Here is a 72089-nt window from a genome sequence, read left to right as displayed (position 1 = left end):
AAACTGTCTTCAGTAGCAGTTCTAAGAACGACTTCCTCCCTGGGTTTGTCTGGGTGCTGCTTTGTGCGGTCCCGGACCAAGAAGATAAGAAGGGGGTATCTGTGCAGAGTTATAATGAAGTTGATTGGAGTCTAGCCCCGTTTCTTTTATTAATTAATGTGGTGGCTTTGAGCAAGACCTTGACCTTTTTTAAGACTCAATTCCCTCATTTCTCAAATTGATATGGTAATATCTGCTATGAAGATCAAAAGATGAAAAAGAATTTTAATGCATTTATGTATTCCATAAACATGTACTGAGCTCCAAATAACAGCCAGTCTCTGTGGTCTGTGACTGTAGCAGGAGGCCCATCCTCGGACTGAGCAAGTCACTGAACCTTGCTCCTTCTATTCCTGTGTCTAAGATGAACCCAGTCATCTTCTCTTTCCTTACACTACCCATGAAAGTATCCTAATCTTAAGAAAACTGGAGAACAAAATCTTTGTAAGGATATATTAAAATGCTATTGTTTCTTCCATGTTAGCATGCATTATATAGCCTTGTAGTCAACACCACTATCTCTAGAGAGAGACGGTCTCAGCTCAAATCCTGCTATGTATTGACTATGTAACCTTGGACAAGTTACTTAGACTTCTTAAATCTCCCATTCCAAGTTTTTAAAAGAGAGAATGCAGATAACAACATCACAAATTGTTCTAAGACTTAAACAAATATATTAGTGAATATACATGGGAAAGAAAGGCAGCAAAATTTAATGACTCACTCGAATTCTGAGGCAAAACAGGACCTGGAATATACAGAATGTCCCGGAAAATGTATACACACTTTAACAGCTGAAACTCAATTTTGAAAATGAAACATATTTCAATAAACACTGCATTTGTAAATAATTATCCAAGTGTGTGTATACATCTTTTAGGACACCCTATATATATATGTATTCTATTCAGCACACTGCTGGCTAAATGCTTAGAAATTATTGTGATATCTATATCCCCAAGTACATATCTCTGATATATACATGTATCACATTACTCCCATAAGTGTACTCCAACAGACTCTAACTCCAACATTAAAATCATGACAATGATAGTGATATTAATAATTACTGTTTTCAACACCCTGTGCTAAGTGCTGTGCCAAGCGCTTTAAATATATTATTACTTAGAACCCTTAAAATATCAGTAAATATGAGTATTTTCACCACCTGATAGTTGAAAAAACTAAAGCATAGAAAATTTACACCTTGGGATGGGGTTGCCAGCCTTCTCAGCTAAGAGGCCCAGGCTGCTGTGGAGCAAGGGCGAAGAGGCTATGCCTCCAGCTGCAACCCTAGGAAGAGGTCAGCATGAGCCAGGGCAGAGGCGGTGAGAGGATGGGGGTGAAGAGCAGCCGTAGCACAGTTTCCACGGGGAGTGAGCTCCTAGAATTGAGGGGGGTGATGTCATGGTTAAATTAATTATTCGACAGTGTAGCTGAGCCCTCCAGAACAAAGACGTCCCTTTGGTAGGGCCTTAATTAAAGGTTATTCAACTATTTGAAGATCAAGGTGATCTAATTCTTAAAGGTGGTTACTCTTCAGAGAAAGTGGCCTTTTTTCTCCAGGGGACACAGAGAAAAACAGACTTAGGCAGAGTGATTAAGCTTAGTACAAGTTAAAAGGCAAAACGTCAATAGGTTAACTGGCAGAATAACAGAAAATGAGAACTGAGATTAAAATGTACTGTTATATACTGTGGATGTGAGATTTGTTAAGAAAGGGAGAGAAATAACTGGGGCGACAGGAAGCAAGTCAGGGAGGAGGCTTAGGACTTCTGACCTCCCGCTCCCTCAGACCCTGGGCTCTGTTCGCCCGGAGGCAGGAGGGCAGGACAGGTGCTGCTCTTTCCTCCTTAGCTTGCATCTGTGCACCTGTTTCTTCCCGCCACACGCTGCAGTCTTTCAGATGCAGGGGCATAACAGTAGGTTTACAGTTGTGAGTATGTGAAACAGAGAGTTTATTCTTGTATTATTTTTTATTAACTAGAGGCCCAGTGCATGAAATTTGTGCACTCGGGGGCGGGGGTGGGGGGTCCCCTCAGCCCAGCCTGTGCCCTTTCACCATCTGGGAGCCCCATGATCAATCATCCCCAAGAGGTAGGCCCTGCCCACCCGGCCAGGGCTCTGCAATGGATCACCCCCACAGAGGAAGGCCCAGGCTACCCGCTGCAGCACCGCCAGCCAGATAGCCTAGGCTCCCTCTGTGGGGCGATGAATCACACCCTGCAGAGGGAGACCCCGCCCTACCGCCAGGGCCTGCAGGTTGGTGGCCTGGCAGGGCAATCATGGGGCAATGGCAGGCGGCCCCCCAACCAATCGCTTTGCACCCGACTTGGCTGGCCTGGCGCCAGTTCCTGTCATAGTGTGGTTGTCCAGAAGGTTGTCTGGACAGTTGTTCTGCTTTTATTATTATAAATTATTGTATTATTTTCCACAAGAAACAACTGTAGACCTACTTTTGCCATCCCCCTACCTGTGAGAATGCCGGAAGAGAGTAAACACCTTACAGCCCAGGATATTCCCTGACCATCCCAGCAGCTCTAAACGACTCACAGAAATGTCCCCTGAACTGGCCAGCATCCAGCTCCCCTCTCCAACGTCTGGGTCACTTACATTTGAAATGGATGATATTTTACAGTAATAACAGCATTTGATAGTAGAATGGCTGTATAATTTATTGTCTAAACCACAATGCTCTGACAGTGAAACGATATGCCATGATAGGCATCAACTGAGATAGTCCTGGACAAATTACAGGCCAGAGGGTTACTCTATTAAGCATTTACTTTGTGCCAGGCACTGGGCTAAATGGTTTGGAGGCTTTATGTCATTTATTCTTGCCAACAGTCCTCTAAAAGAAGTGTTATTATGAGCCTCATTTTATCAGCAAGGAAACTGAGATTTGTAAACCTGCCCGAGGCTGTCATTCAAACTCAGGCAGAAGTGTGGAGTGTGCACCAGCCTGGGGGAGGGGCACCAGGCCTGGAGGGGCACCCGGCCTGGGGGCTGTCAGGGTAAAGTGGGACCATCTGAGCAGCCACAGCTTTGGCATCAGGCTGCCAGTCCATCTTTCAGCCTTGATCTGACACCTCCCTGCCCTCCTAGGAACCACCTCCCACCCCTACCACTTGAACCAAGTTCACAGGAAGCCCTGAGTGACAATCTGATGGACCAAAATGAATATTACAGGGAGCCAGCAGCCACCTGATTAGGCCCCTCTACATTCCCCTCACAGGCACGGACCCTGGAGACGTCTCTCCTTTCTCCTGGGAAGTGAGAGAGAACATTTCAGAAATGGTTCCACCTCAGCCCAAGAGACAGAAAACAGATAAAATGGGAGATGGTAGATCAGAGGAGAGTCACATTCTTTCTTGTAAATTTAAACATGAACTAAACCTCAAGGAAGGCTTCTCCCTGATGAAGAGATGGCCCTGCTGTGGTGGCTTTGGAAGGCAGAAAGGAGAATGTGCTGTTAAGTGGGAAAAGGGGAGAAAACACCAGGATTCCTTTTCTTTCTTCGTACACTGAGGAGGCATGTATGGCTGTGCTATATCCTGCAGCGTTGTGCGCATGGGCGCATGAATCTAATTCTCTGAAATTCAATTTCCTCCTCTATATAAATGGAAAGAGCACCTATTTTGCAATCTAGCCGATATTATTATCTTCTATAATAGGGTTCGAGGGCGTGATCTAGATATAGTACCTGGCTCAATAGACTGTAGCTACAAGTATTTCTCAGACGAAGAGAGAAAAAGGCTCCATCCAACCCCATGTTTTAGGACGAGCACCCACCTGTGGCCTCTCAGAGCCCAGACATGACAAAGACCAGGTGGCTCTGTGAGTCCCCTGCTACACGGTGATGACACATGTGAAGCAGAAGGCTCTCCCTAGACCCACGTTAATCACAGAGCCCGAAGCAGGCCTTTGCATGTTTGCAAAGCATAATACGCCCAAGAAAATCAGAATAGAAAACCTGTCAACCCACAAAGAGTGATAAGGCTGCATCTGGGAAAGTCTCTTAGAATCAGATGGGAGTAATTTTGAATCCAACCAAGTTAGGCTACCTTTTAGCTATGTTTTCCTGAGCAATGTTTCCAAACTTTACTTTTTCATCGTAAAACAGAAGGAACAGCCGATAGACCATTGTGAAGATTAGAGAGAATGTGTATAATGCACCTGTGGCTAATTCAGACAATTCATTATAAGCACCTTTTATTTCACTCATGCACAGAAGGAGAAAGATATTCCTATCAGGACAATTTAAATATTCTCTCATGGTAGCAACATATTAAATGAAAAGAGAACAACACTGCAATCAACATTAGGCTAGATATAAAGAGGCAACAATGTTTAAAAGTCACAACTCTTGATTGATGGTCAGCTGACAGTCAGCCACATGAGTAAGGAGTTACCCTAAAGTACATCATAAAATTGTTTTATCATTTTATGGGCTATATTCCTCTGCGGTACATTGTGAATTAAATTATGCAAAGACTTTCTGACCCAGACCATGTTACAAACATTCAGTTTACCCTGCCTAGCACAGCACCTGGTGTATAGAAACAGTCAATATAGGGCAACCATGCCGTTGGCCATTCATTGTGTGACTGCAGAACTGCTGTCAAGCCCTTAAGCCTCCAAAATAAAACAGTCTTCTTTAAAATATGAATCAGTAGAGAAGAACTGAATCATAGATAATGCAAAGCAGAGGGAAACTAAGAGAAAAAAAATCAGGACATGCTTTAAGAAAAAGCTAAATAAGTGTCTTAGCAGCAGAATTCAATAATTAAATCTAAGATTCAGCCAATATTTAATGAGGACTGTTCCCGCGAGTAGACACCAACTTATGGTGAAGAGCAGAAGGAAGCGACTTTGGTTTCCGTATTTTCCCGAACCGTGCAAGTAGCAAAGCTATGTGAGGAAGTGATGGATACTGCCTGCAGCGTCAGAATGTCTGAAGAGGCAGCAGGGCCATGCGCTGACCTCCACCAACGTTCGGTTCGGAACAAACATATTGTAGGAACAAATTCTTTTCCAAAAGCCTTTACTCCCATGAAAACACTTGATTCCCCCCCACAGCTGCTAAGTGCAATACCATTATACCATTCTCCTTGTGGATCCCACCATAGCTTGTTTCACTTGGAGAACTTTCAGAATCGATAATGTGGTCAAAGCACCAAATGGATTTTTCTGCCCCTATGCCTTCCAGAATGATGAGTAGCAATAGTTAAGGTCTTTTAAGTCCACCACCTTAAGGAACTTGAGCTCGAACTGGACAGGATGTCTCAGGAAGTCACAGCCACGCCCACTGTGGAGCCCACTGCAAGTGCTTTCATTCACATCCGTGAGTATTAAGGAATATGCATCCAAACTTTCATTCCACAAAGACATCTTTCATAATGTACGATGGTTTTTCCTGTGTGTGTTTACTTCGGTTGGATTTCACTGCAAGAACCTGATGTGACCTCACTGGCTGGCTGTTTCCTTTCAGTTTGGGCTCAGCTCTCAGTTTCATTGTCTTGACCTCCACTGTCACCTCAGCGCAGAGCACAGTGCCTGAGGGGTGGTAGGCACTCAATAACTGATGAATGAATGTGATGAGTAACATCTAGCTATTTTGGAAACCAGAGTGCGCACCCGCATCCCAAAGGCTTCAACTTACCCAGTTCCAGTCCTTAAATCATGGCATTTGCCTTAGGCATATAGGCACAGCCTTTCCTAAGATGGTAATGCACCCCCCAGACCCCCCTCCAGAGTGATGGATTGGTCTTTGTGGCTAAGTCTTATTCAGAATCCTCCTTAACACAGGGCCTCAGATAACCACTTACTGATCAGTTCACACATAAGAGAAGGCCAACATGCTACTGCTACTTACTAGTAAGAAGGAACACAGCATTTAACACTGAGCAAAAGAACCAGAAGTCTCTCCAACAAAAAACGTTAGCTCTAGAGCTAAGCAATGCCTATGTTAAGTTTCTGTATCGGCCTTGCCCCCGCCATTCCCCATATGTGTGTATGTGAACAGGCACACTTGCGCACACACACACACACACATGCACACAACCACCAGAACACGTGACCCAATATCCTGCATGCCCCCTCCTAAAGTGTACTGGGAGGCAAGAGACATCGACCCTGTGGAAAGTCAGCAGCTGCATTTGATGGCTTGGCCCAACTCTGCTCAGCCAGCTCATCGTGGGTGATTATGTTCTCATTTCCACCCTCAGGCGGCAAAAGGAGAAAGGTCAGCTAGTCTGGGATCCCTTATACAGCTGTTACAGATGTTTATGGAAGAATTTGATACACCACATCTTTCCCAGAAGTTTAAAAAAAAAAAAAAGACTTGTGAATAGGATACTGAAAGCTCTAAATTCATGGCAGTGAGAAAACAGATTTCTTTGTTAACTGACCCAGAACATTAAATTGATTATGTAATTTAACATCACTGCTCTATTTGCTGGCTGCCCATTAATACTGCACCCTCCTACATTACAGTCCATTGGAAACTCTAGACAAAGAAGAACGTATTTATTTTGCCTGGAACTTGCAATTTCTGTCATATGAACTATTAGTCATTTGTAATTTCTTTCTCCAAGGGGAGCCTAATACCCCAGGAGAAATGATGATCACCCTTATTTGATACATCCAGTCTTTGTCCATCTTCTCTTTTCTTCTCATTTCCTGCTGCAGGTGGATCTGGGATTCAAGGAGCTCAAGAATTTACCTCTATTTTGAAATGTGATTTCTAGCTTTGGGAAAGATGGTGCTCTTCCCAGACTCCCTGCCCTTAGTCTCAAGGAAAGATGGGGGGCAAGAGAAGAGGGACTCACAGCAGAGCCCCCATCAGCTGTTGAATAAAGGATAATGCTCTGCAAAAGGGTACAGATTCACCGAAGATGCTTGTTTAAAAAATATACATTTCCAGATGCTAGTCCAGACCAACTGAGTCAGAATATCTAACCCAGATGATTCTTAGACGCAGTAAAGTTGAGAATGATACTCAAATTTGATGCCTAGAGAAGCATGTGGAAAGCAGGGAACATTCAATAAAGAGAATTTTCAGGTAAACCAACCCTATGGTATGATATGCCGTTCTCAGCAGAACCCTACTTCAGATAATCGCACCTCCACTATGATTTTCCATTCAAAGATCGGAGTTGGGTGTGATTCTGCATCCCGGCACACCTTAGTGTCCCTCGGAGCCCTCTAAATTAACTCCAAAGGCAAGTAATGTCCAGGCCTTTCTAAGGATGATCTTTCTCTAGTAGATTATGTGCAGTGTGGGCTGAGTCCATGAAGATACGATCTCTTGCTTTTACTTATTCTTAAACCAATAAATAAATAGAAACTGTAACACAAATCGCTGCTGGTATTTTCCACTGCGGATATTATCCTTCCACATTCCACCTCAGCCCGCGATGATGGCTGGACCTGACCCCAGGCAGAGCTTTCCACAGAACACACCAGCCAAATGGCGCTTTCAAAACCCCCAATAACAGTTGAGAAGAGCCAAGGAGGCCAGGTGCTGGGCAGGAGGTTATTTTCGGCTTGGCTGATGGTCCAAATTGGACACTTCCTCTTGCCTAGCATAACGCTCCATGAAGAAAGAGAGTCTTATATCTTTCTCCCCGACCTACCCTCTCCCCTCTCCCTGCTCTGCATGCCTCCCATTTCTATGTGAGTGGTGTGAAATTATGTTTGTACCATGTAAAGCACTGCTCATATGTAATCGTTTAACTGGCAATGTGAAGGAGCTCAGTGTACAGAGGAAAGACTTGCTCCTCGAGTGGTGCTTCCTGTCGCCTGGTAAAGATTGTGGGGCACTGGCTGGACAATGGGGATAGGAGGCACTGAGTTATGAAAGGATCTAAGAACTGAAAGTGGCTCTAAGATACTATCAAGCTCAGACATGCTGGACACATTCAAATGCCTTAGTTGTTATCACAGGGCCAGTCTCCCTTCTCCCAATACTGAGGGCTTTTCTAGAGAGTACAAGAGCCCTCCATTGCCTTCTATATTCTGCCACATCTTTGAGCCCAATCAGTTACAATGACATGTTTCCAGTTGTCTCCTTTCTCTTCATCTCAACAACCACAACTTCAGCTCAGATCCTTACTAACTCTTGAATTCTCTTTATATCTCTAACTTGTTGAATAAAGTAGCCTCTGCTCTCTCTGCCTCTGATTCCACCCTCTCCAGTCCACACAGCTGCCAGTGTGATTTCCTGTACACAGTTCTTATCATATGCAGCATAAACACATCGGATGACTCTCCCATTACCCAAAGGAAAAGGCCAAAACTCTCTAGACCTTTAGTAAGTTCCCAAGTACCTTTCCAAACGTATCTCCTAAGATGCTTGTGCACACATTATGTTTCTCTGTATCCAACACCTCGGCCCTCCTAAAAACGCTGCTTCCTTTCATATTTTCACAATTCATTCTTGATTGTCTTTCTCACCCCTGTATGCATTCTGGTATATTCTTACTCTTCAAGGTTCAGCTTAACAACCAACTCCTGATTTTCTTGGTGAAAATTATTGCCTGCTCGGTGCTACTAAAGTATCTATTTCCCCATCTATTTCAATACATCTTACAGTATAGTTGGTTGGCTTTCTATTTGCTAGACTGTAAGCTCTTACAAGTTAGGGATGAGCTATTCGTCTTGGTACAAGTAACAGGTCCAGCACAGTATTTTGTCCATACAACAGCTCAATATATGTTGATTTGTAATAAATGAATTATTTATGTTCAAAGCAGGCAGCTACTCTCCACTGCCTGCATAAATAAGTTGTAATTTTCTCTTCTGCGGAAGCCTGTAAGACAGAGAAGCAAGCCCAGGATAGAAGGCAGTGGAAACTTTTGAAAGACACCTGCCCTTCAAGGCCTATCTCCCTACACAACCCACACAAAGACCTCCTTCCAGCTTCTAGACTTCTTTCATTTTCTTATCTCAGTTGCACATAGCTTCTTGGAAGTGGTTCTGTTGAATATATTTGAGTCAGTTGCTGGTTCATTAGCACCTTCTTGCATTCAGCTGTGTCAGGCACAGAGAAACTTATTTTTCTCAATTAAGAAAAGTTGCAGCTCCAGAGACAACTGAGAGGCTTCTAGGTCTACCCAGGATGCATTAACACCAGGACAAAAACGACACAGTTGCTATGCCTCGGTGGCTAGTATGCATGTGGTTACACCGAGACCCTCTGAGCCAGGGATACTTCTCCCGCAGCCACTGAATCCCCCTGGCAGAGTCCACAGCAAGTTCTAGATCCTGAAGATCAACTAGGGCAGTGATCGGCAAACCGCGGCTCGCGGGCCACATGCGGCTCTTTGGCCCCTTGAGTGTGGCTCTTCCACAAAATACCACGGCCTGGGAAAGTCTATTTTGAAGAAGTGGCATTAGAAAAAGTTTAAGTTTAAAAAATTTGGCTCTCAAAAGAAATTTCAATCGTTGTACTGTTGATATTTGGCTCTGTTGACTAATGAGTTTGCCGACCACTGACCTAGGGGGTTCACCTTTAAAGCTGAAGCAAAAGAGCAAGAAGTTGGAAGATCCAGGAGCAGCATTACTGCAATAGATACAAGTTTCTAGTTCTGACCCTGCTTGCCCTCTAAAGAGAGTGGGCAACATTAAGTACAGAACTCCTGCTTCTGCTGGGAATCTTGAGGGTTTGGGTCAGGAACTGGGGAAAGCTCAAATAATTTGCATAATAAAAAGAAGAGAATTGAAAGTTTCCAGATAGCAATCCATATAGAAAGAAAAGGAAAAAAAAGGAAGAGAAGACCAAATAAAAAAGGGGTTGTGGGGGGGAGGAGTTAGAAGGGAGTAGAAGACCATGTTCTCTGCCATGTGAGAAATTTTCTTACGGAAATTGACGGACTTTCAAAATTTCTTTACCCAGGTTGAAAACGGAAGGATTAGAGTTAACATGTATAGACCCTAGAGCCAAAAACAGAGACGCCAAAGGCCTGGACAAATCTTGCCTCAAAGGCCAAGAACCTTGACTCTCAGCAATAAGAACACCCTTCCTTAGTCTGAAAAAAAAAAAATGGACTTGATAAATCATTGCAAGTGTTCTTGAAGCACTGAACACTGTGGTAATTTGTGCACTTTACAACAAAGGGAAAGAATAAAACCATGAGATATTTTACCAGTTTATATTTAAATCTTTTCTCTGTCCTTAAAATATTACTCATATTCATCATTCTGTATACTATTTTTCTTAGATAATAGGAAGTCCTTGCCTCAAAGAAATAGGTAGAAGAATTGTGATTGGATGTCACTGCTGTCAATCATCTCGACTTGAAAAGGGGTTGCTCACCTTGTTCCTGGGAAACTCTGATCTTACATTGTTCATGGCTTTGTCACTGAAATCTTTTTGTCTGATTCTCCTAACACAAAAAAAATCTTTTTGTCTGATTCTCCTCTGCTGCTTGAATATTTGAAACAAAGAGGAATTTCGCTAGCAGAGGCCAGACAATTCAGCATGGGAAATATCTTTTTACTTGCTATTCTCTTGAGTCAAAAATAAAAGAAACTTTGTTGGAAAAACTCTTTGATTGAGCCTATCTCAGAGATCTAAAACATTTTGTTCACACTGTTAAGAATAGAGCCAACTAATTAATTTAGGGTCTGGCAAGAAGAGAGTCTCCCTTGATACTTTGTCATAAATGCTCTTCGAGAGGCTGCAGGGCACTGCTCTAGGGACTCACCAGATATGTGGGGAGGGCTTTGGATGCCTCACATCCTGAGACTGAATCAAGCAAGACTGGAAATGTCTGGGAGAAAACGTCCCGGCTGACATGAGGTTACGTAAAGAAGATTACAGGGACATGAAGGAGAGGCAATCGTGGCAAAATAAGAGAAAATGGGGCAAATTGCAATCATTAGCCAGCGATACAGACAATGTAATGGAATACAAGAACGTGATAGATAAAGGGGAGTTTCAGAGACAGAGACAATAAGATTTGGGAAGGGATTTGAAGGTCAAGAGCAAGATTTTGACATGTAGCCCTTACTTCTCCAGACCTCTGTGGCCTTTGGGACACTTGAGTAATTGTGTGCTAAGCTCCTTCCCAGCTCGGCTGTTTGTACAACAGAGCCCTGTATCCTCTCACTTTCCTGTGAGCCTTAGACCCCGGAGGCCCTCTGTAAGGTTGCCTCAGTCTTCCTCAAAGGCAAAAGGAAGTCTGGCTTTCTCTCCTGATCAAGCTTGCCTAGTATGGACTTTGCAGCAATTGTAACGTTTTAGGTCCCCATTCGCGCCTGGGCACTAAAGTAAGGCCCCTGGGGCCGGAGGGGGGTGCACTGACTGTAAAATTCCTCAGCAAGGCTGGGGGCGGGGCCTCTGGCCCACAGGTTTCACTCCTCTGTGAGCAGCAGAGGCCATTTGATTCCAATAATTACAGGCTGTTGTTCCTTGTGATTAAGCCCTAACCAGTTGCTGACCTGGCTCTGAAAAGCTTGACTTTGTCACATTTTTTGGTCTGAAGCTGGACTTCTGATGGTTAGTGTTCATCTGAACCCGTGGCTCGGGCACAAGTGTGTGTGTTTGCACAGGTGCACACGTACGTACACATACATACATACACACACACACACACACACACACACCTCATGACTAATACGAAAGAAAAAGTTTCCTATTCCATGTAAGGTAGATTGTTCTGGATCCTCTCTACACATGCTTCCCACCTATTATTCTATTCAAACATCGAGCAGTTTATTTCCCTTCATCTCTTAGCTCTGGACACCTTCCTTCACCACCGTCCTCTCTTCTCCTGAATCTGATGATGGCTCTGCCGCCTGGGGTATGTCCTCAGCATTCCCAGGGCATACCTGACCTTTTCCCTCTGGCTCCTCACACCTCTGGCCACTCCGACAAGTTGCCTGAAACACCTGGGCAGCACCCCTGCCAGGCCTCCGAGTCCGACAAGGCGCAGACTTTGCAGCCTTTGGGACTTGGGAGGGTGCTATTACCACTGTAAATAAAAAGGACACCACCTAAACTGAGTCAACACAAAGGGAAAAAGAAAAAGGAAGTTCCCATCCATTGCCAACTGCAGACTGCACAGACTACCATCGGTTACTTGTACCAAGCTCAAAAGAAGTTTGTAACCTTTTTTTAAAGCGACACTAGGAGCCGTTTGAATTTCTCCTCCCAAATAGAAATGCCATTTCAAAACCACTTCAGGAACCACCAGTAGGTTCGAGCCCCCAGACTTCAGCGACGCTGTGACAGGGACATTCCCAGACAAGGATTCTGTGGGCGAAGGTGTCAGCGAAAGCCAGGAAGGGGGGTGGCGGTGGGGGTGGGGGTGGGGGTTGGAGGATGCCATTTGAACAGGCCACACTGAGAATTAAAAAGCAATGCAAGATGGCAGGATTCCTCCGCCTCACAAACTCACCTGTCCGGAGAGGCGAGGTTGTCATCCTGGGGAGGGGTCTGTCCACTCAGGAGTCAGTCGGGCTGCCAGTTCAGTCCCAGCTCTGCTACCAACTGGCTGACCTGCGGCAAGTTCCTCAGCCCCAGTCGACCTTGATATCCTCGCCCGCAAACGCTGGGGTTGAGACAAGGATCAGGTGACCTGGTTTATGTAAAATGCAATGCCCTCACCTGCAAAATCAACATAATAACAATGAGGGGCCCCTCAGAGGGCGTGAAGGATGACCAGGTGAGCTGATGAATGCAAATTGCTCAGGTAAGTGCTGGCCAGGAAGGCCTGACAAATGAAGCCAGGGCGTAGGGTGGGGGCAGGAGCAGAGTCTGGGCAGGGCTGGCTGGAGAGGGAAACAGGAAGTGCCCCAGGGCCTGGACTTGTCACTTTCCTCTTTTTCATTCCCTAGCCCCCTTCTCTTCAATCCCAGCCAATCCTCCAGCACCACCGCCCCGAGAAGGCTTGTCACCTGGGGCAGGTCTAATCCCTCAGACGTGGGAAATGGGTCCTGTCTTCCCCAACACCGCCTGCCATTGCACCCTGTGCAGGGCGGAAGGTTCCCACACTGAACTGCAGGACGCCTAGCCTGTCAGAACCTCCAGGGGACAGAAATCATGCCTCCAGGAGACAGAAACCATGGCTAATCTCTCACAGGCGAGGGCGGGAGGGACTGACATCTGAGGATGGCCTCTGGGCTTGGGACAGGAAGACAAGGAAAACTTTAGGTTTCAGAAAGGGAAGGTGCTCGTGCAGAAGCCCAGAGCCTGGAAGGAGGCTGCCCTGCCCACAGGCAGATGATAGGATCCACTGGGGCTTCTGGGAATTCGTGCCCCGCCCCTTTCTTGTGCCCGGAACAAACTTCCTCTGCCTCCTGGAAGCATCCGTTTCCTTAAAAAAATAGACAAAATAGATGCATCTACTACAGAGCACTGACACAAGGATTAAATGAGATCACTTGAGAAACATCCCTGGTTCCGCACCTGGCATTTAGTTGTCATCTTCCTACCTCTCTAAAATGGGACAGTCTCCATCCCCTGCCCAGCCCAGCCCCCTGCATCACCTGTCCTTGCCTCAGCTCACCCACTTCTTTTCTTTTCTTTTTTTTTTTTTTAATGTTTTTATTGATTTCAGAGAGGAAGGGAGAGGGGGAGAGAGATAGAAACATCAATGATGAGGGAGAATCATTGATTGGCTGCCTCCTGCACACCCCACGCTGGGGATCAAGCCCACATCCCGGGCATGTGCCCTGACCAGGAATCGAATTGTGAACTCCTGATTCACAGGTAGACAGCCACTGAGCCACCCCGGCTGGGCTCAGCTCAGCCACTTCTGATTCAGTTTGCAAGCTCACCAACTCTTTCCAGGCCCCGGGGAGAGGCCCAGATTAAAATGGACTCTGGCTCCTGTCCAAGTCAGTTGCCAGCGAAGTTATCCATGCAGGCCTGATGGCGAGACAAAAGTGAGACTAACTGCCTGCATCGTTATCCCACCCCAGACAGTGTCGTGGTGCAATTGTCACTCCAGCCCTCCTGCTGCAGGGTTTGTGGCAGCCATTTGCACGGTGAAGTGGGCCCATTTCTTTCTTCCTGTATTAAATACCCACAGGCAATAATCCTCATTATGGGCCAATGGCTTGGAAAATGTTATTATTAAATCAAAGCCATTTGCAATAAGGGGAAAAATTCATTTGCAACTATAAACTCTGTTGCTTATAGCTGGGCATTAGGAAAACAAACGGTGGCCAAGTCCCCCAAGCCCGGCACCTCCGAGCTTACTCCCAGGACGGTTCCTCCGGGGCCACGTGGAAGAGCGGAGAGCGGACCCAGGGGGGGAATCCCAGGCGGGGATGGTTTCTCCTAGGAGATCTGACTCGGGGGCAGTGGAACTGGCCCGGGAGCGGGATGGCCTGGCTATGACTCAGGACAGACTGTTGCCCTCCCAGTTTGTTTTCTAAAAAGATATTAGGAAGGTTTAACTCGAGTGGGGATTCCATTTTCTATTAGAAACTACACTTGAGCATGGCTCTGAGTCAGACACACCTGGCAGGAGATTCCGGCTGTACCACTTACTAGAATAAATTCAGACTCGGAGCCTCAGGGCTGTGATGAGGCTATGAGATTGCTGGACCAGGTATACTTTATCTCCTGAAGCCTTGCCTCGGGTTACAGATCTTGAGTCTGAGAAGGAGCGCATGCCTTGTCCCGGCTGGGCCCCAGGCAGTCTCGTGTGTGCCTGTGGGGTCTGCCGTGGCGGAGGCTGAGGGGAGTCACCTGAGACACGCTTCTCTCCCTCTGTTGCCCAGTGGCCCAGACGCTGCAGCTGAGGCTGATCTCGGCTGAGTCCTGAGGGTCCTACCCATGGCTGCTAATTAGAATCTGGGGACTTAACAGGAATATTGTAGCCCTTCCTTAAACCAATTAATTCAGAGTTTCTAGAAATGGAGCCCGGACATCTACTGGTATGTATTTTTAAAACTCTCCTTACTTATCCCTTGGGAAGCTTTCAGCGGGTTTATTCCTCCACCCCATCGTCCATGGTGTGAGAAGGCATATAGGTTTATCTAGGAAAGGTCACCCAAGTAATTGATGTGATGCCCTTCCAGTGTGGAAGCCTTTTAAAATACTAGAACAGGTTTTATTTAACTAGGTTTCCTCTAGAAAAGAGGATGGGAAAGACTGGTCATTTCACTTCCATGACAAAAGGGAACTAAGGTGCAAGAGAGATTTGGGATCCTCAGATTCTGGGCAAGAAGAAGGCTGGAATTGCAAAGCGTGACGCCTGAGACACTTCTTCATGCAACAAATAATTGTTTGCCCAACATGCACTACTCACTGTGCTGGGTGCTAGAGAGTCACTGGTGAACGTGACAAGTTTTCCTTCACTAAAGAATTTATAATCTAGTTGGTGCACAGACAAAACACATCAACTTAAATACATCACTCTGATCTGAACTGACCTAAGAGATTGGACCTGGGAGAGCAAGGTGGGTAGTTCAATTTAGGCATAATCCAAAGAAGCTGAGAAAGAGGCAGAAGCCAGGTTTAGGGCCACTGAGCTAAAGCATGGAGGACCAGGAGTGTGAAGAGGATGTGCATGCCCCCAGGCCCCGATTCCAAAGCCTGGGGTACAGACAGCTCCCCTCCACCCTCCACCGTGCTACAGTACAGCCAAGCGCTCCTCACTGTAGTGAGCACTGGGGCAGGGGAAGAACAGAGCACCAGCTGACGTGAGGGGAATTCGGCCCTTCCACCCAGACCTGCTTCGTGATCCGTCCATTGTCAGCCTCTGGGAGGCTGTCTGCCTGTCCTCTTCCTCTCAGGTGTCCTAAGGAACGTAGCCATGCGATGCAGCCTCGTCATCCTTGATCCTTTAACCGGACCAGCTGCTAACCTCCCGCAGGCCTCGCTAGGCAGCATGTCTCCATGAGTACCCACTGTGATTTCCTGTCCTGTCTCTATTCTCTCCTAGCTCCTTTCCATTCTCGCCCAAATTTGGCTCTGTTGCCCAGTTCTCTCTCTCTCTCTCTCTCTCTCTCTCTCTCTCTCTCTCTCTCTCTCTCTCTTCAGCAACCTGCTCTCTCTCTCTCTTTAATTTTTATTTTTTGGTTAATCCTCACCGGAGAACATTTTTTCCCATTGATTTTTAGAGAAAGTGGAAGGGAGGGAGTAGAGAGAGAGAAACATCAATGTGAGGGAGACACATCGATTGGTTGCCTCCTGCACGTGCCCCAATCAGGCCTGGGTTGGATCCTGCAACCCAGGTACATGCCTTTGCCTGGGAATCAAACCCAAGACCCATCCCTGTGTGGGCAGATGCTATAACCACTCAGCCACACCAGCCAGGGCAGCAACCCTTTCTCTTGCCTCCCATTGATGAGTTAGCCAGTCAGCCCTTTCCTTCCCAATGAAATGCTTGGTGCTAGTACTCAAGTATCAGTACTCCCAGCCCCTCCCTGAGCCACCCACCCCTGTTCTTTGCTGTGGGATCACACCAGTGGTCAAAGCTTCTGGTCAGGGACTGAGGAAGGCTTCTCTCTGCCTTTGACATCTTGGCAAGTTAATAATATGACAAGTACTAGAATCATGAGCAATGGCCTGTCAAATGTAGAAAGACTATGAAGCTTAAAACTGAACCCTACACATCACTGGCCTCCTGAATCCCCTCATCCCATGGAGGATCTCAGTGCAGCCTAGAGATGTTATTTAATCAGAGTTGCATAATTTGTTAAAAAGTTCTATCAATAAAATAAAAACCTTCCAGAACCTAAAATATCATCTCTACATACTTAAGACAAAATGATTACAACTGTAAACCCCACACCTGATAGCGTCAGCAAGTACCAGGTATGAGTGGTCTCCAGAGCCCGTTTTACCCGGCCTACCATGGGATGGCTCTTTACAGAGCTGTACCGAACAGAGGTCCTGGTTGGACGGAAACTCGGCAGCAGAATTAGAGGGTCTTCGGGATTTTCACCTTGTCCATATTACCAATGGTCTGGGATCTGATTCTCCACCTCTCACTCAGAAACTGAGTCTTGACTTAGAATGCTTGCTCACACTAAGTCACCCTCAAGGGTCTGGAATATATAAATCACAGTGTGATTTATTCCATTTATCCTAAGAAACAGACTGTCAAGCTGTTAAAGCAGGTTCCTGATTTGACTAAAGGATTAAGGTTAGGGGGGAAAATCTAGTTGGATTAAGATCTTTCAAGGCCATAAACAGTAAAAAAAAAAAAAAAAAAAAAGAGTATGACACTTCATCCATAAGTAATTCAAAATAAAACAAATGTCTTAACTTTTCCCACAAAGACAAAGTTGATAGTTTTTCCCCTTTAAATATCAAATTCTTTCCAAAAAATCTTTTTCTTGTTGATCCTACAATATTGTGCCTGGATTGACTTTTGATGAGTCTAGTAGTAAATAATTCTTGTCCCAGTTTTTCTAAACCCACACACCAGAATCCATGGAATAGAAGACACATATGTACTTGGGTTCAGTGGACAAGAGAGAAGGAATGGTATGTAGTGACCCCTCCACCACCCCCGCCACAGGCTAGTTTTACACTGGAAGAGTCCACTGGGCCAGGATATCTGTCTAAGGGCATTCGTGGCTCATGTAGTTAACAGTCTCCTGCTCTACCCTCACTTAAATTGCTCAACCAAGGGGAGCTAAAGGGTCAAATGAGTATTCAGTGTCCCATTCTGTTGAATAGAATGCAGATCAGAGCAGAGATAGCACTTAGCCAGAGTTCCAACCCATTCATATCATTAAGAATCAGGCTATTAGCTTGGCCAGTGTTACTCAATGGTTGACTGTCCACCCATGAACCAGGAGGTCATGGTTCAATTCACGGTCAGGGCACATGCCCAGGTTGTGGTCTGGATCCCAGTGGAAGGCATGCAGGGGGCAGTCAATCAATGGTTCTCTCTCATTGTTGATGTTTCTGTCTCTCCCTCTCCCTTTCTCTCTGAAATAAATAAAAATACATTTTTTTTAAAAAAGAAGGCTATTATACCTTATCTTATTTCTTATTTAATTAAATACTTTGGTGTTAGAAGTTCACAATAAATAGTAACTTGCCCTGGGTCCAAATTAAGTGATAAATAAGACATGAAAATGATAGATGAAGATCAAAATAGCAATTTTTAATATAGACAAGCTGATTGGAGACCTTGGCTACAAATCTGTGACTACAGAGCTTCTTTTCCCCATTTTCTGCCTCTCAGTCAAGTCCTAGATACAGCTCACCTGACGGGAAGTCTGAATCCATAATACATGATAAGGATCGTTGTCACATTGGTCCAGTATGGTTAGCAGTCTTAGTTTCTCCATGGCAACATTTTTTAGGGAATATACCTTATCTGTTAATAAATAATGCTTTCCTTTTCCTCTTTTTGTGTGTGTATGGCTTCGTGTGTGTGTGTGTGTGTGTGTGTGTGTGTGTTTAGACAGATGATAACATGTATAAAATATGATATATAAATGCATATGATATATATGAGTAGATTGGAGATTGATATTTATATTAATATTAACATTTATATTTACTTGGCTTTCCCAGACAAGTGTGGAGGAACCAAGACTAGCAGATTTTTATAACAAAAAACTCTCAAATTCTCAATTATCACAAAGATAGTCTGATGCCTTCAAATGGGATTTTTCTGTGATAGTTCAGGTAGCCCTGCCTTCTCCGCTTCTCTTAAAAAAAAATAAAAATAGGTTGGTGGGCAGGGCTTCTGTCTCACCTCACTCTTCCCAAGCCCCACCCCCGCTGGGGACCAAGGGCTATAGTTTTGGCCCCTCAGCACATTCGGCCCACCATCAGGGAATAATATTTTGGGGGCAATTTCTGAAACTTATTTTGGTGGGATTTATTTTTTCCCACTGAAATTACTCTGCATTTTTTTTTCTTCTTATCCTTAAGAGGCTTCAGTGTAAAATCGGCTATTTTTGGCTTCCTTTCAAATATTTTGGAGTCTGTCTCAAAATTTTACCAAAAGTGGAGTTTTCAGTATTTTCTTTCCTTCTTTTTTTTTTTTTTTTCCCCTGCTGCTATTGGATGGTTTCCAAGAGAAGAAAGGGAAAATGCTGAATCTGTCTGGCCATTCTTTACTCTTAATATGAACAAATAGCCAAGGATCACCAGACAGTTGCAGGAAGTACCTAACACTAAAGGGAAAGATGAAAGCAAAGAGGAAGATACAAGTAGCCTTGAGGAAACAGAGATAACGAGTACAATAAAACTTTAAAAAATTCCTTATACAGGTAAGAGAAAATGCCACATATGAAATAATACCAAGATCCTATAGGTAGAAATAACCAGAGAACTATAAAAAGGTATTTAAAATTAATATCAGAAATTTAAAAATTCAAATACAAGATGTTTACTGAGAAAATCTTTCAATTTTGCTAAAAAACTGAATTATTTTTATTTAAAATATGGGAAAAATTCAACACAAGAGCTGTAGTATAAAGTTGAGGAAATTTCCCCAAAAGAAAACAAAGCAAGAAGAAATAGAAAAAAGGAGAAAGACAAGAAGTAATTTAGGGAATCAATTCAGTTGGTCCAATGGCTGACTAATAGATATTCTAGAAGGAGAAGCAGACAAAAGGAAGGGAGAAAATGCTCATAAAATGAGACAAGGGAAGAGTTACAGATTCCAAGGACATGAACTTCAGATTCTGAGGTTCAGATGAAGACGGAGCTACTTCAGGGCACCCTGTTCCAAGATTTCAGAACCAGTGATAAAGAAACCAGTTTAAAAGTCTATGTGAAAAAAAAGAAAGAATTGAAAGTTCAAGTTGGCATTTTCTCAAGCGCAACATTGGATGCTGGAAGACAACAGAGTAATGTCTTCAAAAGTCCAAAGGAGAATCTTTTTCAATTTAAGATCCTCCACCCACACAAATTACACTCAAGTGTGAGGATAGAATAAAGATATTTTCAAAGTGTGTATTTTTTCTTTTTAAATGTACCTCCCATGCACCTTTCTCCAGGCAACTGCTGGAGATGTGTTCCATCAGCAGGAGGTCTAAACTAAGAAAGAGGGAGACATGGGGTCACCTTAAGGGGATCTGACAGGTAAGAGGCAAAGGGGTTTCTCATGATGGTGAAGGACAGCTGCCCAATGAGGGCAGAGCCAGCAGGAGGCAGAGGGTGTGGGCTAGATGTGGCACTGGTGGGTTTTTTGCCTTGTTTGACCCTTGTAGAAACCATGCTACACCCTGGAAGAGACTGCCAATGATTTAGTTATAGAAAGGCAAACCAATACCCCACCCAATCTCCTTGCCAAAGGAGTGATCAATTCCAGGGAAAACAGAAATTTTACAAGAATCAAAGTGTAATCATAATACATATGGCTGTGTGTAAAATAAATCTACATATGAAAGTAATGTAAGCACTGAAATTTAAAGAAAAATAATCCTTTTAAAACCACCACTCCTCACCCTCCATTCCCTTTCTCCTTGCCTGCTTTTTCCTTCCCATATCTGTTATCCACCTGATAGAGTATATCCATATCTGTTTGTTTTTGTCTGCCTTTCTCATTAGGACTTAAGTCCTATGAGGACAAGGACTCAGTCTATTTTGGCTGCTTTTGTATCCCCACATGTCCTAGAACAGTGCTGAGTACATAGTATATCTCAGTAATCTCTCCTAAATAAATCAATACAAATTGAGGAGGAGTGGAATATGTGCGTGTATGCATCTGTATGAGGTGTTAGAAACATACATCTTTATTTGCATCATCCTCAACAGACACAATAAAAAAAAATAGAGCAGTAAACCGTGCTATGTAACAACACGAGGGTGAACAGCGGAAGAGCTGTAACAGTTAGACATGGCGCTGCTGGGGAGCAGAGTGTGAGAACTGGGACGGGGCTGCTGCATTCATTTTCTTACAAGACTTGTGACTTTATTTGCCATCGAAACCTGGCACATGTATTGTTTTGATAAACCATACATTTAAAAAAGCAACTATGGGAGGTCTAACAGTCTCATGTCTTATACCTATTATATAAGATCAGTCCCTTTTTTAAGGGCCTAAGAGGAGATTTTTAGGTTTGCTTGGCAGAGTAGGATTAATTTCTAAGTTCATCAAGTCAAATTTCCAGCCTGGCTGAGAGCAGCCAACTTCTTGTGAAGTCTTTTCTAAGGAAATACGAACATCTGTTTACATTAAATACCTTTGAACGGTTCTTCATACTAGTTAGATTCTCTTGAAAATCGAGTTAAAGAACAATGGCAAGACAGGACGGTGCATATCTCTGACTCTCAACATCTCCAGTTTTCTGAGGCATGAACTTTAACCAGCCATTTAACTTCCCTGAGTCCTTTCAGTTCCTTCATTTATAAAATGAGTCTGACAACATGCACCTCATTGGATTACATCATTTATCAAATAAGATATCTGTGTGAAATCCCAGTGCAATAGAGATATTTGATATCTGCTGGTTTTCTTTCCTCCCTTCTTCCTTCCCAGGACTGATTGGGATCATGCTTAATGAACTAATAAAATAAAATAAAATAAAATAAAATAAAATAAAAAAATAAAATAAAATAAAAAGAAGTTCACCATGCCAGTGACAGGATTTAAGCTTCTCTAAGTTTATAAAGAGTTTGAGGGAAGTTTGTCCTTATTTCAGTATCTGGGAAGAAACAGTTTATTCACAGCATTATTATTTATCATGAAGGCTGTCATGGGAGAAAGAGGACACTCCTGCTAGGCATCACTCATCTGCCCCTTCCCCATGGACCCTAAGCATTTAGCCAGTGCCCCTGCACTTGGCTTGCACACTGAGGCCGGTCAGTATGGACTGGCTTGGATAGCCGCCGGCATTCCTGTCCGGGTGTCATTTGGGACAGGGGTAAGTTCAATTAACTACAAATGTAAGAAGATAGCCCAGCCAGTGCGGCTCAGTGGTTGAGCATTGATCCATGAGGTCATGGTTTGAGTCCTGGGTTCAATCCCCAGTAGGGGGCGTGCAGGAGGCAGTAGATCAATGATCCTCATCATTGATGTTTCTATCTCTTTCTCCCTCTCCCTTCCTCTCTGAAAATCAATAAAAATACATACATATATAAAAAGAAGATACATAATCACCTCAAATACTGAATCAGCCAGCTTGTTTACCAAAGAGATTACAGAGACTCTTTCTCTGGCCAGACCCTGCATAAGGACTTCTCTAATGGAGCTGCTAGCTTCTCTACAAAAGGTTAATTTCTTCCTCCATTACAAAGCCTTGTGAATGGTCCCCAGGGTTGTTCTTGGTAAAGAAAGAGAAGGCCTTGTTAAGTATTAATGATCATAGTGGCAGGTTTACAATACCACCTCCTCCCTGGGAAAGAAAAGATCACTTCATTGACATTTATCAAAGGAGCCTCCACTGGGGACAAGAGCACAGCTGTCACTCTCCCCTGTGGGCACAGCGGAGAATGGCAGATTCTCACCCATCTGCTGTTTGCCACAATTTCCTAAGCCAGAAACAAATGAAACTACAGAGACACAACAGGAATGAGAGGGGGTGGGGTGGGGGGAACAGAATTTTACTTTAAAAATGAATTATTCTAATTCTACCCTTATAATTTAAGAAAAAAATATTTGCTTATATGACTTGTGACACATTTCCTTACTTCCCATATCTTTGCATGAAAAAGCGTCTTTGAAATCCATGGGAGTTAAGTAGCCAATCTCAAGTCAATTTGGCATTTCCCAATCCAACAAATAGACAATTGAGTTTCTTCTACGTGGAACACTAGATAAGACACATTTTATAAGAACGTGGCAGAAAAAGGTGAGGACTATTTGAGCCCCTACCCATCACCCACCAGAAAAAGAATTTGAAATTTTGAAAAAAAAAACTTGTAAAATTCTCTTTGGTGAGGGTTGTTGATGGCAAGGAGTTTTTCTCTTAAATGATGTATGAGGTATTCCTTCTGATACCTTAAAAGATCATCTTCTAATCATGGATGGGTATCGTCTGGCCTGCAGGCCATATAAGGCCCTCGAAATCATTGGGTCTGTCCCTGCTAAGGCGTTATGGGTGAATTAACTAAATGTTTGGCCAAATAAAGCAGGCTAATTTTTAAGTTGATAATGTTGTATGCCACAAATGATTATAAATATCCAAATGGCCCTTGGCAGGCAAAAGGTTACCCACCCCTGCTCTATTTTCTTTAAAAAGTAAAATATTAGTTGCTCTGCTGTGCACACAGTCCTGGCTCCCTCACGCAGGCTGCCACTGAAGGAGAGTCAGGGGATGGGCCTGGCCTTGGCGGAGACTTTCCCCTTTCCTCCAAGGTGACAGCAGGACTTCTCACAGTTCTCCTGCTCTCACCCCCACCCTCCCCGCTCCAGCACCGAGGTCAGGAGCTTCTGATCACAGTGGGTCCAAGCCGCCATCTCATTCCCTCGCCTTTATGTAGTGAAGGCCCGACTCAGGTGAATACCGGAGGGCCTAGAGGAGCACCAGAACCACTAATTCCATTGCAGTCCACGCTCAGCTGCTTCGTCAGCTGCCCCCTAGTTGGATTACATGGGGCCCAGCATAGTTCGGGCATCATTTCTATAATCTGAGCTGTTGAAAGATTAATTAGACTTGCATATATAAAATGTTCAGCCTAGTGTCAGGCACACAATAAGCACCAAATAAAAAAGAGTATTAACTTCTTCCATATATGATGTGTTTCATAATGTTTTCCTGTTTCATTTAGGTATGGTTTCACTCTCATGATAGACAAGCAAATATAGACTGATCTCTTAAAAAACTGAGTATACACTTTTGAAGTTTCAGAAAACGTATCGAATTGCTTTTCTCTCTCTCTCTCTCTCTCTCTCTCTCTCTCTCTCTCTCTCTCTCTGTGTGTGTGTGTGTGTGTGTGTGTGTGTGTGTGTGTGTATGTTTGAGGTATGACATGTACTATAGCTCCTGATCTCTTGAATGCGTCTGGTAGTTCAACTATAAAAAGGAATGGAAATTGGCCATCAATTGGATTTAGCTATGAGAAGTCATTCATGAACTTGACAAGAACAATTTCTGTCCAGCGATGGAGGCCAAAACACAATTGGAGTGAGTTAAAGAGGGAATGATAGAGATGAATGGGCAATCGTAAATAAGGACAAATCTATCTGGAAGTTACTACAAAATGTATCAGAATGGGGCAAGTAGCTAGACAGCAGTAATTGAAGGGAAATGGAGACAAGGTAGAAAGGCATTTGATTGTTTTTAAGATGGGAGAAATAACAGTTTATGTTTTGTTGACAATCATCTGGTAGAAAGAGTCAAATCCCTAATGTGCGTTTGGAGCGATGCTCTGGGGGAGGTGAGAGAAGATGGACACAGGAGACAAGAACTGACCTTAGATCACAGCGTGGAGAGTTTCTTCCTTGTTAATTCATTGATTTAACTATTTTAACTAAAAGACTTTTAAGAAAAGGCCATTATATACACACCAGATGTATTTGTAGTGGTCATTTATTATGTTTTCCTGATTTTGAGCTCTAAACTTTTCTGAGGACTTTATTTTTTTTTTGTCCTGCCTCCTCTTTATAAAAACTCCACTCATTTCCCAGCCTCCCTTCCTCCAATCAGACACACACTCAGAGACTGGAAATGAGGAAAGTGATCAGCATGATGGGCAAAATCCATTTCCTGGTAAACATGGCATCAGCTCTGACCACCTTGGCTCAAAGGAAGCATGTCTCATGTAGAATGTTGGCACTGGGGAGACAGACAGTGGTAGTTACAAGGAAGCTGAGTTCCTAAAAAATGAAGGCAGGTTTTTCTTTTTTTTCTTTTTTCTTCTTCTTTTTTAAAACATATATTTATTTCAGAGAGGAAGAGAGAGGGAAAGAGAGATAGAAACATCAATGATGAGAGAGAATCATTGATCTGCTGCCTCATGCATACCCCCCACTGGGGATCGAGCTCACAACCTGGGCATGTGCCCTTGATCTGAATCGAACCCGTGACCCTTCAGTCCACAGGCCAAACCGGCTAGGGCAAGGAAGGTTTTTTATCAGACTGATTCTGTGAAGTGATTTAGAGTATTGTTTCGGGAAGTTTAGGATTGAGTCAGATTACCTAGCCTTCTGTGAATCTGAGGCAGCGCCTCATATTTTTTAATGAAATTACTCCTTAATCTGCTACACTGAGTTTCTGTTGCTGGCAATTAAGAATTTTGACTAGTACTGGGTTTAAGGAGTGTAGCAAAATGATAAACTGCTAAACTAATCCCCCCAGATTACTTTGGTTGTGGGGTTATGTTGTTGTTTAAATAGACACTCTTTAAGAATAAGAAGTAAACTATGATATTGTCAAATTAATTTGCCAACATCAGCAAAAATCGGTTAATTCTCAGAGCATTTGAGGATAGCAGCAATAACATATCTGTGCTCCTTCTTTTGTGATAAATATGAAATCATAACTGCTGAAGCAAAAATAATGATAAATAATCTAACAATGATAAGGGGATTGATGGAGACATTAGGACAGAATTTTTAAAAAGGTTACTTTTCCAGAATAACTAGGACTTAAGCTCACAAGCACGTGTGTGCATACATATGGAGATGTACACCATGTGCACATGCGTAGAGTCTAAAAACAAAGATAACTTGTAAACAACTACCCCATACCCTGGTTGTAACCATAGCAACTGAAACTATTCATTTTCTGTCTCAAATAATGTGCACAAGTCTGTCTCAGTAACAATTCAGAAGGGGACATTGACAAATGATCGCTGTATTCACCCAGCCATTTTAAATAGGAAGGCATTTGGTTGAATTCTAATTTGACCAATGAATATTTAAGTGATAATGCTGCCAGATAAGATACTGGCCAGGAGAGAAGGAAGCTGAAGTTGCTATCATGCAAAAACACTTTAATGAAGGGCATGAAAGGAATGCTGCAAATTCTGAGCTGAAAATCTGTTCTGCTTTGGGAGGTGGAGGAGCAGCTGGCCCCAAATTCAGAAAGTTTAAAGATTCTGTGACCTCTAGAATGTCTAAGTCAGGGAGGGTGTTTTTTCCTCCTTTGTTTAATGCTTTGTATTTTCAGAAGAGTAAGAAAAAAAAATGCCTTGAAATGCTTTAACTTCAAAGCCACAGAAACATAGTGAAGTACTGGGTTACATATTGGAAACTTCAAAGACCCCTGCCTAGGTCCTAGACTTGTCAACCTCTCCTCCTCATAGATTGTTTTTGCATCATAATCTCCCAGGCAAACTCGTTGATTCATTTTGAACCTCTACTGATCCCAGAAATGTTCAGTATTCAGGCTCAAAGAGATCCAAACTCAGCTTAGATTTTTCAAGCAGATTTCATATTAGTAATTAATATATTTTGAGTATTCATTATTTAGCCTTCTTAGTGTACTGGCTTCTTTTCACAAGAATTCTTTGAAACAGGTACCATTTTGTTTGTTACATTTTGTAGCTAATGACCCCAAAGTTCATAAATGTTACGTAACATGCCCCGGGTTATAGTGACATTCGGTAAAGGAGGACCTGGGAGTAGACAGACCCTGTAACCTCTCTCCCTAGGAATGTGGAGCTGAGCTGCTGCTGCACTGCTTTCTGTTCTCTAACCTCTATCTCCCCTTTCTCCTTTCCCCTTTACCAACTGTTTTCATAAAACACCAAGACAAAAATGAGAGAGGGAGAAATGAAGTGAATAAAGTATATAGTCATGTCTGACATATGTAACCATTCAATAAATTTCATGGAGAGTAATTGTTTACACGCACACACATTTATTATTTGCAATATTGGACTTGATGGCTCAGCCCATTTTCTTTCTGTAGGAAAGTTATTGAGTGATCAAGTTCTAACCAGAAGGTTGTTTGGAAAATATTAAACAGGAGCGAGATCATATAGTAGAAAATAACAATGGCTAGAGTCATCAAGCAGAGAAAAACCAGGGTATGCATCCAGCGCCCTTCTGTCTACTGCATTCAATAGACACATTACCTGGGGCTAGGACCTTCTCCGGCTTTTACTAAAATCAGGTTAAATACTGAGGGGAGGGCAAAAAACTTGGCTCTAAATTAAAACAAAAACCAAAACAAACAAACAAAAAAACCCCTCTAAAATCAAAATGCTTAGATGTTTATTTCCATGTCTACAAAATGAAACATTATGTCAGTTTCACTCATTATTATGTTTTGTTATCATTGAAAGCAATTTGCAAGCATCCCAGAGAATGTATGATGATTTTCAAGAAATTATAGTCAATGATAAATTAAATGAGTGAACAGAAGCCACATATTTTTGAAAGGAATTTAATAAATTTATTTTCTAACATTTTTACCCCCAAATTATATATTGAATGAGAATGTGGGTGCATCTAAATGATTCATATGGTGGGGGTTAGGACCCATAAAGTCTGAAAATGGCCCTGTATCCACCATTCAGGTAGGGATATTCCTGCTGCTGAATAGAAACCAATTCTGCAATCAGCTCACCAAGAATCCCTTTTCCTTGGATAGGTAAGAAGACGTGCCTGACCATATAATTTTCTTGAAGAAAAGTTAATTTTCTTATGTGATGGCTGGGTGACTACTGATGCTCAGAGCCTCATTTTTCCCTCAAAGGGCTAACCTCCCACTATTCATCTTTCCTTAGTTCAGGATGCACTTAATATTGCTTAGTTGCCAAATAGATTGATGGTTTCTTCACTCCAGAAAATATTATTAATTGGTTTACAGAATGCTGCTCCCACACATCTTGGCATTCTATAAAGTCACCTCGGTATTAACAGAGGCTTCATTAGCATAACACGAACAGGCCGCATTAAACAGCCCAGGAAAGACATTGTCAGGATAGTTTCAGAGGCAGAGGTTTCTTGACAGCAAACTTACTGTGGGACATGCAGGCAAAACATTGGTCAGTCTGGCTCACAGAAAAGCAATTCCGGGGTAACCAGGACTCTGTTATTTCTAAAAGCAGGGATCAAAATGGGGCTTTTGTTGCCTTCGGTTATTTAGTGCTTTCAACACCTGTGGTCTGATCTTGTGCCCCTAAATCTCCTCAAGAAACAATTCTCTAACAAATCCCCAGTGCCCTGGGTGCAGACCCACTCACGGTTCATCACCAAGGGATCTGAAACCCTGGAGTTACAAACTTCCACTTGAAGATCAAAAGAGGACTGAACCGGGGGTGTCCCAGGGTCCCAGGACTGACAAACCTGGCCTGAATGAGGCATCTAAATGGGGGGAGTATACAGCGGAAGACAGGCCTAGAGAAGGGAAAGGAGACCGGAAGTTAAAGGTAAGAACCATAAAAGGAATCTGTCTAATTATAACAAAGAAGGACGTTAGAGAAAACAGTGGGGTTCTCACAGTGGGTTGAAGTAGCAGGTAGGTTTATTTGACACGTGGGGTACAACTACTGTGCCCCAATTAGGCATAGATCCAACCAGGAAAGGTGTTGAAAGTTGCCCACATCCTCAGATACAGAGGCCTGGTGAACTTAGCATGGATTTGGGGATCAGAAAGACTTGGCTTAGAATTCCAGAATGATCTCTCTGTAAAATGGGGAAAACATTTATTTGCAGGGTGCTGGTGGGATAATGGATGTTAGTTTAAGCATTGATTAAATGCCTGGGACACATTAAGTACTCAATAAGTGATGAGTAGATTTAAATCAGGAGATAAAAATGTATCAAATACAAACACACTTAATAAAAGGTGGGAATAGCCACTGCAGGATTTTTTTCTGTTCTTCAGAGTCAATAGTGCTTTCTTATTTTTATTGCTGAGAGACAAAGAGAAAAACGTTTTGCTTGAGTAGACTTATTTTACTTAAGTCATTCAGCAAATATTTATCATTAACTCCTACTATTTGCAAAAACAGTATTTCAGTCCTCCCTAGAGTACAGGGAATATTAGTCTCAAACTGATCAGGAATATAAGCCTTATTGGCTTAGTGAGACAGTGGGATATTACTACCAGCACAGCTGCAGGCTTGGAAATTACTGACTCAGAAAGCTGTGAAGTTGGTGGCAATAAAAGCCCGCCACCCAGGTTTTCAGAGTGAGCCTTCTGGTACCCACCTACCGCTGTATGTGGCCAAATATATTGGTTGTGCCTCTGTGACTCGCCCGTGGGATTAGTAGGACCACCAGAACCCTGTCCTTCCTGTCCAAATAAAAACTATCCACCCATATTTCAGCACCTGAGCCTTCTGTGAACACTTATCATATTTACGTTTCCAACACAGTTTAGTGTTTCATTGATAACATATGTGGTTATTTTATACTTGATTAATATGCAGTTGTCGCACCACCCCAAAGGGACTGTCAGCCTCCTGTGGGCCGGGGATCGACCGTGCCTTATACTTCTTACATTTCGCATCCTTAGTAAACAAGGTGATAACTTAGAAAAGCAATAATAAGAGCAAATAAAATAGCTCTTGATGGAGGGACTAGACATGACTACTGCACCTATGCTTTCACAGTTGAACTTCTTGGGTTCTTTGAGTGATTTCTTGCTTAATATCTATCTCCCCAAATGGACTGTGAGCTCCCGAAGGCCAGGGACCAGTTCTGTTTTTGCTCACTGTTTATAGTGAGTTGAACAGTGTTTCCTCCCAATTCATTTCCATCCAGAACCTCATAATATGATCTTATTTGGGAAATCGGTTCTTTGCAGATACATTTAAGGTAAGGAGATAATTGAGATCATACTGGGTTAGGGTTAGTCCTTTACAAGAGACAGAAAAGGACATAAAAATACGGAGAAAAGAAGGCCATGTGAACATGGAGACAAAGATTGGAGTGCCGCGTCTACCAGCCAAGGCATGCCAAGGACTGTCCGCAAACCCTCAGAAGCCAGGAGAGAGGCAGGGAACAGATGCTCGCCCGAGACTTCAGAAGGAACCAACCTGCTGACACCTGGATTTTGGACTTCTGATCTTCAGCCTCCCATTTGCGGTAATTTGTTATATCAGCCCAGGAAACGAACACGCCGTTATTTCCCTATTGCATAGCCAAGTGCCAGTCCCATATCAAGGGTTTAAGAATTATCTGTGGGAGGAAGGAAGGTGGGTTAGGTGGATTGAGCCTCCCCCTTCCTCTACCTCTTTTCCTGGTTTAGCATTTCTCTAAGCGTCATTCTTGGGCCAGCTCTTTCAGAATCACTGGGGTGCTTATTAAAAGCACAGGCTCCCAGGACCACCCCACCACCAGCGGTGTCAAAGTCCACGGGGGCTGGGAGTACATTTCCGCAATATGCCCCCATGGCAGGCCTTGCCCTCGTGAACAGTTGTGAACTGGTGTTCTTTTTTTTAATTAGAATTCTCAAGGCTCTTTGAATTTTATCAAAGACATTTCTCGAGGCCGCATGGACAATGCACCTGATGGGAGGAAGCGCGCCTCCTTGCAGGAGGGGTGAGGCTGACCTGCTCATTAGCGTGGCTGGGAATTTCTGAAGCAGGATGCTCCTGCTGTCAGTCCCTTTTTTCCTTAAGGTACACCTGGCTGCTTGGCATGCCCCCCAGTCCTGTCTAGAGATGAGGTCTTCGTTTTGGTAGCAGTTTCCTTAAGAAAAGAATCAAGGTGAGAAGGAGGCAGATGTGGAATCCTTCTATTCCGAGGACTCTTTTCCCCCCAGCGGCAGCATCCTCACAGCATCGCATGCAAACTTTTTGCAGATTTCTAGCTTCCAACTTTAGCCACACTTCACCTCTTAAAAAACTTGTCTCTCAAAAGATAGGTGACAGCTTATTACAAAAAGGCTGTTTCGCGTTCCATATTCATCACCCCTGTATGACTTTCTCATCCAATTTGCTGAGTCCTCAAATCAAAACACACACTGGGCTGCAAGCTCAAATTGGCATCTGCAAATCAAGCTGTGCGCTTTCTGCTGCGCGCCTCCCTCCAGGAACTCGGAGACCTGCCGTTGTCATTCACGTGGGTGTGAGCAGCTCTCTGGAGCCGGTGGCAGGATCAGCTTACCTTCCAGGCATCTTTCTCCGTGATTTTTAATCCTGTTGCTCTGGATGCCTCCTTCCTGTCCACCTGAAAGAACAACCCAAAGTCAAAACGAGAATGGGGAGGCCAGATCAGCTCTGCACTAAGTCTGGGAGGATTTGTGGGCTTGTCAGGAGGGATTTGTTGCAAAACCCCAGTGAATCATGGAGTGGGAGTGGGTATTAAGTCAAAGAGACAAAGAGGATGGAAGGGGAGTGTCTCTGAATATGTAGAAGCACTGCGTGCTAGCTGGGGATGTCCTGACTTCAAATAATCACCTGTGTGCAACATTAAACCTCCGGCTTTAAATAACACACTACAGCGTAAACCCTATAAGAGACACCAGAGTTTAAAGAGGATTTAAAGCAACGTTTCCACCACTAGAAAAGTGAAGTTTATCCAACACCTACTAATGTTTTTCTCCTGCAATCAAACACCACCCATCCTTGTCACACTGCCTTGAACCTCAAGGTTACCTTCAGCCCACCCTCACTCACTCACCCCCAATCCCACATCATGTCTGCCACAAATCACCATCCATTTTTTCCTAGGAAACGTGGGTCCCATATGTCCCTTTCCTGAGGCTGGGTCGGCCACATGGCTCTGCTAACTTCTTGACCTTTTAAAACGTTTGTTGCCTGTACTCTTCTTTCGAAAATTTAATCTTCTTCGGCTCGTCACTCATCCAGGCTTGAGAGCTTGGTGATGTCTGATTCATTGCTTTGCTCTTCCTCCTTTTCACTCATATTACCAAGGCCTTTCCTCTCTCTTTATTACCCTCATCACCACTGACAAGAGAAAAACAACAACACTAAGATGTTCTAAATTAAATTACAGTGGTCAGAGAGTGAAGGAAAGAGACAGGAATAATTAACCAGTTAATAGCTGTGGGCCAACTAACAAAAGTCGACTCACATTCATTCCTGAATGCATGTTGGAGCTTTGAATCAATCTCCAGGAGTCTATTAGCCAACCGCTAGACACCACCGCATCCTGCATTCTATATGTGAACTTTCAGGACTGTTGCCTATAACAAAAGTAGTAAATATTTCTTCCTACCAACTGGGCACCTACCACAGAACTACCCCTGCTTCACCTTTTCATGAACCAATTATCTGTAACCAATTCTTCCCCAAAACATAATGTATAAAAGTGCCCAGCGACTCCAGAATAGCAGACATATTTGTCTTTTCCATGTAGCTCTGCTGATGTGGTTTAGACTTCATGCCCAGGACCGGATCCTTTCAGGCTAACATGTGGCTCAATAAACTCTTTCTTTTAGAAAAGCTTACAGCTGCCCTGGCCAGTGTTGCTCAGTGGTTACAGCATCGGCCCACATACTGAAGGTTTGTGGATTCCATTCCCAGCAAGGGCACCCACCTGGTTTGCAGGCTTGTTCCAGTGCATGTGCGAGGCAACCAATCAATGTTTCTCTCTCTCCCCCTCCCTCCCTTCTTCCCACTCTCTCTAAAATTCAATGGGGAAAAAAATATATCCTCGGGTGAGGATTAACCAAAAGAAAGAAAGGAAGAGAAAAAGGCTTACAACTGTGCACATTTTTTGTTTTACACCACACCTGTCAGAGCCTTCACACCTGAGTTCCTGCTTGATCTTGTCTTTGGAGGTTGGGAAAAGTCCTGCCATGGCTTTAACTAACTTTTTATTCCTAACTTTTTATTCCTTACTTTTTTAAAGATATTTTTAATAGTTTTACCTGCTAATAATTAAAGTAGCTACTATTTATTGGGCACCAAATAGTTCCAGACACTTGGCTAACACAGCATAGAAACCAATTCAGCAGATCTGATATCAAGGCATAAACCTGCATTTTTAGCAAGCACCCCAGGGAGAATCACGCTCATCTAGACAGACTGCTATATACTGTGGGCAACTGTAAAATTCATGTGTTATCTCTTTGATGGGGGTCAAGAAATTGTGGGGTTTGTGGGTTTTTGTTGTTTTTTTTTTAAATTCTGTTCTGGCTCAGTTATTTGTTCTAATAAGAAAATATTTTACTCCTTTGTGTTTAAATTTTTGGCTTTATACCACAGCATTGCTTTCTCAATATTCCTTGTTCCTTACGCACTGTTATTAAAGACTGGGAGTTGACTCTATTGGTCAGTCTGCAGATACGCAAGGGCATGCATTATGGCCTAAAGCACACTATGGAAAGATTGATAATCATGCTGCTTTCAGGCTAGAAAAGCTTTTAGAGATCACATGGTCTTAGAATTCCAGAGGTAGAAGGGATATTATTCATTAATACTTCTCATTTTAGAAAAGCTAGACAAAAGTAATCCTCTCTAATAAAATGGTAATACGCAAATTAACCATCACTCTGCTACATAGAAGCCACGCCCACCAGCCAAACCACGCCCACCAGCCAATCAGGGCGAGTATGCAAATTAACCCCAATCCAAGATGGCTACAGCCACAGAGAGCAAGGTTTCCCAGGTAACAGAGCAAGCCAAGCTTTCCATAGCTGTTGCAGGCCTAAGCCTCCACTCAAGCTACAAAGTTTCAATTATAGAAGGTAAACAAATTCAAACAAATGGCGGCAGAATGGAGCTTGAGAGAGCAGGCCAGGGTTGCCGCCGGCAACAGGGGAAGCAAAGCTTTCCGCACACCCTGGCTGGGCCCACCCGCTTAAGGCAACAAAGTTTCAATTATAACCCCAACACAAATGGCTGCCGGCGGCTCCGAGGGAGCCCCAGGCTTGGCTCCGCTCCAGGCTACAAAGTTTCAATTGTAGAAGGAAAATAAATCCCAGATACCAGGGCCTCCCCTTGGGTTGCCAGGGGGCGTGGCCGGCCTGCAAACCACCACAGGCCCCTCGCTCAGGCCGCCCCATGCCCCAAGGGAACCCCACCCTGATCCGGGACACCCTTCAGGGCAAACCAGCTGGCCCCCACCCATGCACCAGGCCTCTATTCTATCTAATAAAAGAGTAATATACAGATTGATCATCACTGCAACACACAATATAGCTGCCCCCATGTGGTCAAACATCCTGCCCCCATGGGGACACAAGATGGCCACTACAAGATGGCCAGCAGGGGAGGGCAGTTGGGAGGCACCCGGCCTGCAAGGGAGGGCAGTTGTGAGGGACCAGGCCTGCAAGGGAGGGCAGTTGAGAGGGACCAGGCTTGCAAGGGAGGGCAGTTGGAGGTGATCAACCCTGCAGGAGAGGGCAGTTAGGGGTGACCAGGCTGGCAGAGGAGGGAAGTTGGGGGCAAACAGGCTGGCAGGGGAGCAGTTAAGCATCAACCAGGCTGGCAGCGGAGTGGTTAGGGGGTGATCAGGCTGGCAGGCAGAAGCGGTTAGGGGCAATCAGGAAGGCAGGCAGGCAAGCAGTTGGGAGCCAGCAGTCCTGGATTGTGAGAGGGATGTCCGACTGCCCATTTAGGCCCGATCCCACCAGGATCGGGCCTAAACGGGCAGTCGGACATCCCTCCAGGAGTCCCAGATTGGAGAGGGTACAGGCTGGGCTGAGGGACAACCCCCCGCCGTGCACGAATTTCGTGCACCGGGCTTCTAGTATCTGATATAAATATGATGGGCAGCCAAGTGAAGAGGAATGTAGGTACTAACCCATCAGTAGGCACTAAGAGAACAAGAAAGGGTAGTTTGCCTGGCAAGCATTGAAGTTAAGTGTAAAAATGTGACTTGCTTTGTCCAGTGGACGGTGAACTGAAGAATTTATGTCGCTTTTGGTTAGAAGTTTTAATTACCATGTGTAAGTCCCCATGTCCTCTTTGCAACAATCCTGGAAATGGGTGACCACATGGAGCCTCTATCAACCTGTGCCCCTGGGAGACTAGGACGAACAGGTGACTCCTACTGGTATATTTAAGCCACTGGAGTTAGGAGGTTGCAAAAACAAAATTCTGGCCTATTCTAACTAATATACTACTCTCCTGCTCTTTTTTTAAGCTGGGCCAATTCACTGATAGCGATGATGAGGACAAACATGGTGATGATGATGATGACAATGATGATGGTAGCAATAACTATAGTTATCGAGAGTTTACCATGGTTCCAGCACTGTGTAAGTATTTAAATGTTTTAACCTTTGTAACTACATTATGAGAAATATGCTGTTATAAGCGGCATTTCATAGATAAGAAAACTAAGGTACAGAATGCTTAAATTAAACGTGGAAGACCACATCAATTTTAAGCTTTAGAGCAGGCACAAATTCAGGCATTCTGATCCCAGAGCTTGCCCTCTTCACCATGAGAGCTGCTTCAGCTAGCCTCTAAGTAAAAATGCTGATTCCCCAAAGTGTTTTCTACAAAATACTAGCTTTTTGGAATTTTAACTGACCTTACATAAGACATGGATTTAAAACTTGTTTTAAATATGTTTATGAAACACTGAGTTAAGCAAGGTAAAGCAGAGTTTTAAAGTCTCAGAAATTCTTGATGTCTTTAGGAACTGCCTGATCCTTTAAAATCTCTGCTTGAACTTGTTTTCATTCTCATTTTTCCGGTCCCAGGTTTCTTGTTCCACATCTACACACCTGTTTAAAGCCCCACAGGGAGTAGTAATCCTCTCCATTCCCCGGCTGCTGATTTGAACCTCAACAATCCTGTGTGATTTTCCATTTTGCTGGCTCTTTGGACCTGGGCATCTCCTGTTTGGGGATGAGAATTCTTGAGGAAAGCCTTGCACCTCACAATTTCTATGACCCTGTGTTTATTACTCAGCACCAGCCCCTGCCATATAGACAGACATATAATGCAATAAAATTTTTTCCTGATCTTTCCAATTATTTTTCTTTATATATTCCCAGAAATGTCTTCCATCGCTATTCTTTCCATTGAGATAATTCAAACTTTAATTTATTTATTCTTTAGAAAGTTAATGCTATTTTTTATTTTATTTTTTCCATCACCATATATCCCCTCTATCCCTTCTTCCACCTTCACCCTCCCTCCCAATCACCCTCAAAATCACCACACTGTTGTCCATGTCCCTGAGTGCTCTCCTTTTTTAGCTTTTTTCTCAATCCCAACACCCTCCCCGCCCCCCGACCCCACACATCAGAGCTGTCTATCTGTTCTCTATGAGTCTGTCTCTATTTTGTTTGATAGTTCAGTTTGTTCATTAAATTCCACATATGCGTGAAATCAAATGGTCTTTTTCTGACTGGCTTATTTCTATATTCTTTAGAAAGAACAGTCTTGCCTATAGTGCTACATCAAGGGACTTTGGGATAGTCCAAGAGGAAGATATAACTTTTAAAGGACTAGAATGTAGGGCTCAAAGAACTAGAAGAAATCTGACTTTCAAAAAACCCTTAGCAAAGTCTGGGATCTGTATGACAATTCAAGTTTTTATATCACTTTGAGGATTTGGTGAATGGTATCAAAACTTTCTCCAAAAATTACTCTTACCTTCATCCATGACAAATGTCACCCCTCTTTGACCCCTGAGGTCCATCTACCTGTCCCTTAGGTGAAAAAGGGCCTGATAAAAAATGTAGGGATAGTGTAAATTGTGTTATAAATGAATTTAACTATCATGAGCACATTGTTCCCCTGAAACAGTGATATGAGGTTGTAGTCTCCTCTCTATACGGAAGGAGACTAAAAATTTTGTGCTTTTTCCAATCTGCATTTGTCAATAACATGTTTTCAGCTAAAATGAGGAATATGAAACTGCCAAGTCAATGTTTGAGGGCTATCTTATTATTAAGGCAATGTATTTTAAAAGTAATTTTACAAAACCATACAAGTAGTAATCTATCTTTACAATTCTAAACCAAATGCTCAACTAATCTGAAATATTAAAATGACCCTTTTCTCTTCCCTCTCATTGAAATCTTGTTCCATATAAATATCACCAAAAGAGAATGTATCTGGGTTAAATGTAAACATCACCATACTTTCATAGTGTTGCAACTTGAAATAGCCACTTTTCTGCCATTGAAAATCACTGATTATTCAGAGCTAGTTACAGAGAGAGCAAAATATCCATGTGATTGCATGGGTTCCATTACCATCATCATAATGCTATGCATAAATGCTGATTACCTTCCATTCTGCCCTTCTTATTAAAACTGGGTTAATAAGAGACTTCACAAGAATATTCTCCTCCTCCTCACATGAAATTTTTCATAGAAACATAATGCGATACTTACAATTGTTTTATTATTAAAGAAAGAATTAGCCTATTGTACAGTTTTGTAGTGATGGACAATATCTCATTATTAATGTATTTATTGATTGAAACATTTGTATATGAAGCACATTTTTGTTTTTTTCTATACGTCTAATGCTGGTTTCAGTGAGACTTGAGCTCACTAATTTAGAGCTACATTCATTTTAAGATTGATTGACTTAAATCTATCATATTCTATTTGTATATCCTATTGGTGCTAATAAATTAGAACTTTTTATTTCAAGTCTAGCTTTGTAAGGAACATAAGTTATTTAGGGTAGCTTTTGGGGGGAATTAGTAACTTCCTCATTAAGAAATATATTAAGATTTTCTTTACATAAGCATTCAACAGGCAGGTTGGTGTAAGTAATATGTTTCCTGATAGATATACAAGAGGTGGGGAAGTAGGTGGAGGAGTGAACAGTGGAATTAGAGGTTGATTTTTTTATTTCTAATCTTGAATTCATTAAATTCCTTCCTTTAGCCATACCATAAACTCTCTCTGTAAAATGAATGATTGAGGCTGGTTACTATGAAAACTCCCCACTCTGGAACACTCTCAAGAGTAACAAGACCACAAGAATGGAAAGATACAGAAATGGGAGAAAGAAAAGAGAACATTTTTATGTTTAATCACTCTCACATTATAAGCAAAATCATTACACACTATTGACTTTGAAGAATATGCTTAAACTACTTACTACTGGAAAATGATGTGACATAATTGAGAGTTAGTAAAAGAAACAAGAAGTCTGTATTTCTTTTGAAAATATTCCCTATTGTGATTTGACTTGTGAAATTACTTATAACTGGAAGCATGTAAAATCATTGGCAGTTAAGAAAGTTTGGGGGTTATAACTGGATCAATATGATCTGTTGTCTTAGTTCCAACTGCTGTAGCAAAATACCATAGACAGGGTGGTTGAAACAACAAACATTTATATCTCACAGTTTTGGAGGCTGGGAGTCCAAGATTAAGTTGTCAACAGATTTGATATCTTGTGAGGGCCCCCTTCCTGGTTTGCAGGAAGCTGCCTTCTTGCTGTGTCCTCACATGGCAGAGAGAGAGAGAGCAATGGCTCCGGTCTCCTTCTCTTCTTACAAGGTCATTAACCTCATCCTGGGGGCTCCATCCTCATAGGCTCATCTAAATCTATTTACCCACCAACTACAGATACAATCATGTTTCAGGTTAGGGCTTCAACATATGAATTGGGGGAGAATGAGGTGTGAACATTCAGTTCATAGCATTGGTTAATTCTGCTTCTCTGTAATCCATGGAATGATTACCTGTGGGTGCCTGCAAGGCACTAGGGTTCACCTGGTGGCAGCTGTCTGCAGGTATAGCCTTGGTCCTATCAGAGCTTTTACATCTTTTTTTTCTTTCCTTTTTTTTTTTTTTGGTGGCACATTCAACATCAACTATTTAGTCCCACAATAACAAACTATAGTCCTGGTGAATAATTTGACTGTTGGGACTGGGTGCAGAAATTTCATTTACTACAAAAGCCCAGTGTAGGTGCATACTCAAATGATACAGACTACAATCTATATCCATATTTTACTCTTCTGGGAGCAAAGACAACTTGACATCTTAAGATATTCCACAGCATGCTAGGAAGAAGAAGGGGGAGGAAGGGTGATGCATTTTTGAAATAATAATGAATGAAAGAAGTATTTCATCTATAAAGGCAGGTAGAAGTTTTTCAAAGTTAAATATTCATTTAATGTGTCAATAGACTTAAAAGTATGTTTGCCTATTCACTCAATCAATCTACTTGCATGACTCAATCCTAAGAATATAATCTGAAACACCAAATAAACTTTACATTTAAATGTTCAATGGCAACATTATTTATAACAGCAAAATGCTAGAAATGGCATAAATATATAACTATAGGTAAGTGAGTATATTAGGAACGGCACATATTTGATATAATATTATGAAGTCATAATAATACAAATCATATTTAAAAATAGAGAAAATATTATGAAGCATTGTGTGTAAACAACAGAATTGGAAAACTAGCATGATCACCACTGGGTAATGCAAACCCTGGCAGAGAAAAGCAACGGATGGGCATGGACCTCCATGTTGGCAGGGGTCATGTTTGGGAGGTGAGATGACAGAGGATTAGGTGCTGAAACTAATGTTTTCTTCAAATTTTCTGCCTTCCCCGCATTTTCTATAACAACATTCATTTCCATTAAGTTGAAAAAATACACACATTGCATTTAGACTTTCAGTTGAATCTCTCCAGTTCTCAGGTAGCAAAGGAAGCCAATTTTAAGCTCAAGCTGCCTCCCAGCATCTGAATCCTCACTAACATCCTCCTTAAGCGGCTTAGCCCAAAGGCTGGCTCTGCCAGCTCCCCCCCCCCCCCCCGCCCCCAGCCTTTCTGCTCAGCAGTGCCTGCCTCCCCTTCTTCTGGGAGCTGGAGTGGAGGAGAATCACATCAGAATTCTTTCTCCCTGAGCCCATGCCCTCCTCCCCAGAGTCCTGGAGTGCCTTTCTCCTCTCCTTTCTTGATTTCCCTTCTGAATCTTCCCAGCATTCTCATTCCAAGGCCAGATGGCTGATTTTCTGAAGCATTCACATTTCCCTCTGCTGACTTATAACTGTTTAAAGCCCATCACCCACACCTCCCTGTAACCAGGTTTCTGCCACAGCAGGCTGCCTGGTGGGATCTGGCAAGTGTGGGGAGGGTGGGGAAGGAGAAACTGTCCAAAGGGAAACTGGCCAATCCAATCCGCTAGATGGCTTTTCTTCGTTCCTTTGGAACACTTGGAAGGCACAGAGAGCGTGTAATGAGGACCCATTAAAGCTAAGGCGAAAGCTGGGCTGTTTAAAGAGCCATCAATCGTGTTAAGCCTGGTTCAGCAATTCAGAATTTGAAAGTAGATCTTCAGTTTTTGCCTCAAACATAGATATTGCTCATGTCAAAATAACCTATAGCTAAAAGACTTCACAGACATTTATTTCTCGTGCACTTAGGTAGGTTGTAGCTGATAATTTGCTTTGACTGCTGGCAAACCTGGAAAACGTAAAAAGAGACACGAAGTCCTTCAAAACAGATGAGAACAAAAGAGTGTGCATTGTGCCTTTGGTTTGGTTTCAGAATACCCAAAACTATATTGAACTTGCTCTGGGCAAGTCACTGTTCAAGGAATGATGAATGACAAAATGTGGATAAAAATGCAGTCTTTATCCTCAAGGAGATCTATAATAATAAAAACATAATATGCTAATTAGACCAGACGACCTTCCCGATGAAGCCATGGATGGCGGGGGGCGGGGGGGGGGGGGCGGCGCGAGGCAGAGGCAGCCGATGCGGCAGCGGGGGCCGAGCCCCTTGCACAAATTTCATGCATTGGGCCTCTAGTTATAATACAAAAAAGAAAAATATATATGGCAATTAAAATAAAATAAGTCCATTAGAACCATATGATAATGTATATCAAATATTTTCCACAAAGCTTAGCATACACTAGTAATCAACACATTCCCTTTCCCCTCTCCACTATGTGTCCCAAACTGAGTATCACTTAAGATGCTTTTAGCTGCAGTCAAAAACAATAAGGACAGTTCGCTATTTTTTTTTAACAAGAAGTCTGAAGGGAAAGAAGTTCTCTATATGGTATATCAGTCTCGTTCCGGTCAGGAAATATAAATTACTGTAGGTTTTTTAAAGATAGTGACTTTAATGCAAGGAATCGGTCACCAAGCTATTGGACAGGCTAGAGAAGCAAAGGGTGACCTCCTGCGTGTTCTTCAGATAAGGGGGCTGGAGCGCTACTGCTGCTGCTGGGTCTGACGTGGCTGCTGCTAAACCAGAAGCCAGCATCCTGCTGGAGTGCCCAGCCACCTACAGATGCCCTGCTGTTGCTGGTATAGGAGACAACCTTGCCTGCAGTCTCCCACTGCTCTTAAGTGCAGGAGCCAGAAACAGGAAGAATGACCTCTGTCTTCTTCCTTCCCTGCATCTAGTCTTGTGAAAGTGCCTTGCCATTGACAGAAACTACCATAAACCAGTTGGCAAGGGAGTGTGGGAAATGCTGTTTCCAGGGTTCTTGCCCCCTAGCTATAAGATTGGAATGGGGCTAAATAACAACAGAAAGGATCTGGTACAGTTGGTCATTCAGCCGTTCAATAACACCTGGAAGGACAAACGTCCTTTTGTCTTTCCTCCCTGCCATCCTCAGGGACTTAAAGCTTTTCCCTTAGGTGAATTCCTTGAGCACTTCAAGAGCTGAAGTCAACATTCAAAGGCAGAAAGGGAAATGCCCCTTTCTTGTATTCTTTTGTTTCCATTTTTCAATTATAGTTTACATTCAATATGATTTTGTGTACAGCACAGTGGTTAGACAATCATGTACTTTACAAAGTGGTCCCTCTGATATTTCAAGTACTCATCGGACACCATACATAGTTATTACAATATTTTTGACTATATTTCCTATGCTGTACTTTACATCCCAGTAAGTATTCTGTAACTACTAATCTATACTTCTCAGTCCCTTCACCTTTTCCACCCAGTCCCATAAACCCCTTCCCTCTGGCAACCATCAGTCTGTTCTCTGTGTCTATGAGTCTGTTTCTATTTTGTTGGTTTATTTATTTTGTTCTCTAAATTCCACATGTAAGTGAAATCATATGGTATTTGTCTTTCTCTTACTGACTTATTTCACTTAGCATAATACTCTCTAGGTCCACACATTCTGTCTCAAATAGTAAGATTTCATTCTTTATTATGTTTTATGGCTGATATATATATATATATATATATATATATATATATATATATATATATATATATATATATATATATCTCACCAGCTTTTTATTTACTCATCACCTATTGATGGGCACTTAGGTTACTTTTTATAAGTTGGCTATTATAAATAATGCTACAATGAACATAGGGGTGCATATATTCTCTCAAATTAGTGTTTTGTTTTGTTTTTATGTACACCTAGAAGTGGAATTGCTAGGTTATAAGGCAGTTCCATCTTACCTTATAATAGACAAATATGCAAATTGACCGCACCTTCGCTATGACCAAGCCACACCCACCAACCAAGCCATGCCCACCAGGAAACCATTGCAGGGACGGTGGGGTGTGGTGGAGCCCAAGGCCGGGAAAGCCTCGGGCGGAGGCTTTCCCAGCCTTGGGCACCAGCGGGGAGCCTGCACGGATCGCAGGAAACCACTGGGGGTCAGCTCCTGCGATCCTTAGCAGGGAGGTTGGGTGAGGCCGAGCCCAAGGCCACCGCCCGGGGCCAAGCCCCGACCCTGAAAGAAGGCAGAAGGCGGTGGCCACAGCCAAGGCCTGGGTCCCCAGTGCCGGCAGAAAACTGGTGCAGGCAGCCAGGTGAATGAAGGTCTATTGCACGAATCTTCGTGCAAACGGGATACTAGTTTATAATATTTTGAGGAACATCCATACTATTTTTCATATTGGCTGTACCAATCTGCATTCTTATGATCCTTTTAAAAAATGAGATAAACTTCCAGCCAACTTGGTGTCCCAAATTATTGCTAGATAATACAACATGAACTTTCTTATACAAATTACTAGCCATGGTTAAAATAAATCTTATACTTATCTAACAAATTATATAGAATAATGTTATTTTGTGGTAAAAAGATTAATTTATTACATATAGCCGAAACCGGTTTGGCTCAGTGGATAGAGCGTCGGCCTGCAGACTGGGAGGTCCCGGGTTTGATTCTGGTCAGGGGCGTGTGCCTTGGTTGCGGGCACATCCCCAGTGGGGAGTGTGCGGGAGGCGGCTGATCGATGTTTCTCTCTCATCGATGTTTCTGGCTCTCTATCCTTCTCTCTTTCTCTCTGTAAAAACTCAATAAAATATATTTTTAAAAAAATTTATTACATATAAATTCAAAAAATATACTACTTTAAAAAAAATCCTGTTTTGCATTTCTTCACTTCTTATTATACACTAGAGGCCTGGTGCATGAAATTGGTGCACTTGTGTGTGTGTGGGGGGGGTCCCTCAGCCAGGCCTGTGCCTGTGCCCTCTTGCAGTCCAGGAGCCCTCAGGGGATATCCAGCTGCCGGCTTAGGCCCCGCTCTCTGCAAGGAGCGGGCCTAAGCCATCAGTTGGACATCCTTAGCGCTGCTGTGGAGGCAGGAGAGGCTCCCGCCACTGCCACTGAGCTTGCCAGCTGTGAGCCCAGCTTCTGGCTGAGCGGCGTTTCCCCTGTGGGAGTGCACTGACCACCAGGGGGCAGCTCCTGCATTAAGCGTCTGCCCCCTGCTGGTCAGTGTGTGTCATAGTGACCGATCATTCTGCAGTTTGGTCAATTTGCATATTAGCCTTTTATTATATAGGGTTAGTATTATGTCACCATATACTAAAAAAGTAGAAGTGATATGCTCTCCCAGAGTCTCTACAAGGCTACACCAGCCCAGAAAGACTAAATAGAAGAATAGGACAGTTGGGTATACCCTTGGCTGCTTTGGCTAGTAGAAACAGAATAAATGCAACCAGTAGAATAGATTTAACCAGTAGAAACAGACTAAATCTACCAATAGAGAATCAACCGCGCCAAAAGAGTCTCTGAAAGTCATGAAATGCCTTTAATGATTTGGTTGCTCACTCTGAAATCTGGCATCATTTTGGCAAAAAGAGTAAGAAGGAATCACAGTGAGCTCCTTCATGCCAATAATGAACACAACGGAAAATGACTTCTTTCCATTCCAGCTGTAGCAGCAGGAGTAGGTTTTGCTGCCAACAAAAAGCTTCATCCGTTTAGAGTTGAAATAGTGGTCAAATCAAAGGGCAGGGGGGCGGCATTTAGTGCAGACATTCCATGTCATGTTGCCAATCTTATGCCCAAAGCTTTGCTCCCTGTGTTATAAACACTTCTTTTGAGATTGTTTATCTCCTTCCAGCCCTTCAATTAATGAACCATCCATCAACACTCAGTAATATTAACAACTATCATCTGTGCGCTGGCTTGTAAAGTGTTTTTACTTTTACATGATCGTATTTAATCACTACAGCCACTCAGTGAACTGGCTTTTTACCTGAGCAGAAATCAGATTCAGACACGTAACTTGGGTAACATATATACGCTGTGAAATGAGAGTTGAGCCTGTTAAAAATGCAACATTGGATGGAGCTGGGTAAGATACAATTCTGGCCCTGGAGGCATTTATTTTGCAGCTGCTGAAATGAGAAATGCAGATAAAGAACACCCAGCAGGTTGTTAGATGTGCTAAGTGAGCAATAGGTAAGAAAAGTCCTATGCAGGTGATAGAAAGTCTATCATTTATTGGCGTGGTCAAGACAATATTCATTTGTTCCTTTTCAAGGTGGAGGTGAGTTAAATAATGTATTAGATACCTTTCAGTGCTGACGTATTAGGTTCTGATATCCTGTCAGCCTCTGGATGACATCAGATGATCTTCCTGCAGGGTCTGTGCCCAAGGGTAGCATAAAGGTACCGGCTCAACTTTCCAATTCAGATATCAGTATAAACACTGTGATCAGATATCCTTTTCGCTGATCACCATGTGGGAGAATGAAGGGAAATCATAGTCATTTAATGACTCAAAGGGAAAATATACACAGGCAGGTAACAAATGCCATAAAAACACAGGCATTAGGATTTAGCTTTTATTTTTTATTTTTAAAAAAAATATATTTTATTGATTTTTTACAGAGAGGAAGAGAGAGGGATAGAGAGTTAGAAACATCAATGAGAGAGAAACATCGATCAGCTGCCTCTTGCACAACCCCTACTGGGGATGTGCCCGCAACCAAAGTACATGCCCTTGATCAGAATCGAACCTGGGACCCTTGAGTCCATAGGCCAACGCTCTATCCACTGAGCCAAACCGGTTTTGGCAGGATTTAGCTTTTAGAATCTTTCCTCTTGGAACTGGGATGACCTTCTTCCTCATCATTGCCACATGGTTAGCACTTCTATTTATAGAAACAAACCTCTTGATCAATTAAAGGAGCCTTTCGGAGGACATTTTCCACTTTTAACAATATCACCTTATACTTTCTCACTGAAGTTACAAAGCTTTGCTCTGTGCAACAAGCCTTAACATGATCTCTTCCTACTGGTATCAGCTCCTTGACCCTTGGTTTTATTTTTGAAATTATTTATATAAAGTTGAGTATTGGACTGATTATTCAAGCTTGTTGTGGTCACTAATAATCTGGTTATGAGCTGACCTGAGTCCCTCACCATAGGGAATTTGACAAGACCATCCCCAAATGCCTTTGGAATGGCAAAGAGCTGAAATGGCACTGTCTGACTGTACTCAACTCTATCTTAAGTAGCCAACTCTTTCCCGGAAAGCACCAACTCCCTACTGGAAGCATTGTTCCCTGAAGTACGGCCTTCTGAATGCCTTCAATGTCTATTGTATAACCAAGACCCCATCCGCTACACTGTTTTCTGTGCTGAATCCATTTATCTGCATTCTCAGAGTGCTTAGCATAAATAAGACTTTAAGAATAAGACTTTACCAGCACTACCAATAGAGTAAGTAGATAAGTAATGGGGGGAAAATTGAATCAAAAAGGTTACCATGTATAAAATAATCTTTAGTAATAAGCTATACAAGCCTGAAAAAGTGCTCCAATTATAATTGAAGGGAATAGGTCTCCTAAGTTCTCTTAAATTGTGTCTCTTTAAAAAAAAAGATAACAACAACAGAAATCTCTATTTGGTTAAAACAACTTAAGGTAAGACATTTTAAATTTGTATCAGAGCTTTGATTTCAGGATTCGTGACAATATTTGAAGACACTTTAAATTTTATTTAGACATTCTAGATCTGTGCTTTGAAAATAGCGAATTTGAGAGTGATGGAACAATGAGTGGTTATTACAGTAATATTGTTTCTCTTTGTGTATTTTCAAAGTCAAATGAGAGAAGAAAAACTTCAAATTAAATCTTAACTTGAGCTAAATTAATCCCCGGGGTATTCCTTTCAAGCGCCTTAGGTAAATCAACTGACGCCAGGCTTTTCCTGGTACTCGGATATGTAAACCTTGAGCCTGTTTAATCCTTGGTGCCCTGAGGTTAAGGCCAACAGATGGCCTGTAACTAATTTCAAAGTTTTCTGTACCAACAAAGTAAAACAGGAAAAGTGCTGCACAATTACGTAAGCTGAAAGCTTACACTATTGATGTTTCTTGTATACATTTTAGTATTTCTTCTTACTTAAATTGAATTCCAGGGTGGGAGAAAGGAGGCTGGCAGAGACACTGGTGGGAGGATTGCACCATACAGAGGGCCAGCCAGGGAAGTCTGAGACTCCTTTCCCCGTAGAGGTCCAGTGTGGCAGAGTAGAGCAGGTGAAGGGCAGGAAATAGACATGTGGGCAACGAGGCCCAGGACAGCCAGAAGGTTCCAGCTGCCATCACGGAGTCCCTTTCTGCTTCAGCTCATACTCAATCCACTGCTTATGTAGAAAAGCTGTAGCTTCAGGCAATCAATAGGGCCTTGATGTTCAAACTTCACGGTGATAATCAGTGACTGCAGAATCATTCATGCCTTCCTTACACGCTGGTGTAATCTGGATTCAGAGTGGCAGTTGGCAAGAAATCCTGAGGATAATGCAAATGCATTCACACAATCCAATACTGTTTTAATCTTTTTTATGTTAACTGTAATCCACAAAGGACCGGGAGGTTGACAGAATTTCTGATGCATACTGGAGTTCAAGATCTTTTACTCTCCTCATGACTAGATATTTACATTTGTAGACAGAAAAGGTGTTCCTCTTCAACCCCTCTCCTCATTTTTTTTTTTGGTCAGAATTCAGTTTTGCCGAGACAATGAATGACAGTGAAATGTGGTTGCAATAAAATAATAATCACTAAACAAGCTGACTCCAGCATTTTTTAACAAACAAATTCTTGTGAAGAGTTGTCTTATATTTGCAGGATGTCAAATAAAATATAAATGTTATTTTTTTGTAATAAAAGATGACAGGGAAGGAAAGTTCAGACAAACTGCCAATAAATTATAGCGTGTAAAATTTAAGACTTAATAATATTATAATTTTACTCACACAAACACTCAGCATTCAGTTGATGGTGGTGGTCTAATTAGCTCTCTTTGCTGCATTGTATTAAGGGTAACCATTTCTCTACGTGAACTGGAAGTGAAGGAAAGTCTGAAATTTCACCCCGAAGTCCCTTCTTTCTCATATTTCCTGTTCTATGGTTTTTCTTTCACACCATTCCTTTTCCCATTTGTTTCCATTTTCTTTGCTTGGAACTCCTATTGTCCTAAATTCCTGAATTTCCACCACATCCTGGACACTGGCTTTAATTAAGGGTTGGTGGTTCATCACACAGACATGTTTTCACTTAGAACATGATATGTTTTAGTTGTTTTTCTTACGATCTCATTTTAACCTTCACTTCTCCAGAAAAGCCTTTTCTAATCTGATCTAGATCAAAGCCCCATGACTTGTATTATGTACCTTTCATTCATATCACTTTTCACAGTGGTAACTTTACATTTATTTGTATGATTCCTTGTTTAATGGCAGATTTTGGACTAGTATGGGCAGAGTGCATGCCTATTTTTTATTTTCCACAGAATGCCCATTGCTTTAGCAAATGGCAACTCCGTTTTTCCTTTACTCAGGTCCAAATCCTTTGGGTCATCTTTGCTCTTCCCTTCCCCAACCTTCCCTGCCCTTTAGACCATGTGTCCAATTTATCAGCAAAGCCAGTTAGTTGGCTCGACCTTCAAAATTCTATTTATACAGAATTCAACCCAATGCCCATGGCTATTGCTAACCTTCCAGTCTAATCCACTATCACCTCTGGCTGGATTGGTGCAATGGCCTCCTGACATGTGTCCCTTTTTGCACCCTCCTCTCTCTATATTTATTTTCCACACAGCAGAGTATTCTTTTGAAACATAAATCAAGTCAACCCTCCAATGTTTTTCCATCACATTCATGGTAAAAGCCCCTATGGATACCTACAAGAGGCTCCACACAATCTGTTTCAAGACGGTAGTCACTTTGCTGTGTTACATGCTCTGCTACATCTGAACTGCATAGAAGAGTCAATGGCACAGAGTAGATGCTTGATAAATATGTGTTGATTGGATCAATGTACCCACTAGACAGAGGCTATGTTGTTTATAAAGCACTCTCTGCTTTTTGAACAAGGGGCCCCACATTTCCATTGTGTACTGTGCCCCACAAATTATGTACTCGACCTTGACTATGCTGGTCCACTCTGGTTTTCCTGTTGGTCTAGACCTTCTTACTGCAACACCACCTTCCTTCTGGCTAATTTTTTTCTTATCCTTCAAGATAGCTAGGTCAGTATCTCTTTCCAGCAGAAACTCCCTCTGAACTCAAAGCACCCTATGCATTCCTTCACCACAACGCTCAATAAATACATAAATAAAACAAAGGTAGCCTCTAACTCTTAAGCCAAAAAGGATTCTATCTAATGGACTCCAGTAGATACATTTATCCTTTAGTTAACTCACACCGAGAGTGTTCAATATATATAGCATGATGTTATGATCTCTTGTTCTAAGTCTTGCTTCTGAAAAACATGCACAATGATACTTGTATTGTGAAGTCAATCTTGACTTGTTTGGAAAATCATATTGTAATCAACATAAGCTCAAAAAATCATTCAAGGGCATACTATGTCATAAAGCTGACTATTATGCTTGACTGAATTTAGACTTCAAAAGGAAAAATTCCACTTTGTAATTTTGTTTGTTTTTATTCACTAGAACAAATGCTCAGCTTGGTGGAGATTTTTTTTTTTTTGGTATTTTCAGGTAGTAGAAATCCTAATCCTTGAAAAATTTTGGTGGGGAGTTTTCATTTGTTAACTCGTTTTGACAATCAGCAAATCACTAAACCTATAACACTTCTACACTAAATCATACACCAATTTCATTTGTGTTTGCCTTCTTAACCTGCTTGTAGTATGAAAATCTAGCATTGACTAATTTACAAGTCTTAAAAGGAAAATAGGAAATGTAAGGGAAATGTGGTCACAGCATACCTCTGAAACCAATTACAGAGTTTCTTTTTTCCATATACTAACATATGCAGGTAAAGTGAACACAGTAAATTGAAAGAACAGTGATGGAATTTCATAAAATTTAAATGAAAAAAATAATGACTAATGTACAATGAATTTCCACCTGAATCTGATCCCAAGATGACTTCCTGAGATGATTATGATGATAAAATTAAAATTAGGATGATGAAAGCATAAGGAGAAAAGTGGTTGGCTATTAGAAGTTTGGCCTTTGAACTGTTCATCCTTCCTCAAACCCATACATTTCTGTACTTCCAAGATTTTCTAACAGTGTTTTAGAAAATTCGGTTTTGTGCTCATGGCTGGAGAAGCTTCATCATTTTATCAACTATGTCTCATCTCACTTATTCAACAAATATTTATTGAGAACCTATTTTGTGCCAAACACTGTTCTAATAAAATAAATTGAGATATATTAAAAAATTAGGTCAAAACTTATACATGCGACAAAATATTTTGCAAGTCATCGTAATAATTGATCCCTATATAATTGATTTGATGCATACATAGCCAATCTGAGATTGCCATTAAAATTGCTAAAAAATAAACAAACAAACAAAACACAACAAAAATGGGTTGGCTTCTCTTTATTAAGTGACTTTTGCCATGTAGACTTGGGAAATGTTATGAAATAGATCAATAAATTTAGGTGCTGCCATTCAACCTCACTGAATCCAATCCAAGAAAATAAATCCAACCCCTTTCCTGCTTCTAATTTCCTTGAAACAGTAGTGGCAGGAAATTCAAAGGGATGACTTGCATTCAAGGGGAGGGGAGGAAGTCACTCTAAAACTACGAGCAACAACAACAATAACAAAAAAGTAGAAGAAACCCTTGAGTAAGTTTTCCAACTATTAGAAACTCTATGAACCCTCTAAAAACTAGGGCTCATAGAATGTACCACATACATATTCAACACTCAGATAAGCACATTAGATCCTCAGGCATCCTTTAAAGACCCATATGTTTGTGCAATTGCACTAAACAAAGATACATTTCCAAGGCCTGAAAATGTTTCTTTTCTTTTATTCCAGGGAGGAGGTTGCTCAAGCAATAAGAACCTTTTTGGAAACCCCTTCTGACCAAGAATGGCCTGGAGCCCACACTGCTCACCCATAGCAAATGCCGCACACATGAATGGAAGCTATTACACTATAAAAGACCAACTCTAAAATAATAAAAATTACTTATCCTTAAAAAGGATTAAACATATCCTCAAAGCAGAGAACTTGAGACCGCTGAAATTTTGTCCATTTGTATGCACACATCTAAGCAATAACAGTTAACCAAAATGCAAACTATCAAAAACACATCGCTGAGCAACCTAAGAGTTTTGCTGCCAGCTATGATGCTGCAGTGGCAATGTTATATATGCCACCCTATCTTGACTTTGTTTATCTAAAGGCATTCACCAAGAACTGAACAATTCCCATAGGAATTTTACCTGTTTTGCTTTTGAAAAAATAAATTCATGATGCATGATTATATATTAGACTTAAATTGTCAAGTTTCCACATTCCCCAACACATTCAAGTTATAATGAATTTGAATTATTCTTCAAAGTAAATAGCTAAGCAAGTCATAGTCCATGCAACGTTATCCTCACCAACTTTTCAGCTAAGGGAATTACAGTGAGAAAGGAGTTTGAAAAATGGAGATGGGCAGCTCATACCCATTTTCTTGATCTGTGGGTTAATAACTCTATCCAGGATAAGTCTAACTGAACCTCAAGAAGATTCAAGTTTAAATGACTGTGCTGTGCTGGTTGTCCTTTGTTGCCTGTGTGCCTGTGATGTTTTCCTTGAGGACATTTGTTGGTTGAAGGAGGAAGGTGGAATGGAGCTCTGAGGCCCTTGGAGTGATGGAAAAGAAGGGGTCCAATAGAGGACATGGCGGCATCTTTCCTCTCAGTCCTCATGGACTGTGGAGTTTTCCTTTCATTTAGGCAAAAGCTGAAGAAGCCATGTTCCTGATGTGAGAGATACATTAGCACCGATTAAACAGCTGCAGGAACGGGAATTAATTCTCTTCTGTACAGAACAGAAGAGGGCACCGTCCTTGGGTTCCAAAGACTGGTGGCTTCCTGTGGCTTCTCCCCAGACCCCAAGAAGACATGATCATTCCATTTTGCAGTGAATGAAGTGTTGGGAGGCTCAGCCTGGATCTCCAAGCCCCAAATAGCTGAAATGTGATTTCTGTGCCTTAATGAGAAGGCAGGATCTGTCCCAAGCACATTTGTCCCTCTCATGACCACAACCTCACTAGAAGTCTCCTGGCTGCCAGCCACAGGAAACATTTCAACATGAGTCAAGCAGGAGTCTCTTACCAGGTTGGAAGAAGAGCAAGCTTATGCCGCACTTCCTGGTCTCAGAAATTCCTCCTAGTACGTACTTAAGATTCCTTGATTTATTCCCCTTATGGTTCATGTGGTTAACCATGGTTTTATTTTTCTTAATAGTAGTAAAGAGAGACTCATTGTGACCCTTCTTCAGGCTCATCACACTCTCACTCAGACCTATAATTTATTAGGATCATGCTCTGTGGGGATGAATGGCTCTGTTATTTGGAAACAGGATATGGAGCGTTTGTACACTGTGAGTTGCACTACTTAGTGCCAGATGACAGTTCTGGTAAGTTGCTGAGGGAAGTAAGAATCTGTCTCCTTTTCTGACCCACTGAACTGGCCACTAGGTACTAGTCTAGGTTGTGAAGGGGCAAGTCTTTCTTCTTTGCATACCCTCTGTGCCTGTCTGCAGGGCCTAAGAGAAAGGGTAGGTAGCCTTGTTCTGGAGTTGAGGTCTATGACTCTGCTGCAATGGTTCTCATGAGGGTCAATTTGGTCTCCCAGAAAACACCTGGCAATGTCTGGGGGCCTTTGTGATGGTCTTGAATGGGGAGGTGCTCCTGGGAAGAGGCAAACCTACAATGCACAGGACAGCACATTCCCCCTTCTCCCCCTACAAAAAAGCTATCCAGCTCAGAATGTAGTGCTGAGGTTAAGAAATCTTACCCTATGGTTGATACCAAGCAAGTTTCTTAACTTCATCTAAGATGAGAGATAATTATTGGTCCTATAGGGTTGTGATAAAGATGAAAATTAAAGAAACAATGAATATAAAGTAGCTGCATTAGGTACAGAAGCAAGGTAAGTCCCCTTCTCTTCTCTATGGTAGCTACAAATTCCCTATTTGCCGGCGCTTTCTGTTTCCCAATACAAGTCTGTTCCTACTTAGCTTAGGCTAAGTTACGCTGAGTTAGTCCAAATTATTCTGAGGTAACCAACAACTGGGAAAATCTCAGGGTTTATACCAAGGCGGGTTAGTGTCTCACTTGTGTAACTGTCTGTCAGGTTGGCTCCAGCTCCTCCATCAGGCCCAGGCTGAAGGAGCAGCCTCTCTCTGGGAGTGATGGTCAACGATAAAAGAAAGGGAGAAAAACCAACCACATGTGTCCTACGTCATTGTTTTAGATGCTTCCTGTTCACCCCATTAGTGAGGGATGGATTCCTGCCCGAGGGTTATGAGAATGGCTGAACACAACATCTGACACTGGGCAGCTGAGATCAATGGCAGTTTATTGGTCACATATACCCACAGCCCAGGGGAGGAGGGTACTGGGCACGATGCAGAGTTGCACAGGGTTGCACTCAGAAACAGAGTAGACAAGCCGGGCCTGTGGGAGGCAGGCTTTGTAGTGTCGAGAGGATGTTTTCCCTAGTTCCCACAGGAGACTGTGACTGGCTTGTTTGAATAATTCTATAATTAGAACTCCATAATTAATGAATTAAGCAATTTTATAATTGGCTATTTTGAATAATTCCTGGCAAGAAAGTGAAACCCTATACAAAGAACTGCCCCTGGTCCCTTTGATTGCGAGGTCGTTTGGCTAGTGGACATTATCTGAGAAAGCAGAGAGGCGAGAGGAGCTTTGAATTAGACCATTCAAAGCCTACTGATTTTAACAGATGTCAAAATAATATTGAGCCTTAATTTTAAGCCTTAAACCACAATCTCCTCTGCTTCCATTTTCTTGACCAGCATAAATTACATGGAAAATTGAATCATGTGACAGTAAATAACATAAATATCATTTATCATTTTAAGCCAGTGAATTCCACACTTTCCTCTCTGCTCATGGACACTTTTGTCCACAGGGTTTTAGCTAGGCATCGTTATCTATAACCACAATGATGGGAATCAACAAAATCAGATCTAACATGCTTCAAGCAGGATATAGATTTTGGCATCCCACCATCTCCCCATCCACTGATACAGCCCAACTTCCCATGTTGCACAATGAAAACATGAGGCCCAGAGGAGCAGTGATTTAATGAGTTACACAGTACAGTTCATATCTTCTGGTGGGAACACATATTTCTAAGTTGGAAATTACAAATTATATGGTTAAAAAAATGTAGAGAGAAAAAATAGGAGGTCATAGGCTCCTAAAAGTATGTATATATGAAAGAGGAGGGGTTAAGGAGAAGGGAAGGTAGTGGAAGAGGAAAGGTCAGAGTTATGGAGATGAAAGGAAAGAAAAGAAAAATGGCAAAGGAGGAGGCAGCAAGGCCAATCCAAATGTGTACTCGGCTGATGACACCCAAATCTCTCTGTCGCTCCAGAGCCCTGAGCTTCATCAGACTCATGACTCCAAATGCATGCTTAACATCCTGACTTGAAGTCTGAGGGACATCTTAGTCTTATAACAGTTTAGGACAGAATTCCCAATTCCCCACCCCGCGTCTCCTCAGACTTCCTGACCTAAAAATGTTGAACCATCTACAACAGCTTCTCAAGCCAAATACATAGATGTTAGTTATTGACTTTTCTCTTCCCCTTCCTTCCCAAAGCCAATCCATTATCCAAGCCTATTGGTCTACCTTCACACTATATCTAGAATATGAGCCCTTCTCACCAGGTCTACCTCTACACCCTCCTGAAGCCCTGCATGGTCTCTTGACAGGACTCTCTGCTTTCATTTTAGGATCCCACAGTCTATTGATTATGCAACAGCTTGAGACATCTCTACAGATCATAAATCATATCACCTGTCTGACTGAAATTCTCCAATAACTTCCCATCATTACATAGAATCAAGTCCAGACTCTTTATCATGACCTACAGGGCCCATTTTGTTGGGTCCCAGGCTACTCTCACAGCTTATATCCCATAGCCATCTATTCACTCTGCTGATGCCACTTCAGCCACACTGATCTCTGGGCCTCTCCTTGGACATAATACCAAAATCATATTGCTGTACAGGGTCATACCCTAGACTTTCATGAGGCCTTACACTTTTTGGTATTCATTCAACTAATAGTTATCCAGGTTCTAAAAATATAGCAGAGACTATTTTCAGCAGTTGATTCTTATCTGAAATGCTTCCTCAGAAAGGTCTTCCCTTAGAGGACCTGAATAGACACTTTTTCAAAGAGGACATAGATGGCCAATAGACATATCAAAAGATGCTCAACATCACTAATCACCAGAGAAATTAAAATTCACAAACACTTGTTGTTTGTTTATTTATTGATGATGATCATTGATATCACAATGAGATATCACACCTGTCAGAATGATCATCATCAATAAATAAACAAACAACAAGTGTTTGTGAATATGTGGAGAAAAGGGAACCCTCACGCATTGTTGGTGGGAATGCAGACTGGTGCAGCCACTGTGGAAAACAGTATAATACCAAAAATGGACCTGCTTTATGATCTAGTGATTCCACTTCTGGGTATATATCCACAGAAACCCAAAACATTAATTTGAAAGAATATACACATCCCTATGTTCACTGTAACTTTATTTACAATAGCCAAGCAACCCAAGTATCCATCAATAGGTGAGTGGATAAAAAAGTGATGGCACATCTATACAATGGGATACTACTCGGCCATGAAAATGAATGAAATCTTACCATTTGCAACAACATGGATGGACCCAGAGAGTATTATGCTAAGTGAAATAAGTCAGTAAGAAAAAAGCAAATACCATATGATTTCACTTATATGTGGAATCTAAAGAAGAAAATAAATGAACAAACAAAATTGAAACAGACTCATAGATACAGAGAACAGACTGATGGTTGTCAGGGGGAAGTGGGGTTAAGGGACTGGGTGAAAAAGATGAAGGGATTACGAACTACAAATTGGTAGTTACAGAATAGTCACAGGGATGTAAAGTATACAGCATAGGGGATATAGTCAATAATATTGTAATAACTATGTATGGTGTCAGGTAGGTACTAGAAATATCTGGAGGAATACTTTTTAAGGTATATAATTGTATAACTGATATGCTATACACCTGAAACTGATACTAATAATTTTGAATGTAAACTGTAATTGAAAAATAAAATAAAAAAAAAAAAACAACCTTCCCCGAAAATTGCCATCTCTCCTATCATTTTTATTCCCTTACCTTGTTTTATTATTACTACTAGAGGCCTTGTGCACTAAATTTGTGCACTGGCGGGGTGGGGGCAGTCCCTCAGCCCGGCCTGCACCCTCTCACAGTTTGGGAGCCCTTGGGAGATGTCCGGCTGACAGGGAGCGGGCCTAAGCTGGCAGTCGGACATCCTTAGTGCTGCTGCAGAGGCAGGAGAGGTTCCCACCACCGCCACTGTGCTTGCCAGCCATGAGCCCAGCTCAGGGCTTCTGGCTGAGCAGCACTCCCCCTGTGGAAGTGCACTGACCACCAGGGTCAGCTCCTACATTGAGCATCTGCCCTCTGGTAGCTAGTGCGCATCATAGCAACTGGTCATTCCACCGTTTGGTTGATTTGCATATTAGCCTTTTATTATATAGGATTATTGTACTGATTGCTACATAAAATGACATCATATTTTTTACTTGTTCTGTTTCCTTTATTAGTATGTAATCCCCTCAACTATAAAATGTGCTCTAGGAGCATAAAATAATCCATGAGGGAAGAGTATAATTTCAATATTTTAATAATGGTTAAATTTGTCATTACAACCACATGAAAAGTATATGTTTGGAATGTCAGAAAATAACAGTAGTATTGTGAATTATTAAGGAGTAGGGGGCAGAAATTGATTTACTGAGCTGAGAAATTTATTACTCCCCACACTCTACTTCTTGGAAATATAACAGCATTAAGATAATTCCTTGACATCCTTGGACCAGTAGCTAAAGAATGGTTTGTTTCTTTGGTCTTCAGATCCAATTTTCAAGGGTGATTTTTACACATGGAGAATCCTCAGCTCCACCCCTGGAGATTCTGATTGTCTAAGGCTGGGGTGGAATTTAGGAAACTGGATGTTTTATTAAACCTCCCCAAGGCATTGTGATGGTTGGCTTCTCTCGAAAACCTCTGGACAAGTAACTTACTCGTACTATGTATTTTTACTAAACTAACCAGATATTTGAATAAACTGGTCAAAGGGGTTACTTGGGTTTGAGCTTGAACGTTGTTGATCTGGAGCTTCATTCCCCGCCCCCCCTCCCCCGCCCCTTCTGGCAGCATAATGAACCTTGAATCAGGGCTAGAATAATTCCTAGTTTATCCAGGAAGTCAAAGTGAAGTCCTTGGTTATCTCTCTTTGTGAATGTTTCTTTGCACAGAATAATTTTATAAGAACAAAGTAGCAGCTTCCCATGAGCACAACTGGGCCCTCGTGAACTGGTGAAGGGTGGAAGGCTGGGCACCGTCGCCCACCTTTCCCTTGCCCAATACAGAAAACTGACCCCTTCAGGTACAGCGTGTCCTTGTTCAGTACCTACTAACTTTGGAACACCAGTTGATTTGATTATACTCGGAGATGTGTCAGAAACGATTGCCGTGATTAAACGCATCTAATGAATTTAAGCCTCCCATGAGGAAATGAAATTAGACAAAATTCTCATGCCAGTCTTCCTTTTCTAACTGGGGGCTTATTCTCCATTGGGAAGGAACAACAATGTGAAAGAAAATTCTTTAGCCTACAGCATGCTGGATTTTATTGCCCTGGACTCTTTCATGCCCCAGTGACATTTGCTGATTATATTTACAGGGCACACGTGATTTTGAACATGCAGTACAACTGGGATGTAAACCTAATGGTTATGCGAGCAGCCGATTGCAGTGTCAGGGAACTAACTCGGTATATTTCCAATCTTTAAAGCTCAAGTCTTCTGAACTATGGATTGGCACAGCAGTACAAGGATTTGAGTTTTATGGGGCTGGATGAAAACTTTATATTACTGTAAAGGGAAAGAAATAAAGATTTTTCTTAAGTTACCTAGACATTTTATTTGAAGCCAGATTATTCCCAGTTCCAAAGCTGCACTATAAATCAAGATCCTTGCCATGAATCTAGGTGTAATGAGTGGGTGGGTGGGAGGGGAGTTTAATTGCGGTAAGTCCTCCTTGGCAATGTATTGATGTCCTGAACCATCAGCAATAGCTGACCGGCTGATGGAGTTTGTATAGGCCTGCTAGTTAATCTGAAATCCAAATGCCACCACCAGACAGTCTGTTTTTCTGTGAATTCATTTCAGTTGGGAAGAAGCACTATTAGAAGCTGGAAGCTCTCCTGCTTTTGTGTAATGTATGCAAATACTTCAAAACTCATTCCTCAGTTCAGAAGGCAGCCCTGTGATTTATCACTCTAGTCTTAGGCATGGGACAAGGGGACTGAACCCCCCCACCCCCTTAGCCCTACATTCCTCTTTGATATTCTATCACTCACTTCAATAGGATTCTTTGAGACAAAAATAAACTTCCCAAAGAAAATTCAAATGCCTCCATCCCAGTTGCTTTTGATAGGTCATGAGGCTCATTTGCATGCTGCTGCATAATTAATAAGAGGTACAGTGGGACAACTGACAGAAAATATGAATAAATACATGAAATGACAAAGACATCCCTTCATGGAATAAACGCAAATGAACAGTCAATAGGAGAACATTAGAAGTGACAGAACAATCTCAGCTAAAATAAAGCCCCTTAGTTATTACCTCAATTACTGGGAACCAAGATATAAGAAAGAGGATATAACAAACAGACAGATAACTGTAATACAAGGTGACAAGTGCCATAAAAAGATAGCTATAAAGTACTGGATTGGTTCAGCGATGAGAAAGTCCCTGTCCCCAACTTGGAGGCTTCCTGAAAGAGGTAACATTTAAGATGAACTTTGAGCCCTGGCTGGTTTGGCTCAGTGGATAGAGTGTCGGCCTGGGGACTGAAGGGTCCCAGGTTCGATTCCGGTCAAGGGCATGTACCTTGGTTGCGGGCACATCCCCAGTAGGGGGTGCACAGGAGGCAGCTGATCGATGCTTCTCTCTAATCGATGTTTATAGCTCTCTATCCCTCTCCCTTCCTCTCTGTAAAAGATCAATAATATATATATTTTTTTAAAAAGATGAACTTTGAGGTGTAGATAAGACTTGCCTCTGTAGAGCTGAGGTTTGGGAAAGGTGCTTCAAGCTAAGGGGACAGTATGATTAAAGTCATAAAATGAAGAAAGTGGAGAGAATATAAGGAATAAAGTAAAAAGAACGGTAAATAATAACAGATCCTTTGTTTTGGTTTTGACCTTAGAGAATGGGTGGGGGCCACTTGGGGAGGATGAGCTTGGAGCCTGGAGCCAAAGAATCAGCTGATAGCCTGACACTATGGGGACCAGCCTGGAGGCTGGGTCTGAGATGGCCAGCGTGGTGCTATGGCAGGCCAGCAGGCTGGATTTGTGGGAGCCAGCTGGAAACGAGGACCACAGGAGCTGTCCTGGCATCGGGGTATGCTGGGTGCCTGGGTCCATGGGGGCCAGTATGGAATCTAGGACCAGAGGGTGCTGGCCTGGCACTGGGGAGGGCTGACAGCCTGGGTTGACAGGAGCTTCCTGGGGCTGTGGGAGCTGACCAGCTGCAGGTGCAGAGCTGATGCTGGGGTCTGTGGTGAAGTGGGTGCTCACTTCACTCTCCTTCTCTCATGGAAAGGGTGTTTTTCTTCTTAGTGGGCTGCCTGGGCTTGGGGAAGTAGCAATGGGGATAATGTGAAATGGCTTTCTTATCCTCTTCATTGTATTTTCCTATTTCCATCCTCTTCCCAGGTGCTATAATCTCTCATTTGGAATCGTTAGCTCTTGTGAAGGTGTTTTTGTTTTTTTTTTTCCTGCACAGTTGTTCAAATTGATGTTTCTGGGAACAGATGAGTGCTAGAAATTCTTATGTCACCATCTTGCTGAAATATTTTTAATTTTGGTAGAGTTGAATTCATCTATTTTTTTTTCTTTTGCACTTAGAAGGCTTTTCTTTTGTATCTTAGAAGGTTTTTGCCTAACCCAAGTTTATGAAGACTTACTTTATGTTTTCCTTTAAGATTTTTATAATCTTAGGTCTTACATAGGTCTCTGATCCATTTGGAATTAATTTTTGTATATGGAAGGGTCCAGTTGCATTTTTTTTTTACATGTGGATATCCAGTTGTGGTAGCACCATTTGTTGGAAGACTATTTTCTTTAAAAAATATTTTTTTTATTGATTTCAGAGAGGAAGGGAGATAGAGATAGAAACATCAATGATGAGAGAGAATCATCGATCGGCTGCCTCCTGCATATCCCACACTGGGGATCAAGCTGCAACCCAGGCATGTGCCCTGACAGGGAATCAAACCATGACCTCCTGGTTCATAGATCGATTGATACTCAACCACTGAGCCATGCTGACTGGGCTGTTTTGTTTTTGTTATTGAATAATCTTGGCAGCACTATTGAAATCAACTGACCACAAATACTTTTATATTTGGACTCTCAATTCTATTCCATTGATCTATATGTCTATCCTTATGCTGATGTGACTATGTCTTAATTCCTGAAGCTTTGCAGTAAGTTTTAAAATTGAGAAGTGTGAGTCCCCTGACTCTGTTTTGTTGTTTATTTTTCAAGATTGCTTGGCTATCCTTGGTCCCTTGCATTTGCATATCAATTTAGGATCAGCTTGTTAATTTCTACAAAAAGTCCAGCTGAAATTTTGATAGGGAATGCACTGAAGCTGCAGATGAAATTGGAGAGTATTGCCATATTAACAATATTAAGTCTTCTAATCCATGAACACAAGATATATCTTTGCTTTTATTTCATCTTCTTTCATTTTGTTAAAAAAGGTTTTGTAGTTTTCAGAGTTCCAGTTTTATGCTTTTTTATGTTACATTTATATATCAGTATTTTATTTTTATGCTATTATAATAAAATTATTTTCTTAATTTTACTTTCAGAGTTTTTATTGCTAGAGTATAGAAATACAAATTAATTTTGTATATTGCTCTTATATTTTGCAACCTTGATGGACTTGGACTTATTAGTTCTAATAGGTTTTTAGTGGGCATCTTATACTTATTTATATACAAGAGATAGTTTTACTTCTTCATTTCCAATTTGGATGCCTTTATATCTATTTCATGCCTTATTTCCCTGCCTAGAACTTGCAGTACAATATTTAACAAGAAATAGCAAGTATCTTATTCTTGATCTTAGGATCAAAACACCCTATTTTTCACCATTAACTGTGCCATTAACTGTGGGTTTTTCATAATTGTTTTTTATTGAGAAAGTTCTAGGACTTATTATTTTATTATAAGAAAAATATTTTAAAAACAAATACACAAATAAATAAATACTTGATTAATTGAATTCTGTGGTTTCATTCTCAGAGCATATCTGAGTATGACATCACTCTAGACCTCAAAATAAGGAATCAATTGAATTCAGAGTCTTTTGAAAAAGTAAGTTGAAACTTTAAGGCTTCATTCTACTCACGCCCCCCCCCCCCCCCCGCCACCTTTTTTAATGTTTCCTTCTAACCAGCCTGTTACCTCTTTTATTCTTCTGTTACCCACATCTCCGTTCTGGCTGTAAAATGTTTAATGATATAATCCTGTCTCTCATGATGGCTCTGATGCTAATGCCTAGCAGTTTCCACATCACTCATTATCCAGCCTAATCATCTCCAGGAGAAGAACCAGGGCAGTTTCTTTAGGAAGAAGTAGTAGCCATTAATGAGGCTTAGCCATTTCAGGAAATGTTGAAAACTTGATCAGATGGAAACCCCTAGAAGACTACCTTCTGGTGATTTCTTACAGTTTCTACTAACAATGAGAATTCAATTAATAGTAATATTACAGTGATGGATAACACTGAAACATCAGACAGTTCATTTTAAATGAAGCTATTTGCTAAAATACCTCTATTTTTATAAAGAATGCAAGCTTGCCCAGCCAGTGGGGCTCAGTAGTTGAGTGTCAACCTATGAACAGTTTGATTTCTGGTCAGGGCACATGCTCAGGTTGTGGGCTCAATGCCCAGTATGGGGCATGCAGGAGGCAGGTGATCAATTATTTTCTCTCATTGTTGATGTTTCTATCTCTCCCTCCCCCTCTCTCTGAAATCAATAAAGGTAGATTAAAAAAAAAAAAAAGAGTGGGAGCTTGGAGAACTGCCACATCAACAAAATTTCTCAAAATCTATTATATCGATAGATAGATAGATAGATAGATAGATAGATAGATAGATCAGAGGTCCAGTGCACAAATTCGTGCATGGGTGGGGTCTGGCCAGCCCGCCCCTATGGGGGCTGATCAGGCCAGGCTGGCAGGAGAGAGGGGGCGAGTGAGGTTGAGGGGGGGGGGTAATTGGGGCCCCAATGGGGCCGGTTGGCCACTGCAGTGCGTGTCATAGTGATAGGTCATTCCAGTCGTTCTGTCGTTCCAGTCACTTGGCTTTTATATATATAGAGAGATATTTATACCCTCTGTATGCTTGTGGCTCATAACATCTTCCATATTTTCACTAATTTAGCTGGCCTACTACTCAAATAAAAGCCACCACATTTTGTACATCAAATCCTATTTTAATTAATAACACATAAATAGTTTGCAAAAATAATAACACAAAAATATTGTGCAGAGCTCATTGAGATGCATCAAAAGAGAGGACCCAAATGAAACATTTTGGCAGAGAGAGTTTGGGGAGGAGAGCAGAGAATAACTGTCTCCTTAGTATCATTTTTTTCCTTTTAAAACCAAATAAAAAGTTTTTATGAGAGAGCTCTGCTAAATTTTACAATATGTGTTTTTGTTTTCTGAATTGTTTATTACATGTAGAGTGAAGCTGTAATCAATTTTAGGGGGTTACATTTGAGGTTTGAACCAATGAAACAGGAATTAGGATAGTTAATATGGCCATTTTAGCAGATAACAAATTTAGCCTTCTCAAGTTTGCCCTAGCCAAGATTAGTAATAGGAATTATTCAGAGAGCTCATTTCCAAGCAGCAGTCATGTAACTTTCTAATATTAGATGATATAAAAAATAGTTTTGGAAAATAGGGAATTTTCTCCCTGAATAGCAACACAAGACTTTTTTTTTTAGTAGCTGTCTAGAAAAATCTCAAACAATATTATAATTAGTTAAGAAAAAGTAATTAGGATTTTTTTTAACATAAATGTGCAAGATTTGAGATGGTAGTGATCTTAATTCACATTTGATATGCATACACAATTTTGGTTCTAATGTTAGCAGTATACATGCAGGCCCAATCAGCAAATCAAAAAAATCATGATGAAGGAACATATGTACCACAAATTTAGTTTTTAAAACACATTTTGATAACTATTGCAATATAATACTTGTAATTATATGTATTTTATTAATTTAAAAAATATTTATCTGGAAGTGTTGGTATTATCAGACTATGAAAGGGTCCACAGAACATGCATGAGACCCCTGGAGTGGAGGAAATAGGAAGAGAGGCTGTTAATGCGTACTCCTTGCTTGGGTAAAGGAACCAAACACACACTGCACCTTAGAATATCTAGCATGCATCTGCCAGACCTTGTGTTCTCTTTGCATCTCTCCTTTGATGCTTCCAGGTGATACTAAACAGCTAATGGAGGGCCAGTTTCAATATTGTGGGTCTGTTTTTATCAGAGAAGATGCTGTCATATTTACAAGAAACCGAAAATTTATCCCAGCTTAAACAGAAAGAAAAATAGGTGACTGGCATGAGAAGCCCAGCTGGAGGGCAGCTTCAAAAAGGAGCTGTAAAAGCTTTCGCTCTGCTCCTCCACCACCCTGAGTTCTGCCCTCATTCTGGTGTGTGCTTCAACCTCAGGCCAATAGCAAGAGGGCTTCAGTGATTCTGGGATGTCTAAAGGCAGTGTCTCTCTCCATGTTGACTACTTGGAAACATGAAAATACTTCTGAGAACATCCAATGATGGTTTCCTTCATGTCTCATTGGCCAAGACTAGGTGAGATCCTTATTTCTAAACTGATCATTGACAGGGTGACTCTGATCCTCATGACTGGTGGCTTTTGAAGGTGGAATGGATTTTGCAGACTCAATCTCTAAGACCTGGTAGGTATCCATGTCACTCAAATCTCTTTTTACTAGAACACAACCATCACAATTTTAATTTCAATGAATATAATAACATTATTATGGTTACAAGGGTGACAATATAAATTAAGCAGACAAATACAGGATGTTGCAAATTTAAAATATGTATCCAATTTTCTTTCCTTGCATTAAATTTATTTATCTTTGGCAAATACTTCAGTCATTAAAATCTCTAGCTTCTTGAAAAGAATTACAACGTGATCCCTTTGGTTGCCTCATAGAAATGCTCTAAATTTGAATGCCACATTCTGAAAACAGGCTGAAATCCTCTGAAAACGATGCCTGGCCTCTCGCATGTTCTCATGGACAGGCAAATCTTGGTGACAGAGTTGCTTCTCAAACCAGACAGGTCAAATCTGAGTCATCATGCAATGTTGGGTCAGAATTCCCAGTTTTTGCAACACCTTGAAGTATCTCCAGTTTTCTCACTAAATGTCAAAAATTCTGCAAAGTGAGGGGATTTTCACATATCCTATATAATAAAAGGCTAATATGCAAATAGACTGAACGGCAGAACAACCAAACAACCGGTCGCTATGACATACACTGACCACCAGGGGGCATGCACGGAACATGGCAGGCATCAGCAGCAGGCAGCAGAGTGTGGAACATGGATGGCGTTGGCTGCAGCTGGATGGTGGAGCAGGTGAGTGGGGGTGCCAGACCAAGGCAGGGTGCCGGTCGCTCTCATTGGGGCGAGCCTCTGGTGGTTACTGAAAATTCTTTGCTCCCACGCGCCACGGTCCCACTGGGCATTCGCACCTGCTGCTGGTGCCGGCCCCACTCGCACCCGCTGCCAGCGCCTGGCGGTGGCAGGAGTGGGGCTGCAGGCAGACAGGGACTGGGGGCCGCAGTGGGAGGGGCTGGGTGGGGGTGTGGAGGATGGGCTGAGACCCGCCCCTGTGCTCACCGCAGCCTCATGGTCCACAGTTCCTTTCAAGGTGTATAAATTCATGCACTGGGCTCCTAGTTTTAATTATAATAACTATCTCAAAACTATTAAGGGTAAAAAGAAGTATTCAAATTTAATAGACAAAACTGAGATGTATGATTCCAAATCACTTGAAATTTTAAATTTTAGAATGAAGTCCAGAATTTTTATGAAGTTCTAACCCATCATACACTCCAAACCTCCTTGTTCAGAAAGTACAATTTAAAAATAAATGCATCTCAGAGGGAAGGCAGGGGTGGGTGGGTGGGTGAGGAGAGATAAACCAAAGAACATATATGCACAACTCATGGACACAAACAATAGTGTGGTGAAGGCCTAGGGTGGGGGATGCAGGGTGGAGGGGATCAATGGGGGAAAAAAGGGACATCTGTAATACTGTCTTATTTAAGAAAAGCCTAATATGCAAATCGGCTGAACGGCGGAACAAACAGTCTCTATGATGCACACTGACCATCAGGAGGAAGACACTCAATGCAGGAGCTGCCCCCAGCCCATAGGCCTCAGGCCAGCCAAGGTGGGTGCCAGCGCCCCCACCCCCACCTCCCAATCACCCTGCCAGTCGCCCCCACAGATTGGTCCTGATCGCCAGCCAGGCCTAGGGACTCTACCCATGGGCCTCTAGTCAACAATAAAGATAAATTAAAAAGAAAACAAACAAAAGAATGAGAACTACGGTCTACTGTGCACAGTTACCTGTGAACTTGAATTTAAAAAAAAGAGAGATCTATTCTTAGGAATAAATGAGAAAAATCTCTGTATCAAACGAAAAGGAGTCAGGACTGGCACAGGGAAAAGCAGAGTGCCCACCTGAGAAGGCGTCGTGTTGAGGGGTCAGTGAAGCAGCACTAACGTGTTTCCGGGCCTGGGTTGGACCTGGGGTTTGGCTGCACATGTAACTGAGCGGAGAGACCCTATGCTGCCTCCAGGGGAGGAAGGGGAACTTCTGGAAAGCTGCCTGCACTGCACTCTTCTCTGGGCTTCTCCAGTAACACTGACTCTGAGCTATTAGACCGGCTTTGGCCTTATCTCCTGGGGGTTGGGGACACCACACATTGTACTTATTTTAACAAGCTGATTATGCAACTTAGAACCTGCCCCCGCCACTCCCACATGTCTAGTTAAGCTCTTGCTTTTATGTTTCTCCACAGCTGGCCATAGGCGAGTCAAGGTGGAAGGGGTTTATGTTTTAGAGGCACATGGTGGTGTTTTAGTTTCTGTGTCCTTAGTACTCTTACCTTTGCCTCATTCTCCAAGAAGCAAGAAACCCTGCTCTCCTCACCTGCCATGTATCCCCAAAAGAACTCCTCACTCCTTACCAGGCTAGGTTGGGTCATGCTTTTCTGGGCTCTCATAACACTTTCCATGTACCTTTCACAGGATTTCTGTGGTGTTGTTCAGAATTTATCTGATATTTGTGTGTCTCTCTCATGCCAAAATGTGAGCCCTTCCAGAGCAAGCTTCAAATTTTAATCCATCTCGGTTTCCAGCTCCTAACGGAGTACCCAGCACATTTTAAGTGCCCAAATAATGGTTAATGTAATTGAAAGGGATTATTAAACAATAAGATGAAGTGGCTTTATTTTCCCAGCAATGTCCTCAATGCCCTCCCAGCCTATTCCCTGCTCTCTTCCACCTCAAGGGACTAAGTCAAAATGTTTCGGTGATACGCCTTAGTGGTCTGCCACAAGCACTTGTACGATTGTGGGTGTATTTTGTTTTTTGTTGTTGTTTTTTTGCAAGAATCCAGAAAAACAAAAAGAACATCTCTAATGTTTCAGCTCCAAATGCATCACCAAATCCATCAGGCTATTAATATGCAACTACCATGATTGGCAAGATTCAGTATTAAATGTAATTATGATTATTATTCATCCTAAGGTCATCAGTATCAATCTCTCAATAAAATCAAGTCAAATTTAATATCTATCAAAGAACATGATTAATAGTAAGGAGACACTATCAAAACTAATAAAGGTTCCAAATTTGGGTCTGAAAGAATCTGAGATGGAGAAAATCCAATGAGAGGAAAATTATTTGAAAGATATTTTTAACCTGATGGGAAAAAATGCAAACTAAAATTATACCATCTATTATGATATTTCAAACTCAAACATTCGAGTTCATTTTGAAGAAAGGGAACTAAAAATGCAACCATCTCTTCAAACAGTAGATGGTTTGAGATTCTCTAATCCTTCCATGTCAATTAGTCTCCACTCAAGCCTGAGTAGAAGGCAGAACATAGAGCCGTTAGGAGGTATTTTCACTTTAGGAAGGTGAAGGTAGAGGGCTTTGATGTGAGTAGTCAGGAAAGCTTGAAGCAATATTGCTGTTTTCTAGAAGAGAGGCCCACAGCATGAGGGAAATCATGTTACCTGCACCGAGGGGTGAGGACTGAGCCCAGGCAAGTCACAGATGCTCGATGCTCTATAACTTGTGGGCTTTCCATGCTCTTCCACTTACATTCTCTTGTCTGAGAGCCAAGAAGTCACCCAGAGTCCCTGATACAGTAACCATGTCCCAAAGCCTGTCCTCTTTGTGATCATTTTAAATTCATATCTCTAAGATGGTTCTACTTTGTTCAGAGGGCTCCTTTGAGCCAGAAAAACAATGAAAATAAATACAGGGGTTTGCACCCTGGCAGGTTTTCTCAGTGGTTAGAGCATCAGCCCTTGGACTGAAGAGTCACAGGTTTGATTCCCAGTCAAGAGCATATACCTCGATTGCAGGTTCAATCCCTGGTCCCATCAGCCAAGCGGGAGGCAACCAATCCATGTCTTTCTCCTCTCTCTCTCTCTCTCTCTCTCTCTCTCTCTCTCTCTCTCTCTCCCTCCTTTCTACTCTCTCTAAAAATCAATGGAAAAAATATCCTCATTCTTTGGGTAAAGATTTAAAAATATAAAATAAAAATACAGGGGTTTGCAAAAGTAGGTTTACAATTGTTTGTAATAAGTAACACAATCCTACCTAATAAAAGAGTAATGTGCAAATTAACCATCACTCCGCTATACCCACCAGCCACGCCCACCAGCCACGCCCACCAGGAAACCATCTGCCAGAGGCTTTTCTGGCCTTGGGCACCAGAGGGAAGCCTGCGATGGGTCGAAGGCAACTGGGGGTCGGCTCCTGCGATCCGTCACAGGGAGGCTGGGGTCCGGCCGAGCCCAAGGCCGGGAAAGCCCCGCCGGAGGCTTTCCCGGCCTTGGGCACCAGCGGGGAGCCTGCGATGAAAACACCTTGGTGGCTGTGGTGACTGGGGGTCTGCTCCTGTGGTGGATTGCAGGGAGCTGGGGTCCCCTGCCCAATGGGCGGTGTCTGCGATCACAGGGAGCTGGAGGTCCCCTTCCCAGGCCTAAAGCTTTGGCGAGAGGCTTTAGGCCTAGGCAGGGCACAGCCAGTGATTGGTGTGAACTATAGAGGAAACATCTTTTCTGACTGCACATTGGCTAAGCTTCCTGTATGCCACTGGTAATATTCTTAGTAACTTGGGTAATAAGAATCCAAAAAGGTGATCTAGGGTTTTTCCACCACACTTCTGGAGCAAAAAATCGAAGGTCCGCTGCTCGAGGGCTAGGAAATGTCATATTCTGCCCTAGCCGGTTTGACTCAGTGGATAGAGCCTCAGCCTGCCCACAGCAGGGTCTGGGTTGATTCTGATCAAGGGCATGTACCTAGGTTGCAGGCTCCTCCCTGGCCGGTGCCCAGATCAGGGCTCATGCAGGAGGCAACCAATCAAAGTGTTCCTCTCACTTTGATGTTTCTCTCTGTCTTTCCCTTTCTCTTCCACACTCTCTAAAAGTCAATGGAAACATATCCTTAGGCAAGGATAAGAAAGAAAGAAAGAAAGAAAGAAAGAAAGAAAGAAAGAAAGAAAGAAAGAAAGAAAGAAAGAAAGAAAGAAAGAAAGAAAGAAAGAAAGAAAGAAATGCATATCCTATGAAAGACACATCTTGAAAATGCCTAAAGAAAGTTGTCATTTTTTCTTGGTGAAGGGACTGGAGTCATGTTGATGGAAACATCTTGGTGGCTGTGGTGACTGGCAGTGGCTGCAGCAGCAGGGTGATGGGGCTGGTGCCTTCCCCTGATCAGCCCGGTTGCCTCCCACAAAGGGAGGCCAGACTGCGGCTTAGGCCTGCTTCCCGTGGGGATTGGGCCTAAGGCATCAGTAGGACATCCCCTGAGGGCTCCCAGTATGTGAGAGGGGGCAGGTTGGGCTGAGGGACCCCCCAACCCCAGTGCACAAATTTCGTGCACTGGGCCCCTAGTAATTAATAAACAACAATACAAGAATAAACTCTGTTTCACGTACTCACAACTGTAAACCTACGTTCATCTAATCCTATAGTAACAAACTTTTAGTTATCTCAAAAGTTATATTTATGTTGAGTCACAGATTTCAATACCTTCTTAACCCAATAATATGGTTAATGATGAACTGTCTAGAAAGCCAGAAGGAGTGCTGTATTTCAACAGAAAAGGATTCTTTACACCAAGGGACAGCGAACTATAGTCATCCAGGGGTTGCTCAACATGCTCCACTGGGAAGAAAATGTAAATATTTTAATTTATATTTTTATTCATGTTATATTTTTAATGATGTTTGATAATGCATAATTTATTGGTATAATAGGTATATTAAGTATTTATAAATACATAAAATATAGCTATTGGGGTTGCATGTGCTATGTTTATATTTCTTTTTCCTGATTATGATGTGAACTGCTCCCTTCAATCCTTGCCATCTTGCTGGCTACCTAAATCATCTCAGGCTGCAGGAGATTTTCCCGCTCTGATCCAGCTGTATTAGAAACCCTGCACCCGGCTGTTTCTTCCCCATTTCAGTCAATGTTTAAGACATTGGGCATCTGGTTATAATGAACATTTTCTTTATTGCATAGAAAGAACACATGGCTGATTGAGCTAGACTATATCCATCCTCCATGAATTATCAGTCCAGCAATACTGATCTATATGGACATTTGTACCAAGTTGTAGTTTGTGCAACAGTGAAGTGGTTATGTTTTCTAGATGCATTGTCTATGAGTGCTTGGTGCACTTACCTCTTTATAAGAATAACTAGAGGCCTGATGAATGAAATTTGTGGAAGAGTAGGCCTTCCTTCTCCCGGCTTCCGGCACCGGCTTCCCTCTGGCACCTGGGACACAGGCTTCCCTCGCAGCCCCGGCTTCGTCCAGAAGGTCGTCTGGAAGAACATCCAGTCTAATTAGCATATTACACTTTTATTTTTATAGATTATTTTTTCTACTTAGTTAAAGTCATCAGTTTGAAATAATGATCTGCTCCCCCTGGCAAATAATTCCTATCCTGTCTCAGTCTGCCTGGGGAATAAAGTTAAAGCCATTCAAAACAGAACCTCAATATTATAAAAACACACATTTAAAATTTTCTAGAAAAACTCCAGATTTGAATTATAAAAGTACAGCATGGTGATGAATCCAATTTCTAAAGGGCAGAAATGCATTCAGAAGAAAGCTCACTATTAAAAATAGAACACAATTGAATGTTGAAAAGTTCTCAAATTTAAGTCCTTGTGCTGCCAGCATTTTGCAAAATATTTTTAATAAAATATATGAGTGGCTACTTGAAAGTTTTTTTCAGTAGCTCTGGACTGGTGAGAGGGGTAAGGTGCCTTAAACAAGAAAAAAGAACTCACCTGGTTCATGTCCAGGTGAACACTGAGACAAGGACATGAGCATCTCTAACCTAGCTCAAAAGCCAAATTATGAATTAGGCTTATAAAGAGAAAGAAGAAACAATAAAATTCCCTTCTCCTTTGCACTCCTTGTAGTGAAAGAGAATGGAGTAAATATTGTCAGGTGAGAGGGAAGATTTCCCCCTTTATTTAAAGATGATTATCTTGAGAAATCCCTTTGCATATGCTGCTTTTATGTTTTTACATCCAGGGGAACTCATCTTGGGTTCCTCCCTATGCACTATTTTAAGAAATTATATAAATGTAGAAGATCAATAGATGCTACTAAAATTGGTATGACCTAGTTTGCAGGCTTGAGATTCATATATGATCACAACAGCTTTTTCCCCCCATGATTAAAGTGCAGGCTGATGAACTTGTACCACTCACATTTTAATTTTTAAAATTCACGTCTTATCCCCCCCAAAATATGAGAATATCAACTTATATAGTGTGGGCAGAATATTGATAATTATTTTAGCTGGGTGATGAGGGGTTCTTTTACTCTTCTTTCGACTTTTGCATATATTGTTGTAATAATATGTTTTTAAAAAGGTAAATCTCAGGGACAGTTCTTCCAGTCATTATACTCAATGGGCTATGATCAAGAAGAGCATCAGCTATCCTCTCAGTGAGAGCATCTTCCCATGTAAAGAGGAGGTCTAGGATTCTATGAGATGTGGTTTTCATGCAACATGGATGCCAAATGAAAGCCAATGTCTTCATCTGATGCTCAAGTGAAGACACTCCAATTTGTTCTAGTGCTAGAGATAATGTCTACACATGCCTAACTGCTGAAGAAAAGGGGAATTTATTGCATTTATTTAAATGAGAGAGGGTTTCAAAGGTGGCCTTCTCCAAAGAGATTTTCAAGAGAATTCCAGTATATGTGTTTATCTTATGATTTGACTTGAGACCCTAAATGCATCCCCTACTCCCATGCCAATTGTCTGACATGTTTGGGATCAATGTTTTCAAAGGCCAAAGAGACTCAGAATCTTATTAATCACTAATATTAGTCTGGCCTCATAATGCCCCAAAGTGTCACTGTTGAAAATGTGTTCTGTACAGTCCACAGCTATTGTTTCCAGGGTCCTGAGGGCTTTCTAGCTTCCTTTTCTTACATGTGAATTCAAATTCCTTCCTCCCAAGAAATGCCCTCACTCTAATTGAAGAGTTTTAATCACTGGCAATACTTTAGAGCCTTGGGAACTAATGGTTGGCTAGGAGGAAGATAAATGAAAGTGTGGGAGGACACCAGACCTGGGCTTTATAGTTTCCAGAGTCTGGTAACAATCTCCTGCTTCTTTCTTGGAGCAAGGCCCTAGGCCTGAGGTAACTAACTGGTCTCCAGGGTTTATCTGAATTAAAAGTAAACAAAATTAGCCTTTAATCTCTGCAGTGAACCGAACCATTTCAAACTCCAATTGGCTGCCACCATTAAGAGGAGGCAAATGAAAAAAGTGAATCAGAGAAGTGAAGATTTAGGGTCATCTAATGTGGGTCCCTAAGGGTGCAGCCTGAAGATGCCTGAGAGGCTTCTGTGAGGTAGAGAGGCTGGTCCTTAAAATCCATGACCAACATATTAAGATCTGTGCATAAATGGTCTGTTCTTGTGCAATTCAAGGTATCATTTCATATCACACCTAAAAGAGGCCAAGGAGTGATGGACTTGGGTGGGGAGAAGGACTGGACACATCCTTTGCAGATTATTTATTGTATTTCCATGGGCATCATTCTCCTTCATAAGTCATTTCAACCACTGAGAAATCTTAGCCTAATATGTATTATGACTCCCTTGACAACCAATTTTCATATTTATGAAATCCTGTGCCTATGT

Source organism: Cnephaeus nilssonii, assembly GCF_951640355.1.
Source record: "Cnephaeus nilssonii genome assembly, chromosome: 14".
Classification (NCBI taxonomy): domain Eukaryota; kingdom Metazoa; phylum Chordata; class Mammalia; order Chiroptera; family Vespertilionidae; genus Cnephaeus; species Cnephaeus nilssonii.
This window is presented reverse-complemented; position numbering follows the sequence as displayed.